The 69,375-nt window shown below is 55.7% G+C and overlaps 1 protein-coding gene across 5 annotated transcripts; it reads left to right on the forward strand.

Annotated features, from left to right (window-relative positions):
- The first annotated feature begins 1,204 nt into the window (after positions 1-1,204).
- Positions 1,205-56,347, forward strand: Mdga1 (MAM domain containing glycosylphosphatidylinositol anchor 1). 5 transcript variants are annotated; one of them, XM_055607156.1, is made up of 17 exons: positions 1,205-1,415; positions 28,905-29,044; positions 33,896-34,070; positions 35,099-35,295; positions 36,010-36,142; positions 36,355-36,624; positions 39,235-39,564; positions 41,784-42,080; positions 42,455-42,742; positions 44,063-44,214; positions 44,996-45,173; positions 45,411-45,434; positions 46,365-46,517; positions 46,881-47,015; positions 50,818-50,948; positions 51,164-51,272; positions 51,849-56,347. In XM_055607156.1, exons 1-17 carry the CDS (start codon positions 1,349-1,351, stop codon positions 51,938-51,940), a joined length of 2,871 nt encoding a protein of 956 aa, XP_055463131.1. In that variant the 5' UTR covers positions 1,205-1,348; the 3' UTR covers positions 51,941-56,347. The 5 variants fall into 5 exon arrangements, with proteins under 5 accessions (XP_055463131.1, XP_055463132.1, XP_055463134.1 ...); XM_055607157.1 differs by having other exon boundaries at positions 51,216-51,272; positions 51,849-51,912; XM_055607159.1 differs by lacking the exons at positions 50,818-50,948; positions 51,164-51,272; positions 51,849-56,347 and adding an exon at positions 49,668-49,886.
- The last annotated feature ends 13,028 nt before the right edge of the window (positions 56,348-69,375 follow it).

Below are 69,375 nucleotides of genomic sequence, written 5' to 3' on the forward strand. Positions count from 1 at the left end.
GAGAGAGAGAGAGAGAGAGAGAGAGAGAGAGGCTGCTTCCTCCCAGCCCTGTTTTGTTTTCTCTAATTGGTCCTGGGGGAAGCAAGGAAATTGGACAGAGGCTGGGCCGGGCGAGCTGGGCTGCCTTTAATTGGCTCCTTTTTTTTTTTTTTTTTTTTTTTAACTGGGGGGGAATCAAAGAGGAGAGCGCGCGACAAAGGGGGGGAGAGCGAGAGAGAGAGAGCGAGCGAGAGAGAGAGAGCGCTAGAGAGAGAGAGAGAGAGAGAGAGAGAGCGCGATCGCGGAGATGGGAGGAGGGAGGGAGGAGGGAGAGCAGGAGGCGGGGCGGCGGCGGCGGCGGCGGGGAGGTGGAGGAAGCGCGGAATGAAAAGCTCGGAGGGACCAGAAAGCAGCACAGCGGAGCCCAAGTTGCCGAGCGAGCGGAGCGCTCCCGCGGCCCCGGAGCCCGAGCGGCCGCCGTGCCCCGGGAGCCTCGGCCGGGTCCCTCCGGCGGCGGGGACCCCCCTCGGGCCCAGGCGTCCGGGAGGGGGGGAGGGCGGGGACGCCTAACTTGGGGCGCGGCGCGGCCCGGCCCTTCCCGAGACCGCGGAGCCCGGGAGCGCCACGGGCGGCCGCGGCCAGACGGCGGGAGAGGAGCGCGGGGAGAGGAGGCGGCTCCAGAGCCGCAGCCGGGGCCTCGGCGGGCGCGCCGGCTCCCCCGCCGAGGACTCAAACTTTGCTCCGGCTCCCGCCGGCGGCTGCCGTCCCCGCGGCGGGGGCATCGTCCTCCGGCTCCCGCCGGCGCGCGCTCTGCCCGGGCTTCCGCGGCGGCGGCTCGGCTAAGTTGGCGCGCTCGGGCGCCCGGAGCGCTCGGCCCGCGCCCCGCGGCCCCCGGGAAGGACGCCCGGTCCCCGCCGCCCCGGGGTCGGGCCGCCCAGCGCCCCGCGCCTCCCGCGGGACCGGCGGACCGAGCGGAGCGGAGCCCGGGGCCTCCCGGCCTGGCTCGGCGCACGGGCGACCCCTGGGCGGGGGAGAGGCGACAAGTTTGTCGCGGCCTCGGCGGCCCTGTCGGCTCGGAGCGGCGGAGAGCTCGGCCCCGCTCGGCGGCCCGGGCACCCGGAGCTGCTCGCTGGCCGAGCCCGCCGGACCGGGGAGCCCCGAGGTCCGCGCCAGCGCCCCCCGCGTCCCCGCCCTGCGGGACGAGGACGGAGCCGGCCGCCCGGCCGCCGCCGCCGCTTGCTCGGTCCAGCGCCCTCTCCGTCCCGGCTCCGGGCCGGGGAGGAAGAGGAGGGAAGGCGGAGGGCCAAGCGGTGCCCCGGCCGAGGCGCCCCCCGCCGCCTCTCGCGGGGATGAGGCTCTGGCCGTGAAGATGGAGGTGACCTGCCTCGTGCTCCTGGCGCTGCTCCCCCTCCACTGCCGGGGACAAGGAGTCTACGGTAAGAGCCCGCGGCCCCCGCCCCACCCCGGCCGCGCCGAAACTTTGCGAGCTCTTGCGCGGAGCGCGCGCCGCCGGGGGCTCGGTGCAACCCGGGGCCGGCGCTCGGGGGACGGGTGGCCGCGTCCCCGCCCTCGCCCGGGGCGCAGGGACTCCTCACGAGCCCAGGGACCAGCCCCAGGGGCACGGCCGGGGCGCGAAGCCGGAGGGGTGCCGGGGCGAGGCGAGGCTCTCCGGAACCTCGCCGGGGCTGGGGAGGACCCGGCGGGCTCAGGAGCCCCGGGAGGAGCCCGGGCTCGGGGCTGGGGGCGGCCGCCCCCTCTAGCTCCTCTCTTCCTCCCGAGGGGAGCGAGCGAGGCGCCTCCCGGACTTGTACGCGGCCGGCGGGGCGAGGCGCTCGGCAGCTCCGCGGCCCCAGGCTGGCTCGCCTCCCCGGCCGCCGCCGCCGCCTCGCCCGGCTTTCCTGGGCGGTCTGGGCTGGTGCCTGGCGGTTCTCGGCATCCCTCTCCACCCGAGCCAGCCCCTCCGAGCCCTGCTTGCCGACCCCAGAGCCCCGGCTGCCTCCCGCCCGCTTGCACGCCCGGGCACGTTCGGCCCCCGTCCTCCGGGAACCGCCAACACCGCTCGCACCCAGCCCGCCGCGCGGCTCTGCCCCGCGCATCCCTCAGACGCGCTCCGCCGCGCCCACGGCTACGCCGGGCACCTCTTCTCCACGCGGCGCCGGGTGTTTTCCCACGAAGACTCCCTGGCTCCGTGCTACCCGGGTCGTCCTCCCGACAGGCAGAGCACAGAGTCCATCCCCGGAGCCCGTGGCCCTGGCCTTGCCTCACGGTGACCGCGGGGGTTGGCTTTGTAGTTACTTTCTAATGATGTGTGGCTGGGGAGGGCCGGAATTCGGCTTCTCTCTCCGGGGCCGAGAATCTCATTATTCTCTTTGAGAGTGGAGCTAGTTAGACCCGCACCGTGGGGGTGACAGAGGCCGTGTCCCCTGGCTGCTGGCTTCAGGTCTTGGGTCTCTAGCCTGGCAAGAGAAAGGGGCATCCTAGGGAGAGAGCATCTGGAATTCGTATACCTCTGGGCTCCAACAGCTAGCCGGCTTGGGCTTAATTCCCTGGTGAGGCCCGCCCAGGCACCCAGCCAAACTCTGCTTCTTAATTAGTGTGTCTCTTACTGCCGGGCCCGTGGCATAGGCCAGAAAAGGCAGGCGGGAGGGCTGCTGCGAGAGGACCAATGGGAGGGGGGTGTGAAACAGGGCAGAGGAAGACAGCAGAGGCCTCCGGGGTCCGCTTTCTCCAGAATCACTCCAGAGGCCAGCAGCTCAGTCGCGGCCACCCCAAGCGACTGTGGCAACCTGCTCGCACACCCTCCCGAGGCGTCGGTCTACTGCCCACACCTTCCTCCCGTGTCCTTGGGCTGGAACGATGGCCCCATCTCATGGTTATCTGGCTTGGGTTTCTCCAGTCTTTCTTCATGTGGGCATTTAAGGGCGCCTCTCTGGACCCACTTAGGGACCCCAACAACGAGGATAGACGTTAGGAGACAAGAACCATGCTCTCGTTTTTTCAGGCTTCTCTGTCCCACCCTCTTTCTTTCTTTTTCTCTCCTCTCTCGAATGCCCAGGTCCCAGCTTGCTCTTGTTACAAATCAAAGAAGGGTGGGTGCCCGGGGCCTGCCCCCTGGTTCTTCAGTGACCTCCTTTGCATCTGCACTTGGCTTCAGGGAAGGCTGGGCTGCAGGGGGATTGCCAAGTGGAAAATCTTTCTGGAGGTGAAATGGGAAGGCAAGGAAACAGGAGCTGGGGCCCTTGTGATGTTACAAGCACTTGGGGACAGCTCGGCAGGGTTGGGGCCGGCCTTGAGAAGCAGGGCGGAGAGCCAGGGGGTCCTACCCCACCCATCCCTCTGCACCCCAAAGCAGAATGAAGCCAGTGAGTGGGAGCATGGCAGTACACAGGAACGGAGATGTCCACCCTGGCCATCCGCTGCAGCATGCAGCCCCAGCATGGTACCCGGCGCCCTGTAGGAACCCCAGTGAGGGTTGTTTTGAGCAGGTGAAGAGCTGCAGATGGGGGGGAGGGGGCGGGTCGACGATGCTGGGGTGAGATTCTCAGGTGTCTCTAGAGCTTGGCGTTCACCAAGACAGCGGGCTTTAGCTCAAGGTTTCTACTCGGGAGAGCCGCGCTTGCAGCCCCCAAAGAGAGAAGAAAGTCAAGTGTGGGGTTTCAGTGGCACGAGGGAGGTAATATGTTAGCATGTGCTGGGGGTGGACTTCAGCTGCTGCCGCCATTTTATCCCAGGCCGGAGGTGCTGACGAGGGGGGCCAGTGTCACAAGGAGCGTGAAGCCAGGGGAGGGAGGAAGGAGGGACAGGCCTGGAGGCCTTTGGCGTTGCGGTGAGGGTCAGACCATCCAGTCGGGAGATAGTTGCTCAGAGCCTTAGGCTCTGCCTCCTGCTGGGTGCACGGTGAAGCAACAGGACTGGGGAGGCCCTCTCCGTCGGGCCAGGTGGCTTTGCTTTTCTTCTTGGGGGCCACAGATGCTACAGCAGCCACGTGTGGGACCAGATGGTCCATTTGGAGCGGAGCCTGCTCCCGCAATCTCTAGCCCAGTTTGTTGTTTTCGGGGTGGGCCCTGTAATCTGCTTTCTGCCAGGCGTGTGTGTGTGTGTGTGTGTGTGTGTGTGTGTGTGTGTACACGCGAGCGTGCTGGCGCGTAGGGCTGAGGTCTAGTTCTGTGACAAAGGGGGCAGGTGAAGGAGGGGTGACATCTTCTGTGCAGGCAGAGTTAGGCTTCCCGTCCTGTGTCCCGGCTTCTCGTCCCATCTCCCCGCTATCCCCGTACTCAAAGCAGCCAGATTTCCAGGCAGGGGCCGGTGAGCAGGCTTCAGCTCTGTACAACAAAAAAACAAAAAACAAAAAAACCCCACAACAAACCCCTGGATTATTTAATATGCAGGAGTGGGAAGTGACATTATCCTCAAGACAGGTTGTTTGCAACTTACTGGGGGAAGTCAAAATATTTCACCAAAGGTGTCATCAGAAACTACTATCCTATGCTAATTTTTGTGGGAACATGAAGACAGATGTTGAATAATTTGACAAGAGTAACATCGCTTGCAGAATTATCACCAAGTCAGGTTCCCCCCAGCCCCCATCCCACCTTCCCTCTTGGGATCGTGGGGAAGGAATTTCCTGAAGTGAATTTTCCAGTGTGGGGCTTCTGAGGGTGTGGGTGGGAACGCTTGGGACTTTTCTCCCCTGAGTTCCACACCCCTTCCTTGAAAAGTGGCCATCCAATAGGCTCTTCCACCGAGAAGCAGGTTGCCCCGTAGGTCGGCAGCAGGCTTAGGTGTTCCTAACTCCCCAGGATGGTCCCCGCCTACTTTTGTCCCCCTTTCCTTTTTCATTCTCTGCTATAGACATTGCCTGAGGGAAAGATTGCCTTGTAGCTACCAATCCAGGCTGTTTTTCTCCTGCTGCCTTTGACAGCCCCCCCCCAAGTCTGCCTGGGGGCTCCCCCTGACGGCTTATAGAGCTCTTCCTGGTTTGTCTCCCCCACCCACCCACTTCAGGCAGATGCCCGTTCCCACCCTGCAGGCTGGGCATCTGAGCATCATGCATGGGTGAGGTCCTGGGGTCTGGAAGCTAGATGGGAAGGGATTTCGTGAGTCGTGAAAAGTACCCTTGAGGGGCAGGCTGGGACTAGCTGACGGGCCTACAGGTAATTGGCCGGGTCTGGCTCTGAGCTGCTGAGGCTGGGTGGCAAAGCCTCGTTTAGAGCCCTGTATTAGCTCTGCTTGCTGGAACACGGAGGGATTGGGGGGGCTCCTTGGGGAGGCAGAGGGAGCTAATCAGGCCGCCACGGCCTGGCAAATGAATGATGCGGAAGATCGATACCTGGATGGAGTAGGAGTGGAAATCAGGCCAGCTTCTCCTGGCCGCCCAGGAGGCACAGAGGGGCCTGGGAGTATTCAGGTCCAGCTGGGAATATGGAGGATTCTTTCCCCTCACCCTGATTCCCACAGCAGCCCCAAGGATTCTTCCTGTGACTGGGTTCAGGGAGATAACACCAGAAGGTGTCCCGCCCACAAAAGTTGGAGAGCCTGGGGATGGAATTTCAGGTCTCTCAGTCTAGAAAGAGCCCCATTTCACCTTCCCCCTGCCCAGACACCATAGTTTGAGTAGGTCCCAGAAACCTGTGTATCAAAGAGGTCGGGTGTAATCCCTCTGGGCACCAACGTTGTAAAGCTGGTGCCACTCTTCCAGACATTGCCAGCAGGGGGCGGGCTTGGCCACCACATTGCTGCTTTCCTCTCTTAAGGGCCTCCTCATCCCATCACAGAAGAGGGGGACCGGTCCTAATTCCCCAGCCTGAGGTGGAAGGGGTCTCCCTCCAACCCCCACATACCTGAGGTGGCACCCCGGGAAAAGCTACACTTTTCAAGATGCATTTTCAAGATGGTTCGGTTCTTCTCTAGGCCAGAGAGAACTTTGTGGGCCCTCAGCTGGGCTTGTGGGGCACGGGTGTAGGAGGCTGTGTGTGGGAAGGATCTCTGCACAATTGCCTCTTTATAAACCTAGGTATGATCTCTGGCCAGCATCTCTTTTTCCTCTGTCAGAAGACTAGGGATGTCTTACTAGCTAATACAGAAATGTGTTTATTAGCTAATACGGAAGGCAGGCAAGAGCCATGCCAAGAGCTAAGAGGAATGAATTTAAAAAGAAACAAACAAACAAAACAATGGCTTGTTCCTTTTTTCTAAGACTGGATAGCACATGTTCTTTGCAGAACAAAGAATGCACGGAAGTAACGGTCAGCCTCCATGCACTGAGTACGGCTCCTCCCAGCATCTTTCAGTATGTAGGAGAGTGACCCCTTTCAGGGAGGAGCCTTGGTGACGGCAGTCATCAAGTCATAGGTGTGGTGGCACCCCACGCCCTGCCAGGTCTTGGCCTGACTGTGGCTTTCGTTTCCCCATGATAGATCGGACAAGGCAGCCCACAGGGTGCCTGTCTTTGTCATTGGGACCTAGGGTCCAAGGACATAGGTGACTGGTCCAGGTGGCACGGTTGGTAAGAGGGGTCCCCATGTGTTGGTCCCATGGGTCTTCTGGGTGGGGAGTAAGGAAAATGAGGGGTGATTTTCTTCTACTGAGTCTCTACTTCTCGTAGAGCTGGTTCTGGGCACCATCGGTCTGGAAGGAGCGAATAGTTCCACAGAGATTCAATAAATCCCTCATGGCAAAGACAGCACGAGTCACGGAAAAGTCACCTTCCAGGGCTTGTGGGTGGGTGATGGAGATTGGACCAGCCTCGGCCATCTGCAGCCAGGCCTGGGAAGGCCGTCCCTGGCAGAGGCCATGTGGAGCTGAAGACCCTGGTCCTGGAGAGGGTTGCCCTGTTGGTCAGGCATTGGTTGAAAAGAAGTCAGGACTGTGAGGATCAGAAGGCCGAGGAGTAATAATGATGATGACAGAGCTCATGAATATTCATTATAGTCTCTGACTTGCACTAAGCCTCCTGGAGAGAGATAGCTTCCTCAGCCCATTTTACCCTGGAGGAAGCCAAGGGGTTCAGGGAGATAAAGTTGCAACCCCTGGATGGGGCCCAGGATTTACGCTGCAAATCCTGTGGTGGAGGCTGTGCTGGAAGGTTGGGCTTGCGCATTGTGATGTTTGGTGTGTCTGAGGGGGCAGTGTGGAGCCCCTGCAAGGTGCAGAGCTATCCTGAGGCTTTGGCCTGGCTCAGTGGCTGGGAGAAGGGACGAGAAGAGCCGAGTATGTATGGGGACTGGGGTGGTGGTCAGCTCTTGTTTCCCCTGGAGGGCCTCGCTGTGAAGATGAGAGCACAAATACAATGCATCTCACTGAGAGGCTTTGCACAGAGCAGGAGGCTGAGTAGAGAAATTGTGGGTCAAGTTCATACCCAGTGGCTAGGGGTTGGGAGGGCTTCCCCGTGGAGGTGCCCCCCAAAGCAGAGACCCAAAGATGCTGAGGGAGGAAACTTTAGGAAGTATTCCAGGTTGGGTATGGACGTACTTAACTTGTTAGAACAAAACTGAGGAGTCCATCATGGGGAGAAGAATGAAGAGGAGGAGGAGGAGGGCGGCAGACAGGGTCTGAGAATTAGTGAGGACAGATGTTTGGAGTATTGAAGGCTGTGTAAGGCCCTCTCTGAGTTCAAGTGGGATGGGTTTGGAGCCTATGACGTGGGCAGCCTATGACACACGTGGGCAGAGTCCCTTGAAGGAGGGCAAGGGGGTGAGGTTGAGAATCTGCAGAACACCATCATGAGACCCGGAGCGGGGCGGGGAAGGAAAGAGATCCCGTGGGGACGAAAGCTGACAATGGCCCGGGGTTTGCAGTGAGGGAGCGGACTCACAGTGGGAAGAAGCAGAATAAAAAGCTGTTGATTAGACAGATTTGGGGCAGGAGAGCGAAGAGGGTAAGGGCCTGAGCTCCTCAATTGCGGCTCCATCCTGCCACAGCGTGAAGCCCTGAGAAGAGAGGCTGCCCTGGGCCACCCTTCTGTCAGCCACAGACAGGCAAACAAAGGCCTGGGCAAATAGCTTTAATGGTGAGGTATTGTTTTGAGAAGGGCATGCCAAGAATGACCTTGAACTTCTGTTCTTCCCGCCTTCACCTTCCAAGTACTGGAGTGCCGGGGACTGGGCTTCAGGGCATAGTTGACAAGGGCTCTACCAACTGAGCCATACTCCGAGCCATTGAGCGTGGTTTTGGAGGTTGGCTTTGTGCATGGGCTGGGTGGCTGGAAGGCTGGTGTGAGCCTTGGTTTATGTCCACAGAAAGAATGTGGACACCAACAGGGAAGGTTATGTGTCTGTCGGGACATTGGACTGAGGCCAGGGTGCCGAAACACACTCATATCTAGGGAGAGGAGAGACAAAGCAGGTGTCACCAGGGAAAGCATTGTCAGTGGGGCTTGAGAAGGGACACGGGGACTTGGAAAGTGGGGGACAGAGTTAGAGGGAATTGTGGGGCAGAGGGGGAGATGCTTCAGGGCCCACTGAGGGTTGTGGGCTCCCCAGCTCTCCACAGCCTCCAGGCTGTTCCCAGCAGAGACGCTGGTGGCACCTGGGCTGCTCTTTGCATAACAAAGGCAGATGGGCAGGGCCCAATGGGCAGCAGGCTGCCTCTTCAAGGGCCGCCTCAGTTTCCCTGTCTGGGAGGCGGGTTCTGCCACGTGCAGCTCCTGGGGTCCACAGGGAAGCCTCAGGGTGGTGCCAGTACTCTGCCAGCTCTGAGGTGAATTGTGGGGACTTGAAGGAGCAGAGGCAGAGGCAGCAGACTGAGGGAGGTTCCGCACGGGAGTAGGAAGCAGCGGCTGTGCATTTGAGGAGTCTGGAGGACTGTGGTGGCCTTGAGTGGCTCTCACCTGAGTCCTGCTTGTCTGTACCTGGTAGAAGTTGGGGGCGGGGGCTTCAGGGTGAGCGGTGACCTGAAGGCTCGGGAGAGGCTCCCTCAAAGCTCTCTCTGGTTCCCTTCCAGCCCCAGAGCCGGCTAAGATGCTAGGATTCCCTGGTGGGTTAGAAGCGGTGAGGTGGCAGGTTAAGGCCATCCGGGAGCTTATCCGCATGCAGGCCTCACTCTGCCTGGACCCCCCCGCTGCAGGAGCTCTGCAGATGGGGGCTGTGGCTGGAATTGGTGCTTTGACATGGAGGCTTTCTGGATTGACACAGTGGGTCTCTGTGCTTTAGAGTAAGTCAGGCCAAGCTGCATCTTCTCCCTGGGATGTCTCCAGGGCACGCCTAGCTTCCAGACCACCGCTGGACCCTGGGGACTTTAATGCAGCCCATTTTATTGCTCCTGAAGCCACCAGCTGGAGCCTTTCTGCTTGTGATTCCTCTTTATCCCTGCTTTTAGCCACAGGGCCTCCTCATCGCAAGCCTGCTGAAGGCTGAAAGGTATATTAGGGCTGGATGTTCCTAAGGAGCTCCCCACAGCCCTCATTTTCCAAGCAGTAAGGTTGAGGGTCAGGCTGAGTGACGTACCAAGGGCCTACAGTTGGCAGGATTTGCACTGAAAGCTGCCCAGCGCCAAATTTCATGCCTTCATGTGAGGCTCCAAAGGGCAGTGCCTTGATGGTTTTCCCCTAGCCTTTCTTGGGGGGAAGGGGTTGATTTTTGGAGCATCACGAGGAGAAGCCCCCCAAGTCCTCCAGGAACCGTGTTTAGCTATGAAACACTGAGGCTTCAGTCTCTGCCTCCTCAGGTCCAGTGTCCTCCAGGTTCTTTTCATCTCAGAGCCCCAAATAAGCAGTAGTCCTCAGATTTAGCTGCACATGAGGAAACCCATGACACATTAACATATACCTGTGTCACAGCATACACATTTAAATCAGGATGTCTGACATTTTACATTTTGGCCAGCTTTTTTTTTTTTTTTTTCTCCCCTTTTTTTTTTTTTTTTTTTTTCAAGACAGGGTTTCTCTGTGTTGCCCTGGCTGTCCTAAAATTCACTCTGTAGACCAGGCTGGCCTGGAACTCAGAGATCTACCTGCCTCTGCCTTCCAAGTGCTGGGACTAAAGGTGTGCACTGCCACCAGAAAAAGTCTTCTTCCTTTAGTGAGCTTTCCCAGAAGCCCCTGGGTGGCTTCTGTTTACATCAGGCAGCAGCCTCGAGTTCCTTGGCCCTTTTAACCGTAAGGGAAGCTGAGGTGGGCACATTCTTGCCTACAGAAGCACAGGAGTTCCGTGGAAAGACACACATGGGATCAATGAGATGGCTCAGTGGGTAAAGGCGCTTGCCACCGGGCCTGAGGACTGGAGTTCAATCCCCAGTTCCCATGTGATGGAAGGAAAGAACTGACCCCTGAGAGTTACCCTTCGACCTGTACAAGCTCACCTTGTGTTTGTTTTGTTTTTCAAGACAGGATTTCTTTGTGTAAACTTGGCTGTCTGGACTCATTTTATAGACCAGGCTGGCCTGGAACTCACAGAGATCTGCCTGCCTCTGCCTCCCAGAGTCCTGGGATTACAGGTTCCACTTTAACTTTTGAGCAGGGGCTCTCCCAGACCTAGGGCTCATGGATTGTGTAGACTGGCTGGCTAGCAAACCCTGAGGCTCTGCCTGTCTTTGCACCCCCAGAGCTGTCCGGATTTATCTTTTTTTTTTTTTTTAAGAGATTTATTTTATTTTTAGTTGTGTGTCTCTGTGTGTATACCCACAAGTACAGGAGCATTTGACAGCAAGAACAGGGCATCAGGTCCCCTGGAGCTGGAGTTATAGGTGGTTCTGAGCTGCCTAACGTGGGTGTTGGGCCTTCTGCTTGGGCAGCTCTTAACCATTGAGCCCTCTTTCCAACCCACACCTGGCTTGAGTTATAGTGCTGGGGTCCCAACCAGCTGTGGCAGGGCAGGGCGTGGCCATCCCTCTGTGGCCTCATGGGATTGAGATGGGGGTCTCTGAGATTCAGTGTAGGAGACTTGAAGCCAGAGAAGCAGAGGAGGCAAGGCTCTGAGGTGTATATCAAGCCCCTTCCCGTGAGCCACCTTCGAGAGCCGCCTGCCATGGCTGTCTTCCTTCCTTCCTTCCTTCCTTCCTTCCTTCCTTCCTTCCTTCCTTCCTTCCTTCCTTCCTTCCTTTCTTCCTTTCTTTCATTTATCTTATGTATATGAGTACCCTGTTCTCTCTCTCTCTCTCTCTCTCTCACACACACACACACACACACACAAACACACACACACCAAAAGAGGGCATCAGATTCTCTTATGGATGGTTGGGAGCCACCATGTGGTTGCTGGGAATTAAACTCATGACCTCTGGAAGAACAGCCAGTGCTCTTAACCAGTAAACCATCTCTCTAACCCCCTCCCCCAGCCCAACCTACCATTTCTTAACTGAGGAGGTCTGCATGTGTGAATGGCCGCACTGGGCCCCCTTTCACCCACTGTGCCAACCTTACTCAGGTGGAACAGGAGACCAGAGTGGACACGTGACTTGTCTGCAGTCACCTAGACATTTCTGTAAGAGCCTTGCCTGGTCTCCTGCCTGCCGGTGGCTCTGTCCCCCGACCCCTTTTTCCCTCTCCTAGCTTAGGCTCTCCAGGGAGTCTGTCTCCACTAGCAGGTGTCTCTTTTCAGCCTGGACTCTGTGGCCTAGAGACTAGCAGCTTCCTGGCTTTCAGGACCAGACACTGAAGACTGTGGGCTGAGAAGTAGTTCTGAGGCAGCCAAGTTCATTTGCCAACTTCTAGGGGGTACCACGAAGCCCCATTACAATCTACTGTGTCTTTCTTTGGGCCTTCATTTGGGGAAGTTCTTCTTAGTATCTGACCTTATTTCAACTTGCTGGAACATAACCCAATATCAGAAAGACTCTGAGCTGAGTCTGCAGCACCAAACTTGAATCTGTCCTTGGCTCTGAGCCTCTTCCCATCTTGACAGAAGCTCTTTTCTTCATCTCTGAGTGGGACCTGGGAGGGCAGGGCTGAGAGGGAACTGAAATTCACCAGCCTGGTCCCTTGAGGAAGGTCGGGTTAGCTTCCTGTACTGGTGAGGGCCTGACTCCCCAGAGAGCAGCTGCAGAGTTCTACAGGGTGTGGCAGGCAGGACTCAGCCACCCCACGAAGGCCTCATGTGACCCAGCCCGCCGGGATCACTGAGATTCAGTGTAGGCAGAGATTTGAGACCAGAGAAGGGAAGCAACTTGTGAGCGTCACACAGCCATCATGTGCCCTGGCTGAAGCCAGTAGCCGCACGGAGGGACTCCAAAGTCGACTCTTTTTCAGTGTCCCATGTCACCTCTTAGGCGTGTCACTATGGGGTTGGTAAATTCCTGTCCCTTCCCATCCTTTCGAACCCCAATCCTTAATCTCTCGAAGCCTCGGCATCCCCTAGACAGGGTGAGGGGTTTGCCCCGTGAGCCTGGAGGTTTGGATATCAGAACCCATAATGAAGTATCTGGGAGGCGCTGGCCCCCTTGTGGGTAGGACGGGGTGCTGCTTGCTGTCACCCTTCCCACAAGATCTGCCATGCAGAGGACAACCGGCCTGCAACTGGCCTGCAGGGCACAGTGCCACCTCCAGCATGGAAGGCCTGGAAGCTAGAACCCAGGCCTGAAGCCCAGGCCTAACGAGAAGGAGGTTCAGGCATGGGAGCATCCAGGGATTACCCACGTTGCCTTGGTGCTTCGGGGGGTGAGGGTGGGATAGGTGGGAGGGAAACAGGACAACCACAGACTGTGAATTCCCTTGGAGTTGTGGCCGTGGGTGACCTGGGTTGAAAAGCAGAGAAGTGACTGTGGGATTGAGGGGCCCCTCCCCCTCCCCCTAGAGATTGCCCTGTGTCTTTCTGGAGAGCTCTGGTTCATACCTGCCTCCTGCTCCCTTACTGTTGCTAACTCTGCCCTCTGAGCCCACGGGGGCACACAGGAACATCGGCTGTGGTGACCAGCATGGTGGTGCCAAGCAGGTGCTAGGTGGACGGTCCCTGAAATGGTTAGAGGAACACGGGACACTGGCAGCGGGTACCACGCCTCAGCCTGGGCCTTGTGGATGGAGCCAGGGTGATCTGCAGAGCCGCAGGGCTCTGGGTTCAAGCCTCTGTGCAGAGCAAGCTGCTCAGAAAATGCCAGCGTGTGGGTTTCCCGCAGAGCAGTGGTTCTCGGCCTCCCCCGATGCTGCGACCGACCCTTTAATTCGGCTCCTCATGTTGTGCTGGACCCCAACCATAGACGTATATTTGTTGCTACTTCCTGACTGTTATGAATCATAACATAAATATCTAATATGCCAATGGTCTTAGGTGAGCCCTGTGAGAGGGGTTGAGACTGCTGCCCTGGGCCTTTCTGGAGGGTGGGGGTCAGGGCTTATCCCCGAAGGGGGTGCTGAGGACCAGCAGGGGTCTCCAGGGGACTTTGGGCAACATGCTGAATGGATCCCAGCTCTGAAGACTTCAGTCAGGTCAAAGTGGGCACAACGCCTTGCCCCGAGGGCTGTTTTGAGGTCTGCGGAGTTCTGTCCATGTCCTCGAGGAGTTTTCCACCCCGCCACCCTGAACAGCCGGGGAGTCGGCCTTTTGGGGTGCTTCCAGCTGGGACCTGAGATGAATTCAGCATTTTGGGGTCAGCTGCTGGGTGTCGCAAGGCAAGGGCTAGACCCAGCGCAGATGGGAAAGAGGTGTAAGCTGGTGGCCTCGCCGTCTCCTCGGTGGGACCTGTGCTCACATTGGCTGAGATGTGATGGGTGTCCACTCGCTTCTCCAATGTGGTCCTTGGCGCTAGCCTCATGGTGGGGCCGGCAGATGCCGGCTCCTGAGTCTCCTCATCAGAACACGCCTGTGTGGCTCTGAGGAAGCAGGCAGAGGGGTGGCTGGCAGCCGGGACCGGAGCTGGTTGTCAACCTCCTCTGTTCTGTTGGAGGCAAACATGAGATTGCCAAGTGTTTCTCTCTGTAGACCCTGACAGCTCTTGCTACCTCTTATCTGTCTCTCACGCACACAGAAATCTGTCGGGCATGTGTGAGTAGTTGCATGGACACGGGTGAATGCACGTCTGTACTGGGCGTGTCCCGGGGACCTCTCTGGGGATTCTGAGCAGCTACCTTTGTCCCCAGCCGTCCAACAGATTGTGGTCCCTGGCGGCCACCAGGCTTAGCCCCAGCACCCCTGGTTCAATCTGTCTGTTCCTGGCTCTGGTCCCTGCTGGGCACAGGCCCCCTCCTCTCCCCCACCAGGAGGCCTGGGGTGGGGGGCAGGGGCAGGCCGAGGCTGGCCCGGAGCTCATGGCTAATTTTCCCGGCCGCAATCGATCCAGCAGCTTCTCCCGAGTCTATTAGCAGTCGGCAAGTGAAAATATCCCCCATCGCGAGCCCTGACCTGAGACAGGGAGGGATCCATAGCAATTTGTTCAAACAGAGGAGAGCGATTCCCTCTCATTTCTATTCCAATTTATTCCAGGGAGAAGGGGGTCAGGCTGGGAGGCCAGAGCTGGACCCAGGCCTTGTCCACTGGGTCTCCTGTGCCAGCCAGGGTGGCAGCTGGTGCCATCCGTAGCTCCTGTCGGGGGGGGGGGGGCGAGGGTCCTGGAAGGGAGACCGGCCAGCCTTCCCAGCAGGCCTTGCTTGGCTGCAAGGGGCCTTGACTGTGGACTTGATTTTCACAAAACACAAAGCCACCAGCCAGATCCTCATTCCCAGGCACCAGGCCCTAGGCCAGGCGTGTGCTCACCCAGAGCACCCTTGCCAGGAAAGAGCCCTGGCTGCTTCAGGACCACAGTAGCCCCAGCTGGGCCCAGCAGTCGGCTGGGGAAGGTCCATGGATGAGGACAGCCGTGGCGCAAAGGGGAGCCAGCAGCCTAGGGCTCCGGCACGTCTACTTCCAGACTCAGGCCCGGTGAAAGCAAATGTTTTGCTCGTGGGCTAGCCAGGGGACCTCTTTCAAGCTCCTTCAAGAACACCTGCTTCCAGGGTTGGGGAGATGGAGATGGAGCGGGTGGTGGAGTGATTGCCCAGCGTTGCCTGAGCTGCTGGTTAGATCTCCTGTCGCGCTACATAAACTTGGGTGGGTGGGCACACCTGTGATGTCACCACTCGGGAAGCAGAAGCAGGAAGTCCAGGGGGTTCGGTGTCACCCTTGGCTACATAGAGAGTTCAAGGCCAGCCTGGGCTACCTGAGACCCTATCTCAAGAGGGAAAAAAGCCCCCTTCCCCTGACATTTGGTAAGTGCCTGTTTTCTGGTCACTGCGCCAGAGACCTTGGTTTCTCCCTGCTGTTCCTTTTGCTCTCGTGCCTGTCTTGTCCCCTCTGCCATCCGGCCACTTGGTCCTTCTCATGTCCCCCACGACCCCTTTCTTCTGACTAGGGGAGACCCTGATGGCTGAAGCCTCAGGACGGGGACCACTGTAGCCCCCTCTCCGAGGTCTCCACACACAGCCCCCCTGTACCACCACACGAACACAACACACTCACACACTCAGACCCAGGCCTCTCAGGAGTGGTGCCATGGCAACCAGAGAGGCGGCTTTTGTAAGGGTTGGCCAAGTGGTCCCAAGTGCACGGAGGCCCCCTCCCTCCTTCGTCGCTTCCTCCCCTCCTCCAGAGCCCCAGGGAGGGCACGATGGGAGAAGATCTTCACACTGAGGTATCAGCGGCTGGCAGCTCTGAGGTCAGCCGGTCGCACATGACTCGCCAGGCTCAGGTGACACCACCAGGGTTTAATTTCAGCATCACCTAACTAAATATACCACAGGGGGTGAATGGCGTCGCTCTTGCTCAGGGGGAGTGAGGTGGGGCGGCGTGGGCTGAAGGGGTGCGCAGAGCCTTCTAGAATGGATCCTGGGTTCCAGTCCTGCCTGCCTCAGCCAAGTGAAAGCTTGGGCAGGATTTTGTCCCCCCGCCACGTGCCTCAGTTTCCGCCTATGAGAAAAATTGATGCGTGTTAATCGACGTGTTCTTATTCCAGTGCCTGGTGGCAGAGATGTTGAAAGAGAGAGAGAGAGAGAGAGAGAGAGAGAGAGAGAGACAGAGAGAACGAGCACGGGAGGTAGTCACAGTCCCGGCGCATCACACACAATGCCACCAGAGGAGTGGCGTGGCGTGCTCCGTGTACAGGCAGGTGACACAGCATTGGGGAGGAAGAGGACGAGGCTGTGGGGGAAGGTGAAAGGCTGCCGGTCCCCGCCCAGGAACGTGGCCCGCGGCGTTCCTCTCCTTCCACCAGCCGCCTCTGTCGCACTGTAAGTCAGCTTTCCTCCCTGAAAGCTAGCCTCCCGGCACGTCCACAGCGTTCACCGTGGAACTCTCAGCTCTCAGGAGCAAGTCCCTCACCCACCCAGTCACTTACAGGTTGTTCTTGGGCATAGCATTATAATCAAATCCCACGGTTTGGGCCATTTACAGCCAAAAAAAAAAAAAAAAAAAAAAAAGGAAGAGAAACCTTTCAGTAATGGAGGAGGAAAAAAAAACAACTAATAAGAGCATGCTTAAGGAGAAGGGCAGGTATTTTATTTCCTGATTTATAAATACATTGGATGCTAAAGAGAATACATTCCCAGACTTTGCTTTTTTTGTTTTTTGAACGGACTCTTGGAAGAAAATGGCACATCCTTTCAGAGATTTAACACATGCTCCCTCCCCAGAAGTGTTTGCTTTGAGGGGACAGAGAGAGAGAACAAAAAAAAGGGTGGGCGTGTATGGGCTTTATTCCTTTTTAAAATGTTATGTGTGTGTGTTTCAGTTTGTGTGTGTTGTGTGCTTGTGAGTGCAGGTATCCCAGGAGGCCAGAAGAGGGTGTCATGTCCCCTGGAACTGGAGTTCTAGGCAGTTGTGAGGCATCTGATGTGGGTGCTGGGAAATGAACGTGGGTCCTCTGCAAGATCATTAAGTGCTCACAGCTGCTGAGGCATCTCTCCAGCCTCTGGTGAGCTCTGGTGAGCACAGGGACAGAGCTGTAAACGGGTGCCTGGGAAGGCCTCTTGGAAGGAAGCGCTGGAGAGGGCTCTGGAGAGCTGGGGAGATCTACCCAAGCAGAGCAGTAGCATCTGAGGGTGTGGAGAGCGGGACTGGCCTGCTTGGAGACTGGTGAGGCTGAGCTGGGGAGGAGGGCAGGTGCATGAGAGGGGAGAGGGAGCAGACGGCTGGAGAAGGCAGGCGTGGTGGCTGATCTTCACTGTCAGGTGACACTGAGTCACCTAGGAGACATACCTCGGGGTGTCCGTGAAGATATTTCTAGGATGGTTTAACTGAGGGGGGAAGGCCCAGCCTGAAGCCCGGCAGCACTAACTTGTGCGCTAGAATCCAGAGTGAAGGACAAGGAGAAAGCGTACAGCGCTCTCTGTTTGGCCTGTGGGTGCAATGTGACCAGCAGTTGCCTCACGATCCTACCACCATGACACCAAAATGGACTGTGGGACAGAATAAAACCTTCCTCCCGGAAGTTGCTTGTCAGGTAAGTGGTCATAGTCGCAAGGAAAGCAAGTAATAGAGCCGTTCGTTGAATGTATTGCTTAGGTTTAAGTGAGATAGGAATAGGGGATGGGTGAAGGAAGAGGAGGTGTTGATAAAGGTCAGGGCTGCTGCTGCTGGTGGGAGGGAGGAGGCTAGTGGGTGAGGGAGGAGGTTGGTGGATGATGAAGGCATACTAGTGGGTGAGGGAGGAGGCTGGTGGGTGAGGGAGGAGGCTGGCAAAAGCTGTCAGGAGGTCACTTTAACTTTCCAGGCAGGAGCTGGTGCTAGGGACCAAGAACAGGGTGGCAGACAAGGAGCAGGCTCCAGAAGACAGAGCTGTCGAGGCTGACCAGTGGGCTGCACGTGGGATACAAGAGAAGAGGCCGAAGGTGACTCTCAGCTTCCTGAGGGACAGGTGGTCATCACGAGACACGGTGTCCTGCTGGTGTGGGGGTGCTGGCTCCAGAGGCCAGTGTCTGGAGAGGTGCAAGAAGTTAGCGTAACCTTGGAGCAAACCTTCCCACAGCACCATGTGTCTGGGGTGGCGACCTGGCCTGCAGGGACACCCCAGTGACCCCGCATGCAGGCGGTCTGGGGAAGGTTCTGGCATGGCTGTAGTCCCTCCCTAAAGCTGGCTCAGAGCATCTTAAGTGCAGGAGTGCCACTGGGGCCTCCAAGCAGCCTTCGGTGAGGGAAAGGGACCTTCAGGCTTACGTCCTCCCTTCTTTTCCTCTCCTCTTTCTTCTTCCATCCTAGGAGCTGGGACCCTGCCAACTCGAAGGCTGCAAGATTGATTTTGCTTTCAGTGTTGTTATTGTTATTATCAACCACTTAAACAACTTCACAGGAAGCAGCCGGCTCCCGTGCCCATCAAACATTAACCATTCATTCGAGCTCTCTGCCCATACCTGTCGATACATTTTTACATAGCTGTAAACAGCCTTCCCTTCTGCTCTCTCCACTGACTTTATCTCCCGCACACGTCTCCCGCTATTGACAGAGTCCTCAGACCTGCCACTTTAATGGGCAGGTAGCACCCTCTGCATTGATGGGCTGGGCTTGGGTCACTGTTTCTCTGTAGCCGCTCCCGGGCAGGTGCCAATTTGCCTTTCTCTTGAATAACACCGCCATGAATATCCTTATGCGAGCGATTTTTTTTTTTTTCCCTTTGAAATAATCTCTTCAGAGGCAGCTTCCCCAAAGTCTAGCTTCTGGCACCGAGACAGTTGGATGGGCTGCTTGTGCTTGGCTACACGAATCTGATCGTTTCCGTGTGTTTGCCCCCAGTTTAATAGACGTATGCTCTCATGCTTTTTTAATTTCTGACTTTTCACATCCCAAGGCCGTGTTTGGACTTCTCGGCACCCAACGATCATAACAGCAGTGGATGAGCACTGAGCTTTACAGTTTGCACAGCAGCGCTTTGCTGGATGTTGCATTTAACAAGGCACTGTGAGCCTAATATTATTTTGTGGGGGTTTAGTCAATCGAAGAGCTGGCACGGAGCCTCCCCCTCAGCCCCCAGTTCCAGCAAATTCGATGAAAAGGATTGCCTCCCAACCATTGCTGTCACATTTTGTCTGAGGGCTCAGGGTCCCAGATAACCCCCTCTTCAAAAAAACCCAAATCAAGCCCTATGTTCTGGGATTGGGTATTGGATCCATGGATCCATGGATGGAGTCCCGTTTAGCCCTTCATATTCCTGGGATTTGAGGTCAGGAGTCTTCAGGACCCTTTGGCTTCTGCATAGCACAGCTTTGCCTGTTCCTGGTCAAGGCCCGAACCAGGCTCTGCCTTCTAGGATGGGAATCTGGATGTGGTTCAGGAGATGCCTAATCCCCAGGACCTATGTCCCAGGCTTATAGAGACAGCAGCCGTTCAGGGGGCTGTGAGGGTCCACACTGGGATAGCTGGGCTGCAGTGTAAGTCTGGTTTATTCTGCCCCCCCTGCTGCCTCTCTTTCTAGAATGTCTGTCAGGCATCCCATCCTTGTGTGTTTAATACTCACCATTTGTAGACAGCCCATTTTAATAGTCAGAAAACTGAGGGTTCAAATTAGGAGTGTTATGGTTTGCCTCAAGTCACACAGCTATTACTGTCAGAGTTGGGACAGGAAGCCACACCCAGGCCTGTACCTCCTCCCAGTTTGTACCTTCTCTGGGTAGGTATGGGTGTGTATAGGGGCTGGGGCCTTGTTTATAATCAGACTCTGGGCTACTGGCTGAGACCGGGAACCATGAGAGTAGGAGAGCATGTTAGAGCTAGGTGATGGGAACCTGCATGAGGATATGGAATGAGTGGACCAGTGAGCATGACTCCAAATCCCTGAACCAGTCCAATAGGCAGCAGCCTTAGTCCCCCACCATCAGGGGGCGCTCTTTCACTGGTGACCAGTTCAGCCTCCCTTGTTGCTCTGGTTTTAGTATCCTGTTAAAGTAGCCGTCATTCAGTTTTACTGACTCCTCTTGTGGAACTTCAGGACTGGTTCCCGGATGGCCCTGGACTCCGTTACCAACTGGAAATGGAGCAGGAATGAGTGCCTACTGGGCACCAATCCCCACACTTAGTGCCGGACACTTAGTCCTCAAGCGGAATTTGTTCCTGGTGGAGTATGAGGAGCAGTGTTCCCCATCTTGAGGTTAAAGAAACTGAGGCTCAGAGGCTTACTAGCTGGTCCCAGGTTATGTGACTGTGAACTCCAAGATGGAGTCCTGCCTCTGTCCCTCACACCCAACATGTGCAGCCCAGGACTTACAGCCTAGCAGGGTCCTGCCCGAGGTTGGGGCCTTTCTGCTTTCTCTTCCCTAAGTGACTGCCATGTCCTGGCTACTGCTGTCCTTTGTCCCTGCACCCACAGGGACCTACAGGCTCTCAGTTGGAGGTCTTTCCCAGCAGCTTAGGGAGTCTTCCCAGAGCCTTAATGGCTGCTGACTGGCAGTTGACAAATGCGAGCTTAGCCTGGCCCATCTCCTGCTCGCATGGGGCCGATGTGGTAAGAGGTGCAGAACATTCCTAGGGACTGGGACACAGACAAGCTGGCCACCACTTTCAGAAAGATGGGTTGATAAGAGGACCAGCCTTTTCCAGGAGCTTCTGGCTCTACCAACAGCCTGTGCACCTGCTGTGTATACAGGTGCGTATGTGAGGAAGCCAGAGGTCAGCCTTGGGTGTGGTTTCTCAGGAGCCATCCAGCTTGGCTTTGCTTGTTTTTGTTTTTGTCTTTAGAGACATGGTCTCTCACTGGGCAGCAGCTCACTGATTTGGCAAGGGTGGCCAGCAAGCCCCAGGGACCTGCCCGCCTCTCTCTCCTCGGCACTCACCACCATGCTCTGGCTTTCTTCGTGGGCACTGGGGGAGCAACTCAGGGCTTTGTGCTTGCAAGGCACGGCCGAGCTGTTCCTTTCGTGCTGTGCTGTGGGTTTGGTTTTGATCAGCACAAAAGGCCTTGGGGTGGGGAGCAGATTTCTTCCGTGGTCTGAGCTGGAGAGCCCCAAGGCTCTTCACGGAAGAGGCTACCCATCTATGAGGCTCTGCATCACAGGCTCTGAGGGCAGAGATGGCTCGCTGAGCCTCAAGAAACGTTACAGAGCCAAACAACGCCTAAGTGGAAAATTCAGCGCTGATTGTGTGTGACCTAGGAAGGCTTGGGGGCGCGGGAGAGGAGAGGGAGGATAAAGAGCAATGAATGTGGCCTTGGGGTGATTGGCCCAGGGGAGGCTGAGCAGAGGCGGATGGGGTTTCTCTGAAGATGGCTTGCAGCAGGGTGAGGCTAGGGGAGATAGGCAGGGAAAGACAGGATTGTTTCAAACTGGTGGTTTTCCTGGAGGTGCAGGCCTCCAGAAAGTCTCCTGGGTCACCCCTGGCTGGCAGTGCACAAAGAACAGGCTTCTGGCAGCTGTGTAGAGGGCCGGGCTGCACGAAGGTTAGACCAGCCCCATTTCAGAGAGCATGGAGGGCAAGGCTCATTTCCCGTGTCCGATAACTCATGGGCCACAGGAGGAGCTCGGAGAATCAGCGCTGGCAAAAGATGGTCCGGGAGGGCTGGCAGTCGCCTGACCCAGGAAGGCTTCCTCTGAGTCCTTGGCCGCCATTCTCCGAGAAGCTAATTAAGGAAGAAAAGCTTGTTAATATTTCAGCACTGTTAACTCCACTGCGTTACTAAGTGTCCGTTTACATTACACGCATAAAAGGATCAATAAACACGTTCGAACCCAGAGATGGGAGGGCAAGAGGGGTCTCAGCGAGGGAGCGATGGCGGCGAGGGATGCTGGCCCATATAATCTGTCCGGAGACAGAGACAGTATCCTGAGCTCTGTCCTCAACACTGTGCTGGGCACCCAGCAAATGAAATCCACCAGAGTGGTTTGAGGGGGCTCATGTAACCTTGCTGACCCTCACCTTTCTTAGCTGGAAAATGGAAACAATGATAGGCTCCTGAAGGCCCCAGATACGGTCACGTCTGAGACGACACACTCCGTAGAATGCTTCGGGATAAATGGGCTTCCTGGTATGTGGTTGTGGTGAGGGTGTGGAGAGACCTGAGGTGTGACCCAGCTCCCCAGCTCACACAAGTCCCTCTCTGACTCTCCACAGGACAGTGTTGCGAGGCAGCAGGGAGAAAACCAGAGTCTGGGCCGCAGCTCTGCTCTGGTCTCAGGGGGTGATTCAATCAAGGTGTTTTCTTTTCTATGCCTCAGTTTCCCTCTTTGTGAAGGAGGCTAAATATTACACACGGGTGCCAGGAGTGCCACAGGCTTCATGCAAAGGTGACCCACCTCACAGAGAGGCGAGTGCCTAAGAGCTCTTGTTTGCCTTAACCTCAGAGTGGTGGCCTATGGGTGGGTGCCTGCTGCATGCCATTTCACTGCATTCATTCATCAGGCGTGTGCGTGCATGTTTATGTGTGAGCCTGAATACATGTGTGACCTATGATACGTGCACAGGTATCTCTGTTCCTGTGAGCATGCTTGTGGAAGCCAGAGGAGGGTGTTAGATATTCTGTTCCGTTAGTTTCTGCCTTATCGATTTTGAAAGGGTCTCTGGGCATGGTGCCAGGCTGGCTGCAATCCTTTTGTCGTGTGGTGTTGTCTGCCCATTCCCCACCCCTACACCCAATACTGAGGCCAGGCCGTAGGGTGCTGGGGATTTGAACTCAGGCCCTCATGCTCACACAGCAAGCGCTCTTGTGCTCTGAGCCATCTCTCCAGATGTTTTAAACATCTCATGTGGGTTCACTTATGAATTTCCCTCAGCCACTGCATATATATATATGCATATATATATATATATATATATATATATATATATATATGACTAAGGTTCCCGAGGATTGAGGGGCACGGCATTGTAAGAAAGGGGTGCCCTCACTAGCTAGCTCCTTGCTCCCCGCATGACCCCCAGCGTGAATCTCCAGCATATTCATGAGACATCCTTTCCAGTTTGATGTCTGCTTTGTGGGTTTTCTTTCACCCAGGGATGGGAGAGGACCGAGGTGGGCGGTCTGCTGTCCCTCTTGCTCCCGTTTCATCATCTTGGGAGCTGTCATTCATCCTGAGAGCTTGCGCTATTTGGGCCAGTGTTTTACACATACTGCTTTGAACACTCATGCTGGTTCTACGGGATGTCACCGTTCTCATTTCCAGGCCAAGAGGCTAAGGCTTGGAAAGGTTAGGAGACTTGAACAGTGTCACCCAGCAGGTGGGTAACAGACCTGGATGTTAGTCCTAGCTAGACCCGGTGACTTCAGAAGTCCATTCCTCTCCAGTCTGTCCCTGCTGTTCTCTGTCACATCCCCCTGCACTGGCGCTTTCATTTTCGCACTCCCTGGAACCACCTTGGTCCTCTTTGCTTCCCCGCTTGATCGTGCCCTTTGAGAGTGAGGCCTGTTTACTCTTGGCGGCAGTCTCTCCAGCACCCAGCAGGCGCAGGCCCTGAGCGTTTGTTGTTGGGCAGATGGAAGAAGGGATTATGACAGGCCCTGGCTGGTGGCCTTTTGAAGCAGCTGCTGCTGCTCCTGGAGGCTTCCCAGGACAGGCAGAGCTGGAGGCTGGGAAGAAGTGGAATCGGGGAGAGGCACATCCGCCTCGACCTGTGGAGGACAGTGCAGGAAGCGGCATGCCAAGAGAGCCGCGCCAGGGATGCGATGCCAGGAAGAAAATGGTTTCTTTTTGGTTTGGTTTGTGTTGGGTTTCTTTTGGGGAAAGGGTTGTTTGTTTGGTTGTTTGGTTTGGTTTTTCTGGACAGGGTTGCTCTACATAGTCTTGGTTGTCCTGGGCTTGCTTTGTAGACCAGGCTGGTCTTGAACTCAGAGATCCTCCTGCCTCCGCCTCCCAAGTGCTAGGACTAAAGGCATGAGCCACCTGGCCCAGATCAACTCTTAACCCTGGGAGATGTGAATGAATGTCTGTTTACCTGCATCAGGCAAACTAGTGAAACTGAGTTTGTGGCCGTTACTTACGGGAGGCTGGGTGACTCAAAGGCATGTGTGTCCCTGGAGCAACCCGCCCAACTGGCCGGCAGCTCCGCCAAAGGGCCTTCTCTCCAGCCGCTCTTCCTGCCTGTCTAACCTTGGCCAGGGCCCTGTGAAGCGGGGAGCCCTCTGAATTGCCTGGTAATGTGCTGGACATCCTCCCTCAGGGAACGGCCTCTGACGTGAGGGTCACAGATGTTCTGGGTTCTCTGGGATAATTACGGTAATTAAGGCTAGCAGAGATGGGTCTTTTGCTGTTTCTTAAATGGAAGCATAACTCAGTGTGTTAGTCACTGTGACAAAATCAACCTCAGTTGAAAAAAAAAGGTTTGTTCTGGCTCATGGTTATCACAAATGCATGCCCCATTTGTGGATTAAAAAACAAACAAACAAACAATAAAAAGCCAGGATCGGTGATGCATGCTTGTAATCCCAGCACTTGGGGAGGCAGAGGCAGAGGCAGGCAGATCTCTGTGAGTTTTGAGGCGAGCCAGTCTATAAGTCGAGTCCAGGACAGCCAATTCTACACAGAGAAACTCTGTAATGAAAACCCAAACAAAAACAATAAAAAACAAAATATCACCACCACCAAACAAACAAACAAACCTGAGTTCTGGGGATTAAACTCAAAGTATATACTCAGCCATACCCACCTTCCCTTTGAGACAGGATCAGCTGAGGACTGAACCCAGGGCCTTGCACTAGCTGGGCAAGCCCTCTGCCACTGACTAAATCCCCAACCCGAGACAGGATCTCACACAGCTCCAGATGCCCTCAAACTCACGAAGCTGAGAATGATCTTGAAGTGATCCTCCTGCTTCAGCCTCCTAAATACTGAGATTACGGACGTGTGCCATCGTGCCTGGTTTTATGCGGTGCCTGGGCTCAAATGCTGGGTTCCATGCATGCTAAGCAAGCCCCCTACAAAGTGAGCTATGGCCTGAGCCCTCCTCATCAAAGGCCTTTGAATAACTTCGTGCCCTCAAGATCCCTTCACCTCTTACCATAGCTGGGGCTCGAGCTTCTTACTCGTGAGCCTTTTGGGGGCGGGGCATGTCGTATCCAAACTATAACGAAATAGATACCTGGACATGTGGACCTCACCGCCATTGAACGGGCACTCAGATCGAGGTGTCTTCTATCTCACCTCCCCAGCAAATCCTGGTATTCCTTTCCCCATTAATAATACCCTGTCTCCCTAAGGGAGCCTCCCAAGCCTCCGTCACTACAAGGTTAGCTTTCACAGCTCTCAATTTTGAACAAATAAAGTCATGCGTAATAGACACTTTGGTGTCTGGGGTCTATCAAATCGTGCCTGAGAGGATCAGCGCGGCTATAGTGCATTCCCTTCATCTGGCTGATGATGTGCTGTGTAAAAGACACCGGCGTGGGCTGAGGAGATGGCTTAGGACGCGTGCTCTGCCAGCCTGATGACTTGAGTTGGATCCTGAGAACCAATGTAAAATGTGGGTACAATAATGAGAGGGCCTAATGCCAGTGTCCCCTTACCCCTGGGACAAGGGAAGCAGAGACGGTGGCACTGCCACGCCAGCAAGCCTGCAGGACATAGCTGACAGAGCCTGCCTTTTGTCTCGTTTTGTTTTTGTCTTGAGACAGACTCTCACTGTGTAGCCCTGGCTGGCATAGAACTTGCTCTGTAGACTGGGCTGCCCTCGAACCCACAAAGCTCTGCCTGGCTCTGCCTCCCCATTGCTGTATACAAGCACATGTCACCACGCTGGGTTCACCTTCACTGGTCTTGACAGGCACGTGAGTTGATGCCGGGCTTTAGTTATCAGAAGAAAAGGCAAAGGCACTCGAAAGAGATTCTTTTTTAAAGGCATATTTGTAATTATGTGCATGTGTGTTTAAGGGGCAGATGTGTGCGCTCGGATGTGGGAACTGGACTCGGGTCCTCTGCAAGAGCATTACCTGCTCTTAACCACTGAGACATCCCTTCAGCCCCTTGGGAGATTCTTGGACTTGTCGTGGGGTTGCCACGAGCGTTCACTTCTGTCGCATCCATCCCTGAGAAAAGTGCTATGTTATCACGGGGCACACGCATGCCAGCATTCATAAGTGTGGCTCAGGCCTCCTCCAGTGTCCTCCGCCATGTTAGAGTCAGGTCTTAACAGCTCACGTCAGCAGAGGGAGGTGGGAAACCTTAATGATGTCATCCATGATGGCTGCTCCCTGCCCACCTCCAGTGAGGAAGCTACAGGCGCTTGCCTGTGTCTGCCGTCCAGGTCCCTGCACCCTGGTCCAGGCTCACTGTGCCCCGAGCGTGTGCAGCTTTGTAGCTCTTTTCCATCATTCCTTATCAGCCACCAACGCTTCCATCATTACAACACCGCCTTGCTGTGGGCAAGCCACAGCGTCCAAGATTATAGCTTATCTTCCATTGAAGCCTGTTCAACTGATGTCTTTCTTGTCAAGAGGCAGCCTGGGCCTCCCGCAGATATCCATACAGCCTCCTGGCCTTATCAGCAACCCGCATGCATGACATCTCTTGGTAGCTTGTTGCCTGATGAGGTTTCCTGGGGACCTGGGCCAAAGATGCCTATCTCTTCTGCGGATGGTAACGCGAGTGCATTTTTATGGCATGGTGACAGCGACAGGCCGGGTCCCTGCAGTGTGGTGTGCGCGTTTCATACAGGTACCGTGCACCGGTTACAAAGCTGAAGAGACCTCAGAGGTCATCAACCCATCTTCCTCCCACACGTGGGGAAACGGGCTCAGAGAGGTGAATCCCATTGTCCAAAGACACACAGCTTCTCTGTTAGCCACTCAACCAAGGTTCACTGCCCTGTGACAGCCATGCAGTCGGCATGGTCGCCTGGAGACTGTCTGTGGACGGCTGCCTCATGAGGCATGGCCAGAGTCATGCTCAGCAGCCGTACCACAAATTTTTCCAGCCTGGGGTCGATGGCATGTGTCTATAATCCCAACACTTTGAAGGCTTGGAGAAACCCCATTTCAGACAATTTCCTGACCTGCTGGCTGGTTGCCTTCTGGGACACAACTGGTTAGATCTTATTGGTCCCGTTAGTGTTGGTGGTGGGAGCTCCTTTGAACTTTTTATTCATCATGTTGGCGCCCCGACCGTGTAAGCTCCAGGAGTTGGCTGCATCCCCATTTCAGAGACAGGTAAAGTGAGGCCCAGACATCACTACTGTTCTTCTTGGGTGGCATGTGATGGGGGACTCGGCTCCAGCCACCAGAATGGGTCTTTGTGTTTTGACGTCTGAGGCAAACGAAGCTCTTCTGCCCTTAGTAACCTCTCTGCGGGGCATCCTTGTGAAATCGCTCCTCAACATGGGGCCTTGTGCACGGTCCGAGATGAGGCCTAAGGACCACCATCCTGAACCTGAGGACAGGTCTGATGTGTGGACAGTCTGGATGCCTACAGGATTCTGGAAGGCCTCTGCAGAGGGAATGCTCCCCCTCCCTGCCTTGTGTCTGTATCCCCTAATCTGTCCTCTCGGTGTGAAGCTGGGGCCTTCCCTCCTCCTGAGTCCAGGCACTGGTGGGTGGGGGCGGTTTGTGTTAGGAGGAGGAGGGAAGTAAGCTCTAGTCAGCACCACCCCTTCCCTGCCCTGCAGTTCTCCCGCTTCCCTCTAGCCTCCAATAAAGCCTTGGCTTACACCTTTGGATCCCAGGCGGAAGGGAGCCACAGTCTTTTGAGGGCTCCCAGCCTCTCATTAAAACCCGGTCCCGTGGAGGAGAAGCTACCCGCAGCTTGGGGACAACATAAACAAATGCTCTGGCGCTAGGGGAGGGGGGAGGGGGCGCTGTGAATTGCCTGCTCTGGAAGCCGAGGCCGCGGTGGCTGGGGAGAGAGCTGGCTTAGTGGAGAAAGCGCTGGCTTTACGCGCGCGAAACCCTTGTAAATACCCGGTGGGCGTGCCAGCCTGCCCTGAATCCCAGCGCCTGCTGAAGGCGGCGGAGACGGATTCCCCGGAACGAGCAGGCTAGCTAGTTAGCTGTCTGAGAAAGATCCGGGCTCGCTCCACCCTGGCTGCGTGGGTGAAGTGGCGAGCGACCGAGGAAGACTCCGAACATGGACTTCAGGCTTCCGCGGACACGTGCACACACGTCCACACACGTACTCACGCATACTCACAACGCCCACACACCACACACGCACAAATGCAGAATAAAACGGAAAGCAGAGGCCGAGAGGGTAGAGACGGGCGGGAGTGGCGTGTGGGCGCGGGATTTGCTAGGTACGGGGTCTCAAGGGGAACTGAGGTGGGGTTGAAGAAGGCCGGCCTCGACTGTCCCCAGGGGGAGCCCGAGAGCCCGAACAGGCAGGGCCATCCCTGAGAGAGAGAGACAGAGAGAGAGAGAGAGAGAGGAGAGAGTATTCTGGGGAATGGGTCACCTGAGCGCTGTGAAGGGGGGGTTAGGCACAGAGCTGGGTGTAGCCCCAAGAGCACCCAAGACTTGGAGCTCCCAAGACAGTGCTCTGGGTAGCAGAGCAGCGGCTACCCAGTGTCCTTGAACGTGGGGGTCACAACCTGTGACCTCTGGCCTCAATTAGCTAATTAAAAGGGACAAATTAATAGTAGGATTCTGGGAGGGGGGGGGGCCTTGATGTGGCCACATTAGGGAGAGGGACAGAGATCCAGTGAAACCCCGATGTCCATCTTTAGGGGCCCTGAAATAAGACCACAGTTTAAATAGAGGCCCAAGGAGGTGCACACTGACTCCCCGCCCGCCGTCGACCCTTCACTGTCTGGGCGTGGGGCTCTTCCTGTAAAGTGGTCCATGAAACCTCTTCCCGGAGAATCTCTTCCGGCTGGTCCTTTTCCCTTCTCCCACGGGATTCCTGGGAGGGAATTCTTCCTTTCTGCCATGCCTGTTACAGCAGAGTATGTGGACCCTCGCCCCAACACACACATTGTATTTGTCACTGAAGAGCACACAGGGGACCCATCTTCCCAAAATCCTGAGGTCTCCTGACTCGGGCCTGGGCTCTGAGAAGAGCTGATCCTGGCCAGGTGGGGGTGAAGTCTGGGGAGTCCGGCTGGCTTCTCCCCATATGCACTCCCTAGAGGCAGCCCTAGTCCCTGGGCTCCGGGAGCCCTCCCTAACCCTCCTCTGTCATCTCTCTGCAGCTCCGGCCCAGGCACAGATTGTGCACGCAGGGCAGGCCTGTGTGGTGAAGGAGGACAACATCAGCGAGCGAGTCTACACCATCCGGGAGAGCGACACCCTGGTGCTGCAGTGCCTGGTCACGGGGCACCCTCGGCCCCAGGTAAGCCGGGCCTTGCTGGGCACCTGTCCTGCCCAAGCTCCACCGCCTGGCATCAGAGTCTAACGGCAAGCAGGAGCTCGGGGACTGCACTCATAAGGCAAGCAGCATGAAGGGACAGCAAAGACTGGGGACAGATGACTAGCCTGGAAATTAACCCTTTAGGGGAAGTGCTAGATTCGAAGACATTGAGAGCTGAGAGGGAAAAAAAAATGGAATGCCAGCTGTTCCTTTCCACTTCATCCCTCATCCTGTGGAGCAGACACATCTTTACGTACACCCTCAAGAAATGCTGGAGGGCAGACCGAATGCCATGGAGGCCCCTTGGCCAGTGTCTCTCTCCCTTTCACTCTCTCTCTCTCTCTTTCTTTCTCTCTGGCTCCTCCAAAGGCCCCACTTTACTTATCCTATGAGAAAGTGAGGCCCAGGGAGGCTGGGCAAACTCCCAAGGTCCCACAGCACTTAAGAAAGCGGAAGGAGAGTTTGAATCCAGAAGCCCTACCCTCTGTAGCTTGGCACACTGCCCTCCTCTTTGGGTCAGGAGCCGCACGGATGGGAAAGGCAACACTTCAGGCTTTCGGCAGGCCGGAGCAAACTCTGGAGGTTCAAAGACACAAGGCAATTAGAAGGGGACAGAAGACAAGTATCTGGAAATGCCAGATGAGTTTTGTCATAGATCAAGTGCTCAGGTTCTGGCGGGGGTGGGGGGGGGAGGAGGAGGCAGGTGGGGAGGACGGCTGGAAGAACTAACTGCCTGGCGAGCTGCCGTGACCTTTAATACTTGAATAGCAGCAACAAAGGTGGCAATTGGACTCTAGGAAGGGCATTGAAATACAGAATCCTTTTTTTTTAACCCCCCTGATAGTTTGGGGGACGGAGACAGCTTTCCCAGCTTTGTCTCTGAGATGAACAGATGTACAAGGAAGGCCCTAAAGATTCTTTCCACCTATAGCCTCCATCACGGCACGGCTCGCCTCGAGCTCAAAGGCTGGTTTGGCGCTGACGACATGGCAGCTGCATTCCTGTGGGTCTTTATGTCACGTGTGATGATTGCAGTGGGGATGTGGCTGGTGAGGCTAGTGAGCGGGCTGCCAGGCTCCCCTGGCCATCTGGGCATGCGTCCCATATTGTGACCACTGGAGGCCCCGGCTGGGTGAGGCAAGGCCTCAGACTTCCCACACAGCCGAGGATAACTTCTGACCTTCCTGCTTGCGCTTGCGTAGTGCTGGCATTACAGACGAGAGCTACCCACCCCGGGTTTGGCGGGGGATGGAACCCAGGCATGCTGGGCAAGTAGCCTCTGTCTTCCTGCTGCAGCAGTGGCTTCGCCGCTCGCCCTGCCAGACAAGCCCGCATGCTTGGCTCTGCCTGGTCTCATCTGCCTGGCTCTGCTGGCCAGACGCTGGCTTTCTGTGTCTTGTATGGGTCTCCTCTTCATTGCCCTCTAACTCAGGTCTTCAGTCCTGTCCCTAGTCCACTACGGTAGATTGAAACTGATCTCCCAGGCTCTCTGCTTGTCCCCTCCCTCCACGCCATTGGAATGAATACCCCAACCCAGCTCCGTTGCCTCACTACCCACACTTAGCAACAGCCAGTGGCTCCTCATGGTTTACCAGCTTTGTTAAGCCCCTGGGGTGCAGCTGGAGACTTTCTGTATCCCGGTTCCACTTGCTTCCACACATCCATGTCCCAGCTGTAAGGGGCTTCCCGTCATTCCCCAGGATGCTGTTTATTCCGATTCTGTCACTGTGGTGTCCTCTCCCCAGGCGCCCCTTTCCTTCATTGAGCCAGCCACTGGGGCACCTGTCCATCGGGGGAGCACGGGGTGGGCCTCAAGGTCCATGCCCAGGTCAGGACGAAGGACTGAGTGGACGCAGAGTCATCAGCCCATGGGCGTGCGAGGGTCTGAGACACACAGGAAATCTACACAGAAAAGCAAGTTCCTCAAGCAAACCAGGGACTTGAGGACAAGGTGGTGGAAAGCTAGAAAGCTGAAAGCGATGGAAGGCTACGGGTGTCACTCAGCAGATGGCTCAGCCGCCTGCCACTGCCACGTGTAAAGCTCCGCAGTCCATCCCCTAGCACTGCAAAATAAGGGGTGGTGGTGCACACCTGTAATCCCAGATGGGGTCAGGAGAGTCTGGTGTTCAAAGTCATCCTCAGGTATATATCAAGTCCAAGGCCAGCCTGGGCTGTAGGAGACCCTGTTTCAAAAACAAAAGTGATGGGTGCTAGGCTTATGTAGGGGACTGTGGGGGAGATGCAGAACAGAAGGACGGTCACAGACTTTGGGTGGTCTGCCTTTCTGACTCGCAGGCGCTGCTCTCTTTAGGCCCACCCGGAAACATTCTTTAAATCTATGGGTGAGAAAGACATCTATTCAGCCAGGTGGTGGTGACGCACGCCTTTAATCCCAACAGTCAGGGAGGGCAGAGGCAGGTGCATCTCTGTGAGTTTGAGGCCAGCCTGGTCTCACTACAAAGTGAGTTCCAGGACAGCCCAGGCTACACAGAGAAACCCTGTCTCAAGAAAGCTGAGAGAGAGAGAGAGAGAGAGAGAGAGAGAGAGACTGTATGCCCTCTGTGCCTTTCAGAGGAATAATTACCCCTGTAGCTGAGTATTGGCACACAAAGGCTCCCCTGAGAACAAGGAGAGAGTGAAAAGCCACCTTTCCCTGGAGTATGGGAGAAACAGAGGAAAGCCACGGTCCCTTGCCGGACAGAAGAAGAGAGCTTCTGTTGTGAAGATGGTTTCAAAGCTGTCAGGTGTTGTCTATGATAAAGCTAGTGGGAGACAATGCCTGTGGCCCAGCTGTGTGACTTCCCAGACTGGTGGGATGTTAAGCCACCTGGGAGCAAATGAATGGAAAGGGTTTAAGGATTCCCCACCCCCGCCCACCATCCCCCAATCCCAGGCTGCCAGCAGCTTCACACACCTCAGGAGGAAGAGCATGCACACACACAGGGCAGGGAGGGGCTGAGGCCCATGGGAGTCCGTGTTTCCATTGCTGTAACAAAACGCCTAAGAAAGTAAACTTTTATCTCAGGGCTCATTGGTCTCCCAAAACATGCCCCTACCATAACAAACTTCCAACTAGTTCCCACTTCCCAGTTCCCACAATCTCCGGTGCTGTCAGATCTGAACCCATCAATAACCCACCTCCCCAAAGCCCACTGGCTAGCCACAGAGCCTTGAACCCACGAACCTCCCGGGGACGCTGCACGTGCGAACCACAGCAGGGCTACAGGTCGGTCCAGGACTCAGAGCTGAAATGGACACACAACAATAGCCTCTGCCTGTGAAGGGGACCGGAAGTCTGTTCCCAGAGGCGCAGCAGTGTACCAACACCTTTGAGAAAGTAGAACCTCGATCGAAGTCTTGATGGGTTCGATAGGCGAAAAGGCAAACAGAAACCATAGAAATAAAAACAGTACACTCTTTTTTTAATGCCCTTAATACCCCAGAGATAGCTAAAGAGAAAATTAGTAAATTAGGTGATAGAGCTAGGAACATCAACCACGAGTCTGGAGAAGCTGTAGAAATTATGAGAGAGAGAGAGAGAGGTTCGGGGCTGTTAGCTCAGAGTGCCTGCCAGTCGTGAAGCCCCGGGCATCACCCTGGCATTGCATTAAACGGCTAATGCTGTCGTCATTTGATACCAGGCACTGTAGAAGTGGAGGCAGAAGAACACGAGTTCGGGGTCACCTGTCAGCTACATAGCACTTGAAAACAACCCGGGGAGGGGAAAGCAGGAGAAGAGCCATCTATGACTCTGGGACCAGTGGGCCGAATTCCCTCGTCTGGCCTCCAAAGGAAGCATGCACGTGCCACACAGACATAGATGAGGCGAAAATGAAGCAGAACAGCAACCACCACAACAAAAAAACCCAAACCCAGGTTTTGAATAGTACGTTAAAGTCCGCATAGACAGATTAAGGCAAAGCCGTAGAGCATGAACGTTTACCAAGGGCGCTATTAATAATAGAAATCGTTGAGTGACTAATGCGGCCGAGGCACCACACTTAAGTGCTTCCCTCCCCGAGCCTCATAGCTTGCAAGGCAGGTGTGATGCTGTATTAGTTATTGCTGACTGGCAAATACCTCAGAACGCAGGGGCTTGAGTCCCGGAACACTTGCAGCCCGCTGGCTCTGACGCAGGCTCCCTCAGGAGGCTGCCGTTGGCTGTCAGTCATCTGAGGGTGATGGCGCTGAAGATCCCTCTTCAGAGGGAAGTGGCCGTGGGTAGCCCGAGGCTGTTGCTTCTCCTGGGCTCCCCTCCACAGGGCTGCTTAGAGCAGGAGGGCCGGCTTTCTCCCGATCAGGAACACGATGGAAGTCGGTTTCCTACCCTATCCCAGTCTCCCTACCCTAGCGGCTCCCCTGCTGAAGTCTAGCGGCTGCACAGACCCTCTGTAGAACTACAGGCTGGGCCTGCAGAAGGGAGTGAAGCCCAGAAGGCCATCTTTGAGACTGGCGTCCAGGAGCGCTCTTTTCCGGCCTGGAGTGTGAGACAGGGCCGGGTGGCCTGTGAGGTCACACAAACACACACGTTTATTCAGTGAGCAGTCTTCCCATCACCAAGTATATACCTGTCCAATCCCCCCTTAACCCTAGCCCACTTGGGAAAAAACAGGCAGGAGAGGCTAGCCCAAGTCTGCCCTGCATGTCTGAACAGACCCACAGCTCTGCCTAGGCTCCTAACTTAGGGCCTCCTCCCTCTGCCCTCACCTGCTTGGGCGAGGCCCGGGTCCACCCTCTTCCTGGACCCTGGAGAGCATGGGCCAGGCTAGGGACGCCTGGCGGGGCTGGAGCGGGGGTGGGGTGGCCTCAGTGCGGTGACTTGCCCGCCACCAGGTGCGGTGGACCAAGACGGCCGGCAGCGCGTCCGACAAGTTCCAGGAGACGTCGGTGTTCAACGAGACGCTGCGCATCGAGCGCATCGCCCGCACCCAGGGCGGCCGCTACTACTGCAAGGCGGAGAACGGAGTGGGCGTGCCGGCCATCAAGTCCATCCGCGTGGACGTGCAGTGTGAGTGGAGGCCCCGCGAGGTACTGACGCCCCACCCCCACCCCTCGCCGGTCCGTGCCCCTGCAGGAAAGTGCTCCCAAAAGTAGGACGAAGATGCGGAGGACATGTCGAATTATGTTTCCTCCACAGATGGGGAAAAGCGAGGTACCAGAGTCCTGTTCCCTGCGTAGACTAGGCCTAAGCCTCCTGTGTGAGTTAAGGGTACAGGATTCAGGACGGCTCTGGGGTTCTCTTCCCCTCTAACCTGTGGAACTGTAGACCCCCGAGTCGAAGCCCTGGCTGTGCCCTGGGCTCTCTGAGGAAAGTTTAAATTTTTGTTTATTTATGTAGTGGGGTGGAGGTGTCCCAGGAAAACTTGAAGGAGATGTGTTCTCCTTCCACCTCCCGGGGCTTGGGGACCACACTCCCGCCATCCAGCTTGGTGGGAGGCTGAGCCATCTCTCAATTCTGCCGACCCCTGGGCTCTGCTTCCAGAAAGTGCTTATGTGAGTGACAGGGACAGTGGCCTGGCACCAACGATGCCCTTAAGATACCCGTTCAACAATTGCTCACATTTGCACGCGTGCGTAAGCCCCACCGAGTTGTAGCGTGTTTTCAAGGAGCTAGGCCAGGGCGGGTCCAGCCTATGGCCAGAGGCCACGAAGGCTGTAAGGCGGCCTGGCACACGAGAGTAAACTCAGTTAAGACATTATGAGATTCCTTTTTTTTTTTTTTTTTTTTTTAAATTCGGTTTTGCAGCTCTCAGATCCGAACTTTCTAGATGAAAGCATCGTGTCCCATTGTCAAAATGTTGGACATGCCTGCTCGGTGATTTCTTTATACCTCTTCCGGCCAGCAATGGCCCAGAGACAGTCACCACCAGGAGGGTTTTAGGCATCAATGTTAAAAAGAAATTCCAAGTTAAGCAGGGGCTCGGTTAGCAGTCTGATTGGTTAATGAGGAAACTGAGGCCCAGAAAGAAAAGAAACCTAGGCAGGCCCCATAAGGAGTCCTCAGCCGATGATGACTCGGGGCGGGTGTCCTTGCAGACTTGGACGAGCCTGTGCTGACAGTGCACCAGACGGTGAGCGACGTCCGTGGCAACTTCTACCAGGAGAAGACCGTGTTCCTGCGATGCACCGTCAGCTCCAACCCCCCCGCCCGCTTTATATGGAAGCGGGGCTCCGACACCCTGTCCCACAGCCAGGACAATGGGGTTGACATCTACGAGCCTCTCTACACCCAGGTCAGGAGGGGCACCCACAAGCGAACTGGGGGTGCTGAGGCCTAGCCACCTAGATGCCCGCAGAGTGGCCTGACTTCAGCGATTCAGTGCCCGGGTGGGAAGCAACCTGTTCTAGAGTTCACGCAGCCGGCCGTAAAAAGTCAGAGCGCAGAGGTCAGAGGTCAGATTCCCAGATAGGGGAGTCCCAAAGGGGACGTGTTCCCCGAGTATGGCTGGATAGGGAAAACAAACAAACAAAAAAAAGCAAACAAAACAAAAACATCGGAAGGACAAGCAAACCATCTATGCCTGCCTCTGTGGCCGAGATGGGGGACCCCTGAGCAGCTGCTATAGAAGTTGGGGTGGAAAGGCCCCTCTCAGTCCAAGGAGGTGGTGACAGAGCCATTCTGCCACAGAGGGCTTTCGGAAGGGACTGTCAGCCCCTTATGTGGCCTGTGGGCCAGTCCCATGTTGTGTGGGCTACAAGCCACAATGGCATCCCCTTTCCACTCCTTCCCTTCCCAAAAGGGGAGACTGAGGCCTAACCCTGGACAGGGTGCACCAGGGCAGCCCCTGCCTTAGAGAAGCCAGTGGAAGCACAGTTCGGAGCTTGGGAAGAAGAGACCCAGAATGGGAATTGCCTGTTGTCTGTGGGGCCTGGGGTAGATGAATGAATGTAGGAGACCCCAGGAGACCCAAGCAGGCCCCTCACTCCAGCGGTCCACTTCCACCCAGGGGGAGACGAAGGTCTTGAAGCTGAAGAACCTGCGGCCCCAAGACTATGCCAGCTACACCTGCCAGGTATCCGTGCGAAATGTGTGCGGCATCCCGGACAAGGCCATCACCTTCCGGCTCACCAACACCACAGGTTCGGGCACCTCCCCGACCACACCCACGCGGACCCACCCCACACGCCCAGCTCCTCCTCCCCGACATCCATTCCTGGGTTTCCCTCATCCCTGCCAGAGCTTCCCTGACGGCCCCTGCCCCCCACCCGCAGACCCTGATTTCCCTGTTCCCGCCCCTCCCTCTCCTTTAGCCCTGAAAGTCTCCTGAGACCTCACCTCCTTGTCCCCTTAGCACCGCCAGCCTTGAAGCTGTCCGTGAACGAAACCCTGGTGGTGAACCCTGGCGAGAACGTGACGGTGCGGTGCCTGCTGACGGGTGGCGACCCCCTCCCCCAGCTGCACTGGTCCCACGGGCCCGGCCCACTGCCCCTGGGGGCTCTGGCTCAAGGGGGCACCCTCAGCATCCCGTCAGTGCAGGCCCGGGACTCTGGCTACTACAACTGCACAGCCACCAACAACGTGGGCAACCCGGCCAAGAAGACCGTCAACCTGCTGGTGCGATGTAGGTGACCCCAAGGGGTTGGCGGGAAGTAGTGCGGCAAACAGGGGCTCTGTCCCTCAGGGACGGCAGCTGAACTGGGAGGGGGAACCGTCTGTTTGCCGCAGAGGGTAGGGTGTGTCAGGGAGCCCCCGTCCAGGCCGTCTGGTTTCCCTGCAAATCCAGCAGTCTACCATCAGGGGGCAGAAGAACTGCAATTTGCAATTCATAAGAAGAAGGGTTAGTATTGATGGTAAATGAGGGCTGCCAAAAAAAAAAACCTAAATGTGGGTACTGCAGACCTCAAGGGAAATTTCCTGGCTTGCTTCCTAGCTGCAGATTGATCAAATTTAAATGACAATAACAGGCATTTCTATGGACCGCATATACACTTTTTATTATTTTTTTGAAACAGGGCCTCACTATGTAGCTCTAGCTGGCCTGAAATTCATTCTACAGACCAGGCTTTCCGCCAACCCACACAGAATCCACCTGCTTCTGCCCCCACAAGTGCTGGGATTAAAGGTGTTTTGTGTATGTGTAAATCTTTAGCAGCAGAGAGTGTCAATGAATCTGAAGATGACTAAGTGTTACACAGTATCGAACTTGGGAAAGATCTAAAGAAGGGCGGACGTTTTCTGTACTAACCTCCACCTTGAATGCTTTCTTTAGCGGCATCTCTTAATCTGGCCTTGTTTGTTTCTTTTTTTGTTTTTGTTTTACTCTGTTTTTTGTTTGTTTTGCTTGTGCAGTGTTAGGTGGTGGGTTTTTTGTTTGTTTGTTTTGTTTTGTTTCAGACCCAAACTTTCAGGTCATGATGATGCCGGCCTGTCATCCCAGCACTTGGTGGGGCAAAAAGGTCAGGAGTCAAGGTCAAGGTCATTCTTGGCTACATAGCAAGTCCAAGGCTAGTCTGGATCCAGTCTCCAAAAACATAAACGTGGGCCAGAGAGGTGGCTCAGCAGTTAGTAGGCCTTGCTGCTCTTGCAGAGGACCTGAGTTCAGTGCCAAGCACTCACACAGTGGCTCGGAACCACCTGTGATTCCAGTTCCAAGAGATAGGACCCTCTTCTGGCCTCCGTGGGCACAGTGCACACAGGCAGTCCACACGCACACACATAGGCAAACACCCATTCACTCCTGCCCCAGTCCCCGAGACAGGGTTTCTCTGTGTAGTCCTGGCTGTCCTGGAACTCCCTTTGTAGACCAGGCTGGCCTCGAACTCACAGAGATCCACCTGCCTCTGCCTCCCAAGCGCTGAGATTAAAGGCGTCCACCACCACTGCCCAGCTTAAAAGTGGGATTTTTTAAAAAATTTATTTATTTTTATGTACATTGGTCTTTTGACTGGATGTACATCTGTGAAGGTGTCATATCCCCTGGAATAGGAGTTACAGACAGTTGTGAGCTGCCATGTGGGTGCTGAGAATTGAACCTGGGTCCTCTGGAAAAGCAGTCAGTACTCTTAACCACTAAGCCATCTCTCAAGCCCGGGTTGTTTGTTTGTTTGTTTGTTTGTTTGTTTGTTTTAAACAGACAAAAGACCCAGGCTTATTCCAGTTCCTCAGCCTTGAAAGTAAAGTACAAATGTGACTGAGCCTCTGAGGATTCTGACTAGCTTCTATGCTTGTCTCTCCCTGCTGGGTCAGGCTCTTTCCAAGTCTCCTCCCAGCAAGAAGGGGCCTCCCTCAGACTTGGACTGAGAAATAAAGTAACAAGATGACAGCCCTCTGGCCACAGCTTCTCTTCCAGAGCACATTTCCCAGCAAAGATGAGCTGTCTATCTGATCCCACTTGACCTTTTAAACATAGGCTGGTGAAAGCTTTCGGGAGCTGTGGTCACCTCCCGGGCTGACTCTGCAGCCTGCCTTGTCCAGCCCAGTCCTGATCTCCATGCCGCTGTGCCAGTGTTCTGCAGAGTCAACGCCTCACCTGTTAAGGGCTCTAACTGACTTCAAATGAGACCCACATTTTACAAAGCACCCAGACCCTTGGTTTCCTAAACCCTGTGGCGTCAATGCAGGATCATCATGTTGGCTTTTTATCATGTGATGAAGAGTCAAACAGTACGAAAGGGAGGAAAAGCACAATTAATTGCTCTTCAGTTTCCTTTGAATTCGTGCTACATGGAGCCACTATCAAGGCTCGTGTTTCCTTCTGAATCAGTACTTTGCATGCACAAGGTTTTAAAACACGAATGAGAACAAATCAGTGGCCAAGAAGGCTCTGAGGGTGTAAGTTAGACTGGCTGAACCCCAGTTCCCCCTGTTATAAGGAATACCTAGGAGGGGCCTCCCTCAGTGACTGTGGGACAGGCCAGATGCGCTGATGTATATGATGCCTGGGCCAGCACATCTCACTGATGGAGCATGCTCGTTAATAATGCCTGCAGTCATCACCAGCCTCCCTTCCCTGCACTGAGCTCTTTAATGCTGTTCAAAACATCTCTGAGCCATTGGAGCCATTTCTAGGCTGAGGGAAGTGTGTGTGTGTGTGTGTGTGTGTGTGTGTGTGTGTGTGTGTTTGCACGCTCGCACAGGGGTGCAGCCAGTGTGAGGGGAGAAGCTGGGGCAGCTCGTGGATACCTGTCCTTGGGCCAGCCCCAGCCCTTCTTTACTTCCCATCTCCTTGCAGCCTTGAGGAACGCCACGTTCCAGATCACCCCGGATGTGATCAAAGAGAGCGAGAACATTCAGCTGGGTCAGGACCTGAAGCTGTCATGCCACGTGGATGCGGTGCCCCAGGAGAAGGTTAACTACCAGTGGTTCAAAAACGGCAAGCCGGCACGCGTGTCCAAGCGGCTGCTGGTGACCCGGAATGACCCCGAGCTGCCCGCTGTCACCAGCAGCCTGGAGCTCATTGACCTGCACTTCAGTGACTACGGCACCTATCTGTGCCTGGCGTCCTTCCCGGGATCGCCCGTGCCTGACCTCAGCATAGAGGTCAACATCTCTTCTGAGACAGGTGGGAGTCCTGGGGAAGCTGCAGAGAGGAGGAAAGGAGGACAGGCTTGGGGAGGGGGTGGATGGATAGACAAACAGTGGTTTGCCAATAGGTGTCTAGAGGAAGGAGGGTACCATTTGTCATAGCGCGCACACACACACACACATGAGTCCCTGTCATAGAAGGCCCTGTGACAGGCTTTGGGGGTAGAGGGATGGGGAAAATAGATGCCGTGTTCATGGAATTTGGTAGGAAGATGAACCCATTTCAGATAGCTCACAAATAAACGTGTCGCTGCCAACTGTCATTTGAATGAGATCCGAGGGAGGAGCAAGATTTTGCTAAGCAAAAGAGAGCAACGGAGGCCACAGAATCAGCAAATGCAAAGTCACTGAGTCGGGAGAGCATGGAGAGCACGCTGGCCATCCGGAGGATGGAAGAGGGACAATGGCCTGGGAGAGTGGGGTGGTACGAGCTCTGAAAGGCCACCCTGGGGACCTCTCAGCCGGGGAGGCTGGAGCTCTGAGGTCAAGGTGCCGGCAAGGTTGGGCTCCCTGGAGGGCTAGTGGCATCTTCTCCTTGTGTCCTAGATCGGATTGGGGGAGATCCCTAATTGACCTTCTATAGAAACCACAGACATGACCAAGCAGTACGATGACAACTGATCGTATTTCCTCCTTTGGCCCCTAAGCCATTTCTCTTGGTGGGCAATCTGACCCAGTGACCCTAGAGGCCCCTTCTGTCTCGGCGTCTGCGCATAGGGAGCTCCATTGAGACCTAGGGAGGGGGGGGGCAAGGACTGTTAGGAGAAGGGAGAGGGTAGGGGAAACACTGGAGCTCTTACCTGGGAGGCAAAGGAGGAGTCTGTAAAGGAGACACTAGCGAAGGAACCCAAGTATAGAGCTTTAACCTGAAGGCACATGGTCAGAGGTGGGGTCATCTCTTCATCCTGTGGTGCCTAGAGGGCTGGGGGAGGGGGCGGAAAGATTCTGATTGAGGGAAAAGGCCTAGGGCTGCTTCCACTTTTGGCTGACAGGCCTGGTGCCTGGAGCACAGAAGCCCTCGTGAAAGCCTCTGGAGACAATTTAAACCTGGTTCCAAAACAGGAAGAGAAGGCCATGAAGTGAAAGCCAATAGATGCACAAATGTTGGCAGCGTGCAATTATAAAAACTAGATAACTGGACCTTCGCCTGGTCTGTATAGTTATTTACAAATAATCGCTTTGTATTTAATTATACTTAATGTTCAATACTTGACATTTAATGATGAAGCGTTTAATGTGGGCCGAGACCCAGGGAGGTCTTCTAAAAAAAAACCCCCCATTTGGCAGTGTGTTGGGGTGGAGTGGGTTCGGCTGTGAATAACAGAGCCCTAATTAGCAGGGATCTAAACGCTGGGGTGTGGCTCAGCAGCAGAGCCACCGGCTGAGCATGCGGAAGGCGCTGGGCGCCACCCTGGGCGCTGCACACAGGTTAGGTCTGTGTTGAGCAATCTCGTAGAAGTCAGCTCGTGAGCACGCTGGTGTTGATGGTCCCCGCAAGCCCTCAGGACTCTAGGTGCCACCAGCTTGTCATCTCCTCCGTCATGGCAGTTCCACCTGCCCCCAGCGATCAGCATTCTGACCTGCAGGAAGACCTTTATTTTCCTTAATGTCTCACGGGCCAGCATTTTCAGAGGCATGCTGGGAAATGTAGTTCTTACTCTGTGTGGCACGAGCACGCGCCCTGCCGAAACCAGGTATCCTTATTTGGAAGAAAGGTTACAAACTATTGGGAGATAGACTAACGTGCAAGACAAGCTGTCGTGGTGCTGGAGAGATGGCTCGGTGGATGAGGGTACTTGCTGCTCTTGTAGAGGACGGGAGTTCGATTCCCAGCATCCTCGTTGGAAATCCGGGGTGCTTCCGGACGCCCTGTAACTCCACTTCCGGGGATCCGGTGCCCTCTTCTGGCTTCCTTGGGCCATGCATGCGTGTGTGAGTACACATGCATATATACACATAAATAAATATAAAAATCCATCTCTAAGAAACGCTGAAGGTCCAGGAGTTGAGGGGCTGGGCCTAAGGGACAGGTTAAAAGCGCTCATGAGTCTGAAGCAGGAGGATAAGTTCAAAGCTAGCCTCGGCTACATAGTAAGTTCAAGGCTACCCTGACTGGAGAAAGGGGGGAAGGCAGAGCCCCAAGTGCAGAGGCTGGGGGATCCCTAACTCCTTCCCTTCCTCTCCACCTTCCTCCAGTGCCGCCCACCATCAGCGTGCCCAAGGGCCGCGCGGTGGTGACGGTGCGAGAGGGCTCTCCTGCTGAGCTCCAGTGCGAAGTGCGGGGCAAGCCCCGGCCGCCGGTGCTGTGGTCTCGTGTGGACAAGGAGGCCGCCCTGCTGCCCTCGGGGCTGGCCCTGGAAGAGACCCCGGATGGGAAGCTGCGGCTGGAGCGCGTGAGCCGCGACATGAGCGGCACCTACCGCTGCCAGACCGCTCGCTACAACGGCTTCAACATCCGACCCCGGGAGGCTCAGGTGCAGCTGACGGTACACTGTGAGTCCCCTCCCCAGACACCTAGCCTAGGCCCACCCCAGCCCTCCACCCACACCTAAACCCTCCTTGACGATCCCCCCGCCCAAGCGCCGGGAAGTCCAGCGATCTGCCGCAGTTTGAACAGCAGGACTGGGATTTGAACAGGTCTAGAGACCGTGGTCCGAGCTCTGTGGCCGTGCCGTGTTTCCTTATGTGCTGGTCCAGGGACCCACTGAGGCACGGCCAGGGGCCCAGTCTAGGAAGCGTGGCTGTTGGACGAATGAGTTGGCGAGAGTGTGTGTAGGCTTTCCCTCCTCCCAGGCCAGGGTCACGGGAATGGGGGACAAATGAGCCGCCGCCTCCACGGGCCTACTGACGGCAGCCCCGGTCCCCAGTCCCGCCAGAGGTGGAGCCCAGTTCCCAGGACGTGCGCCAGGCGCTGGGCCGGCCTGTGCTCCTGCGCTGCTCGCTCCTGCGAGGCAGCCCCCAGCGCATCGCCTCGGCCGTGTGGCGCTTCAGGGGGCAGCTGCTGCCCCCGCCGCCTGTTGTTCCCGCCGCCGCCGCCGAGGCCCCTGATCACGCCGAGCTGCGCCTGGACGCCCTGACCCGTGACACCAGCGGCAGCTACGAGTGCAGCGTCTCCAACGACGTGGGCTCAGCCGCCTGCCTCTTCCAGGTCTCCGGTGAGCTTCCGGTCGGCCCCGCCCCCGCCCACCTGGGACCAAGCTCCGCCCTCCATCCCTACCCTCACCTCCTCCACGCCTTATCCTCCATCCCCTACCCGCTTGGCCCTGCCACACCTGGCTAGGCTGCTCTTTCCTTCCTACTTTGGCAGTCTTGGGCCTCCGTCCTTCTAAGACCTGCCCACGCCAGGTGTAGGCCCCGCCCCGTGGAGCCCAGGTCCAATCTCTGGCCATCCTCTTGAGGGCCCAGCCCCCTGGAGACCAAGCTCCTCCGCCCCTGTTCCTGATTTTCTCCTGATTCTCTGGGTTCAAAGCCGGCCTCTGCAGGCGATCACGAACGTTTGGCCCCTTCAGCCTCATCCAACTCCAGCCCTGTGCTTTTGTCCCTCTAGCCTCCACCCACACTCAAAATTTGGTCCTAGTCCCATCTCAACTCCAGCCTTTCCTCCTTGGTCCTTGGCCTCAGAGGCTGCGGATGGGGAAAACTATTGGGTACCCAGCTTGTAGTTTGTAGGAGAGCAAAAACGCCCCTGGACATGAGGCAGGGGTAGCCAGAACATAATCTTCCCCTAGTTGCCACCTTAGAGGCACAGGCTGTCAGGTGCTCAAACACCCCTCTCTACCTATCTTTTGCGTCAGGCTTCTTCCCATGAGCCAACAGGGCTGCAGACAGGCCAGCATGGGACACAGGCAGTAAGGCCTGGTGGGGGTTGCTGAGAGGGCCAAGGGCAGTAGACAGGCTACCTGCCAGATCTGTGTGTGCCTGAGGGCGGGGGAACCTGTTTCCCTATTGCCTGGTACCCCCAGCCTTCCAAATAGACCCCCCCAGGCACTGGGTGCCCCCTTCAACTCATACACCAGATCCCCTCAGCAGGAGAGAGGGCTGCAGGTCATGGCCGCCTCCCCACCCACTCAACTTCGCCAGCCAGAGGCCCCTATGACATTTCCCACTTCCGCCCCTTCGCCCCTGTTCTCCCATTTTCCTTTTGACCTTTTGACCTCCACCCATCTTTCTTCTTTCTTTCCTCTCTATATACCTGACCCTCGCCCTTACCGACCTTTCTCTGTTTCTTCTTTGGCCTTTCTCTCTGTTCTCACCAACAACCCCTCTTGGAACTTACAATCCGCCCCCTCCATCTCTGCCCTCCCTCTCCGCCCCACGCCTCACCTCTACCCTCCCCATCCCCTCTCCTCCCAATGCCAACTCTCCTTACGACACCCCTTTCTCTTTGTTGCCCCCACCTCTGTCCCTCTTTTCCATGGCTCCTCTCTCCTCCCATCCCCCTCCACGGCCCATGCCCCCCCTCCCCGCCCTCTCAGCCAAAGCCTACAGCCCGGAGTTTTACTTCGACACCCCCAACCCCACCCGCAGCCACAAGCTGTCCAAGAACTACTCCTATGTGCTTCAGTGGACGCAGAGGGAGCCGGACGCTGTGGACCCTGTACTCAACTACAGGCTCAGCGTCCGCCAGGTAGGCCCAGGGCGTGAGGCAATGGGGGCATGGTATGGTGGCGGGTCCCAGAAATAGGGTCGGGGGAAGAGTTCCCAGACATAGTCCGTTCTGTCTAGACAACTTTTCTGAGGCAGAGGAAGAGTCGGGATGTGGCAGCCAGAGCCGGGAGCCCCCCCCCCCCAGCATCCATCTTTGTCCTCCATACTGTCCCTGGACACACCCGGGAAGCAGACACAGGCAGTTGGGTCCCAGCCAAGGCCAGTATGGCTCAGAGAATGGGCGTCTACTCTGGTGTTCAGGGCTGAGGGCGAGGGCTCTATGACACAAAGCTGCTCTCATGCCTGCCTGGTCCAATCCATGAGGTCCTGCTCTGCCCAAGGGGCCGTAGTGGGAGGGGAAGACTGTGGCCCTTGGGGACAGGGCCTAGAGAGGGGCAAAGCTAGCTTCCGAAGAGTGTGGGCAAGTTTACACCTGTCTTAACCCTCACTGGCTTATCCGTGAAGTGAGACAGTGTTACTGTTTCATCTCAGAAGATTGTTGTTTTGAATATCACGAGTTGGTGATGCCTGAGCACTTCATAGTGCCCAGGGACATGCTAATTGTCCCCATGCATTGTTAGCATGGCGACAGTGCCAGGAGGGTCCCTGGATCAGAAAACTGTTCCATCTCAAGAGAGGGGAAAAGCGAAGGCTTGATGTCGCCCACCTTTGCTCTTTGTGCTGCCCGGAAGCGTTCCGGGGCCTGGGCTCCCCTTCCAGTGGAGGTTCCAGGGCATGTGGGAACTCCCCTGTCTCCACAGCTGAACCAGCACAATGCCTTGGTGAAGGCCATCCCCGTACGGCACGTGGAGAAGGGGCAGCTGCTGGAATACATCCTGACAGATCTCCGTGTGCCTCACAGCTATGAGATCCGCCTCACACCCTACACCACCTTTGGGGCTGGCGACATGGCTTCCAGAATCATCCACTACACAGAGCGTAGGTGACGGAGGCGGCGGCGGCGGCGGCGGCAGGAGGGGTGGGCCTTCCGACGCAGCCCTTGAACTTGGAGCATCCCACTCTGTACACTTACCCCGTCATTGCAGGCCTGGCCTACTGGGTCCTCTGTCCTGGCTTCAAAGACCCTTCCCTCTTGTCCCCCTCCCCAGCCTGGGCACACTTTGCCCAGCCATACACCCCAATTCTGACTTGGTTCCCTTGCTTGCTTTTTTTCAGCCATCAACTCGCCCAACCTGTCAGGTGAGAGCCCAGTCCTAAAACTTCCCTTACTCTTTAGGGACACAGAGTCTCCTGATGGGACACAGGGACCTTGAGAGATACCCAGAGAGAAAAATGACTTCTTCCTGTGTTCCCATGGAGAAGGGCCAGCGATGGGGGAGGGCCAGAGCAGCTTACAACCACAGTGTATCCTGGGGCTTAAAGACTGGACGCTGGGGAGGTGGGGAGCCACTGTCTGCCAAAGGAATGGAAAAGCCGGGCTGTCGTAATTTCATCCCTAAATTCCCTAAACAGAGAGCAACTCAGGGAAGAGAGGGAGCAGGCAGGGATGCTACCTGCCAAGGACCTCTTCTAGAACTCAAGGGGGTTAGCACTCGGGAGGCGCGCCGTTATTTCTGACAGAATTTTAACGTGCGCTTTAATGATGGCTGTAGACAACAGACCACGCTAGAATAATCACTACCTGCTGCCACTTTGTCATCTGCAGATAACCAGCCTCACAGTTGTTCCCCACCGCCTTACAGTTGTTGCGGATACCTGTAAATGTCACTTTCATTCATTAGTGTTTCAGAACCACAGTAGTTATTAGACCTAATGCTGGATATCGTGATTTAATTATATAATAAAGAAGCCCCTGTTATTATATAAGAGAGTACAAGGATATTTTGACAACTGTATTCAATATAATTGATTTCCTTTGAGGTCCCTGTGCATTTTATTGTATGTGTCTAGAATCGTTATTCTGGAAGGCGGCGTTAAACCAGAAGGCTGTGGCACAAAATCTTCTTCTGGAATAAATGTGTCCCAGACCCCACTTCCTGGTCTCTGTGGCCCTGAAGCCCTGGACCACTGTTTAGATTATTTAAAGTTGACTTAGGGAGGTGAAGGGGAGGACAAGGATAGACAAAAGAGGCTAAAGCTGGGCCTCTTTGACCTGTGCCCTCGACACAGACAACACCTGTCACTTTGAGGACGAGAAGATCTGTGGCTACACCCAGGATCTGACAGACAACTTTGACTGGACAAGGCAGAATGCTCTTACCCAGAATCCCAAGCGCTCTCCCAATACCGGTCCCCCTACCGACATCAGCGGCACCCCTGAAGGTGAGGACACGGGCTGTCTTTTAGGAATAGAGAGGGTAGCCCCTGGGAGGAGTCTAGGTCTATGGACCCCCAGGCTGAGAGAGGAGGGAGACACAAGCAATCCTTAGGGACCCTCTGAGGGAGACATGCCCGGTCCTTAGGGAGCCCCAGTCTGAGGGAGACAGAACTGTGCCCTGGTTGAAGATCAGAAGAGAAGAAATTGTAGAGCCGGGCACTTCTGAACGCTGAGCAGAGGAGCCTCAGGGAGGACCGGGCTTCAGTAGCTCATGCTAGGCCTGAAGACCCAGCAGGGAGGAAATCAGCTGTACGGAGGCTGGGTGGCCCCGAGGAGAGGCTCCTAGCACACCCCCACCTCCGCCACAGGCTACTACATGTTCATTGAGACCTCCAGACCCCGGGAGCTGGGGGACCGGGCAAGGCTGGTGAGCCCCGTGTACAATGCCAGCGCCAAGTTCTACTGCGTCTCTTTCTTCTACCACATGTACGGGAAACACATCGGTGAGTTGGAGACCGTAAGGTCTGACTGTGCGAGCTGGCTGGGGAGGACAAGGGGGCCACAAGGAGGCTCTAGACTCCCCAAGGAGACCTAAGCTTCCCCCGTTGGCTAAGCTGGGAGTGGGGGTGGGCAAGCCGAGGACGGGAAACATAACGTAGCTGTTTTGGTTGTGGATACGCTGCTTGCCAGGTCCTGGGTCCGTATCGTTCAGAGAGGTTACTATAAGCCTTTCCCCAAGACAGCTTCGATGCAGGAGACAGGCAAGTCCCCATACGACAGCTAATGGCGTCCGATGGGAGTTAGTGACCACTGTGGTAATGGCAGGGCGGCACCAAGGCAGCGGAGGACAAGGAAAACAGAGGCTGCAGAGGCCGGTCTGGGGGAGACTGCTGAGAACACGAATGTTGTCTAATGTGCTGTTTATGCTGGGTGTGGCAGTGCATGCCTCTGATCCCAGCACTCAGGAGGCAGGGGTCAGTTTGAGGCCAGCCTGGTCTACATAGCCAGTTCTGAGCCAGCCAGGACTGCATAGTGAGCCCCTGTCTTTAGGGGGAAAGAAAAAGTGGTTTATTTGTTTTTTGTTTGTTTTGTTTTGTTTTGTTTTACCTACAGGAGAGCTAATGTGTTTTACAGGGAGTGAAAGTTATAAAAGATTACACAGTAAATACCTCCCGCTCTTCCTGGTCTCTCCACCTCTGCAGGAGGCAGTGTGTGGCGGCGCCTCTCTCCCCACCATTTTATACTCTGTTTTTATACTCACCTTTTCCCTCTGGACCATCTATCATCTTGGCAATTCCTCCTTATCAGTCCATGGAAGCTTCTTCACCATCCTTGCATGGTCCCCTCCCCTCCACCTCTGCACAGTCCTCAGGCTCACCCCAGAGAAGTCTCCACTGTGAGGGGGAAGGGGCCATCCCTGACGGATGAGCCAGGATGGGGTGGGATAGGACATTCTGCCCCCAACCATTGATGCAGACCAGCGCTGTGGGTCTGGACTCTCCCAGAGTCTCCCCTGGGGTGAGAAAGGTGGGTGACACTGACGCCCTGTGTCCCTTTAGTTTCACAGCAGTCAGCCCATTCTGGCTTTCCCAGTCATGGTGTTGAGTCACCCCAGTCCCGGGGAAATATGGAGCTGGTGTGTGGCTGTCAGCTTGGAGTGAGCGGTCCTGGGCATCCAGGTGTCGGGAGGAACAGAGGGCGTGAGAGCCTGGGGAATGAGGGGGCAGGAAGCTTGAGGGGACCGTCTCTGTGACACACAGATCTTGCTCTGAGCTCCCCAGCGGTGGAACTGGGCAGTAAAGCTCTCAGGAGGCAGCTTTGAGGCCGCCTGAGGGGTCTCATCGTCAGACCTGCGGCACAGGTGTGAGCTATTCCAGAGTCGAAAGGCATCCTGGTCCCCCTTACTCTCCCACCTCTGCCCCCCCCTCCAGGTAGAACTATTCAGCTGTGGAGAGACTTCATCCCAGATTCATGTTACTCCTCTACTCAGGGCCCTCTGGCCTTTCTTGTCACCGTCTTCAGCTCTCCCCTGCCACCCCGCCCCAGCAATACTCAGCTCTACCCTGCCTCTGGTCTTGTTTGCTGCCAGGGGCAACCCTTCACTTTCCCGTCGAACGCACCTGTACTTTCTTTTCCTCATCTCACTTTTTCCTTTCCTTATGTGTGCGTATGGGACCGGGAGTTGTGCAAGTCTGTAGGCTCCAAGGTGCCTGGGTGTGTTGTTCAGAGGTCAGCCTCAGACATCGTTCCTTTATCAAGGTCCACCTTACTTACATCGTTTTGAGAGAAGGTCTTTCTGTACAACCCCGGTTGGCCTCGAGCTCACTGTATAGACCAGGCTGGTCTGGGACTCGCAGAGATCCAGCTGCCTCTGCCTTCCGCAGGCCAGGCGTGTGCCACCACACCTACACAACCATAAATTTTGAGAAAGGATCTCTCATTGAACCTGGCGCTCACTGACTTCTCTAGGGAGATGGCTTAGCACTTGAAAAAAAAAAAACAAAAACAAAAACAAAAACAAAACTCGCTGTTCTTGAGGAGGACCTGGATTCAATTCCTGGCAACCATATAACATCTCAAAAAGGTCTGTAACTCCTGTCTTGGGGCATCTGATGCCCTCTTCTGACCTCTGTTAGCACCAGACACACACGTATATACATGCAGGCTAACGCTCATGTGTATACGATAAAAAAAAAATTAATAAATCTTTTCTAAAAATTGTCTTCAAGACGGGGTTTCAGCCCGAGCTAAACTCAGAATTGTTTTGTACTTGGGGGCTTGTAAGGGCCCTGAGGAGCGTTGGGCCTGGGCCCACAGGTGGCTGCTCCCTGAAGGGCCCATCCCTGGCTGTTGAGCCCCTGCTCGCCTTGAGCCTTCAGCTCGTCCGCCAGGCCCCCCTCTGCTGTGTAACCCCCTCCCACCATGCCTGGCAGCTCTGGGCACCAGCTGTCCCTAAACTCCGTGTCTCGTCGGCTCTCCTGGTCCCAGCCAACTCCTTTCATCCAAGGCAGGTAACATTTGGTGACCCTCCCCCCAGCGGGAGGGAGGGAATGTCTGTCTAACTGGTGTTGCAGATGGTGCAGCTTTGTCTTCGGGCAACGCCATGGAAATGCCAGCCACCGGGCGCCTCTGAAGATGGATTTTCTTTCCTGCAGAGCCAGGGAGTGACGGAGGCGGATTGAAAGGCAGCACCTTCCACTAAAGCCACAGCCCGCTCCTCCCCTAGTGCCCCTCACAGAAACTAGGATTCCTGATCCGCAGCAGATGGGTTCAGCGCCCCTAGGCTAGTGCCCCCACACCCCCCAAATCTTAACCCTGACTGGATTCACCATAGCCAAGTCGCCCCCGGGGTTTATGTCCTCAAATAAACTCGTTCTGTGTTTCAGCGTTGGTTCTTTTTTAAGCTTTGTCCTAGCATCAGCATTAGAGCATGGCTGTGAAGGCCGGCTCTAGCCAAAGCCTAAGACATCCAGAGAAGGAGCTGGCTCAGCGGATGAAGCGTGTGCCACTCAAGCATGGGGACCTGAGTTCAGATCCTCAGCCCCCACGTAGCCAAGCAGCAGTGCACAGCTGTAACCTGATGGGGGTTGGGAGGTGGAGACCAAGACAGGCAAATCCCAGAGGCTTGCTGGCCAGCCAGCTGTCAATCAGTGAGCTGCGTGCACACACACGCACACACCATGGCATGTGCATGCCTTTCTCCTCTGATAAATAAATAAATAAAAAGTAAAAATACAGGCGATGGCTCCGAGGTTGAGAGCACTTTCTGTTCTTGGAGAGCCTTGAGTTTGGTTCCCGGCACCATGTCAGTCGGTTTGTAACGATGTCACTCCAGTTCCTGTGGACCCACTGGTCTCCTTTGGCCTCCATAGACATGTGTATGTGTGAGCGCATGCACGCACACACAAACACACACACACATGAATAAGTAAAAAATGAATATATATATATATAATTTTTAAAACTATACAGATAAAAATGGTAAGTTTCTTTCTGCACCCCAGAAGCCATGTGCTTGTGCTCTGGGAATCCTGACTTGAGCTGAGGTGAGGCGTTCTGGGATCCTTTCACCCCCTCATTGGGGATGGTGGCATGTGTTTTGTGCCAGGCCTGATTCTTTGGTTACGTGGAAAAAGAAAGGACAAAAGGAAGGAACGCTCTGAGCTGGTCTGGGGACAGCAACAGGTCCCGGCCGGCAGGGTAGTGCTGTGGGCAGTGGTGAGGGAGGGAGAGGCTGGCTTGGGGAAGACGGGAAGGCAGGGCTGTCGTCACAACCTCACCATGCTCTCCCTTCTCTTGCCACAGGCTCCCTCAACCTTCTGGTGCGGTCCAGGAACAAAGGCGCTGTAGACACGCATGCCTGGTCCCTCAGTGGCAACAAGGGCAATGTGTGGCAACAGGCCCAGGTGCCCATCAACCCCAGCGGGCCCTTCCAGGTGAGTCCTGGGTGAGGACCGTTTCTAAGGCAGGTGGCTGTCCTGGCCGGAAGGTCTCAGGGAGGTCCTGTGCAGGTTCCTGGGGTGGGGTGGGGTGGGGGGTGCCAAGGCAGGGCAGAGGGCCTTCCAGGTAGCCCGAGGTGAAGGCGTGGGGAGGCCCTGGTGCCAGGCCCAACTTCCCCAACCCCTCCCCCTGCTCTCTGACTCCACCCCAGATTATTTTTGAGGGGGTTCGAGGCTCGGGCTACCTGGGGGATATTGCCATAGATGATGTCACACTGAAGAAGGGAGAGTGTCCCAGGAGGCAGATGGATCCCAACAAAGGTATGTGTCTGGAAGTGGGTTGGGGAATCCTGGGAGAAGGTGGGGGCCGGAAGAGAGGGGCTTAGGCTGCCTATGACCCTGAGAACTGTGTGTCTGACTGCGAATGAGTACCCATCCCCACTCAGGCCATGAGGAAAGAAGCCACTGGCCCTGCCTCCCCTAAGCTTACTGGGATGTCTGTAGTATGTACCTGTGGCCCGGGTGTTTCCCATGCCAACAGCTCCAGTGGACTGAGCAATGACTGTACCAGGCGACAGACAGAAACCTGCACAGCAGGCTCAACTCAATGCTCCTGGCAGCTCCTAGGGGTGTCCAATACTATTAGACCCATTCTGTAGATAAAGAAACGGAGGCCCACTGAGCTCAAGCCCTTTGCTCCGTATCTCAGTAAACACGAACTGCACGTGTGTCCGTGTGAACTGTGCAGACTCCCACCTTCAGGCTTCCTTCACCCCCTGAAGAGGTGAATCAGTCATGAGGATCAGGATCGAGGCCTCCCAGGGCCTCGTGTCCCTCCCCGTCCATGAGGGAGCTAACCAGAGCCCTGGCCTCTTTCTTGTCTGTCTTCCGTCACAGTGGTGGTGATGCCAGGCAGCGGCGCCCCCCGCCTGTCCAGCCTGCAGCCCTGGGGGTCCCTGGCCATGCTCCTCTTGGCGTTGCAGAGATGATGAGAGCTGCGTGGGCCCCACCCCCACCCCACCCTGCCCCCCGGCACACCAAAGTGTCCACATCGTACCAAAGACTGACCCCTGCCAGCCGGGGTGCCCAGGGGCGGGGCCGGCCCGCCAGGGAGGGGGCCTTCATTGGCTGCGAGGATGAGCGGAGAACACGGACAGAGGCCAGGCCAGGCTCTGATGGTTGTCCAACACACACGCACACGAACACGCACACACTCACCCACACTCACCCACACTCACACACACAGAGATATTAAAGCACAAGTTTCTACTTGACCTGCCGGCAACTTTTTTACTATGGAGACAGGGGACCTTCTGAACGGCGTCCGCCAGCTCCAGGGACCTTGGTGTGACACAGGCCTCCTCTTGGCTGCACTGCACTGTTCCTGACCTCGCCCTGTCCCCTGACTCGAGGCCGAACTCCAGCCCAGAGGCTTGCCGGAAGGGAGCCAGATGTGGGCAGGCACATCAGACTTGGGCTGCCTGGACGGAGGTCTCGGGGTTTAGAGGCAAGCCTCGGGGGTCGCTCAGAGTGTCCCTTGTTCAGAGGCTGACGAGGAAGGGGCACCCGCTGCGGGTAGCTGTCCGCAGGATGGAGAGTGGATGGTGGAGAAGCCAGCCAGTCAACTCAGACCCCCCCCACACACCTGTTCCTGGGATGTCACGCTCCCCTCTCCTCCCTGCCCAGTCGGAGGGCCCCAGCACAGGGCTTAGGGATGTGCATTGTGAAGGCTGCTCCCCACGTCCTGCCCCCGCTCCGATCAGCAGCTTCGACGCCACTCCAGACAGCACCAGCTGGGGACTTCCGGGGAGAGCCTGGTGTCAGGGGCAGCTTCCCCGCTGTTTTCCCGGGTCAGCCCTGGCTTTGAGAGGAGCACGGGGTCCTGCCTCTGCGACCCCGTGTCCCCTCAGAGAACAATGAGCTCGTGAGTGGGATGGAGCGCCCCCCCTCCTCATTTCTTAGGCGTTTAGTCAGACAGGGAGTTCTGGAAGAGGGGGCCGGGGAGGGTAGGACACTGTCCCGCCAGCCCTGTGGAGCACGGGAGTGATGGATGGAGGCTGTTGGGTCTCCTTGTTCCCTGGGAGCTGGGAAGGGATCTTTGTCCTTGGAGCTCGACGTTGATGGACTAGGCTCTAGAACTTCCCTCTCCGGTCCCCCTTACCGGCTACCTAGCTTCCATGGAAGAGCGGAATCCTAACCCCTTCTGGGATGAGTTTGTGTGCATGCACAAACTCGTGTGGTATGTCTGTGTTTCCGTGTTCGAGTGTGTCTGTGTGTGTGTGTGTGTGTGTCTGTGTGTGTGTGCGCGTCTCTGGGTAAGAGCGTGTGTGCCCATCTGTGTCTGTGTACCACTGTGCACAGCACCGAACGAGGGTGTGTGGGAAATATGAGGCTAGGCGAGAGTCCAGTCCCTGAGTGTCAGCGTGCATCTTTCATCGTGATGACGTGGGGAGCTGGTCCTGTGTGCCTGCTGCAGTCCTTCATTCCTGGAGGATGACAGAGACCTCACAGAGGACCCTCTTGAAGGCTGGCCCCTTGGCTGGAGGCGTGGCCCCGGGCTCTTCCCAGTACATTTGCGGGAAACAGGCACATTGAGGATCAAGACCCTTGCAGCCCAGGCCCCAAGTCCCGCCTGGTCTGTATCTTCATTGTTATCATCATCATCATCACCGTCACCACCATCACCATCACCGTCATCATCGGCTGTGAGTGGTCGGGCCAGGCTACAGCTGGGCCTCCTGGTACCCAACCAGTGTGGACCTTCAAGGCCTGTCTGAAGTGAGTTGCTCTGGCTTCCAGAACACGCATCCATGGCACCTACGGGGTACATTACTCCTTAACTGTCCCATCTGTGTCGAGTCCGTGGTCCCAGCTAGACCGTGAGCCCTGCCCCCGAGCCCCTTCTTCATTCTCTCAGGCGTGAGGGGGCAGACAAGGACAAAAACCTGGTGGAATGGGTTCCATAAGCCAGTGACCCCTGCCTATAGAACCCACCTGCCTGGGTGTCAGGGTGTGAGTTGATGGTATCGGGGTGCAGCCTGTATTAGAAGCATTAAGAAGCCCCTTAGGACAACCTGAGAGGGGAAGCTGGGGTCCTCTCAACTCCAGGGCCTCTGAGCCAGGGCTGTGCTAGAGAAACAGCCCCGTTCTGTCCTCCGAGGGTTCCCATCCTACCCTAAGCCTGCTCCTGCACATCGGTCCCCCGTCGGTGCGGACTCCTCTGTATCCCAGGGCTAGACACAGGAAAAGTACACGGTGTGTGTTGGCCCATCTCATCCCTGAACCTTCTCCGTAGTGAGGGCAGCCATGCCTAAGGGTGTGTGGCCTGTCTAAGACACCCACCGTTGTGTGCAAGTGGGTAAGGCTAGGGTGTGTGTGTGTGTGTGTGTGTGTGTGTGCGTGTGTGTGTGTGCGCACGCGCGTGTGCCCACGGTGTGCAGGGGCTGTGAGGTGTGCGTGTTTGCCTGCGCCAGAAGCATTTAGACGTGTGCAGGACTGAGGGTCTAACTGCGGGGCAGGAGCTTTTGCACGTGGATGCCTGTGAATCAGCATTCCTGTATGTATCCCTGTGGGTCAGAGTTGCGATAGGAGACCAGGCTGGTGGGATCCATGGCGTCTCTTCAGTGGCACCCTCACCCTCTGTGATGACGGAACTGAGGAAAACTGTGGCCTTAAAACAAGGGCCCCAGAGTCAAGCTCTCAGGGTTCTGGGGCTCTTTTACTGCTGGCCCCTGAAGGTTGATGTCCAGGGTGCTGGGAGAAAGGGATTCTGGGACCAGGTACTGAATAGCAACCGATGGGTAGCCTCAGCTTGGTTGTCCTGCGCCTGGGACCACAGGTAGTGCCCGGGGAAGCATCCTTCATCCGAAGACAAAGCCTGCCCCTCCCATCCTTCCCTCTTTCCCATTCACCATCTATCTCCTGTTCCCCGGAAGCACCTGTCCAAGCCAGCAGAGCCAGGACGAGCCTCAGAAATGCAGGCTTCTTCATGGCACAAATGCAGAAGCTGGAATGAAGATGGGCCCGGGCTAGCTCAAGTCTTGGAAGCCTAGTGCTGCATCGCTGGGATGTTGTACCCCCTGCCGCCGCTCCTGGGAACCCCTTACAGGATAGCCACAGGCAGCGAAGTGGAACTGACCGCTGTCTGGGTGCTGTCGCTGCAGCTGGGCCTGCTACACGCGTGACAGGTGTTGCTCGGATCTTTTTGAGAGAGAAGCCATCTTCCTGTCCTGTTCTGGCTTCTCCCCCCGGGCCACAGATGCTCCGAGCCCGAGGACAGCACGGATGCCACATGGAGGGTGTCTTTCCCTGTCAACACTGGCCACAGCCGCTGCTCCTCCCCCCAGGCTCCAGACAGAGGAGACTTTGTTTCCCCCACTGCTCACTGCTGTCTGCAACCAAGACCAGCAGATGCCATTGTCCTCCTCATCCTCATCCTCCCCGGGGCCAGGAAGGCTGGAGAGGACATGCAGTGTCCTTCGGTTGTCTTCTGCTTGAACAGCTCCATGGGGCTTTAGAGGGATGTTTCCAGAGAATGTCCGAGGGGTGTGATGCGTGAACCCGGGCTGGAGAATTCCTGCAGGCCATTGGCCGAGCTCGGATTCCGGGTGCATTCTGTTCTGTCAGTCCTGCACAAGCGTGTGTGTGCGTGTGTGCGTGTGTGTGTGTGTGTGTGTGTGTGTGTGTGTGTGTGCGTGTGTGTGGTGTAAGGGCAGAAGGACCACTCCTTTCCAGAGATCTCTTGACCCTTAGCACTGGGAGGGACCTTAGAGGCATCGACTCTGGTGTGCCCACTGTACAGATGAGAAAACTGAGTTTCAGGGAGAAGGCATCTGCTTGTCCCCACTCCCCTCCCTTCCATGCTTGGCCTCCATTCATGGCCCCGGGGGCCCTGATACAAATGCTCTCCCTCCTAGCACCTTCCTGCCCTCCACCCAGACACCCCATTTTCCCCCACCTCAGCCTAGTTCTACAGGAGGGGAACCGATTGCTCCAGGACATTCCCAAGCAGGACCGCTCCCTGCCCCCCAGGCAGCCTGGTCATCAGAGCAGGAAGGGACTCTTCCAGCCCAGGGGCCTCCTGGACAGGAGGAGAGCCAATCCCTCTCCACATGCCCAGGTCCATTCTGCCCTGCCCACCCTGAGGTAAAAGCACAACAGGAGACCCCCCTACTCATGGGTGACATGTCTCACCCCTTTGCCTTGCTCTCTGTCTCCACCCAGCCTCTGTTCCCCACCACCCATTCTTCTCTCTTCCACAAACCCCCAAATGTAACCTCTAGTTGCGGACTCGGTTGTTTCAATCAATAAAGATGCAGTGTTCTAGAACTCGGGGCCAGCCTTCGTGTGTTGGGCTTCTGGTGGGTGGGGAGCTAGGTGCTGGGCTGGGCTGAGGAATCCTTACTTCTCTGATACCTGTCACTGTGGCCTAGACAGAGGGCACTTGTGTTCTGTGTGCCCGAAGAGAATCGTCGCCCTTGTTCATACCGATGTCAGCCAAATACTGCCGTCAGGATGCAGAATCTCCTCCCTAGCGGGAGGGATAAACATGGAACTAAGGCTGACACCAAGAAGGATATTGTGAAAACACAGGGCTATCGAAGAGGATTTGGGTTCAGGGCTTCAGGAAAGACACCCCTTTTTAAAAGAGACTTTTAGTTGAGTGTGGTGTGTGCTTGTAATCCCAGAACCTGGGAAGCTGGGGCAGGAGGATCTTAAGTTTGAGGCCAGTCCAGGCTACAGCAGAGTGAGGCCATGGCTACTTGGGCAATTTAGTGAGACCTTGTCTTAATATAAAAGGTTTAAAAAAAAAATAGTGTGTGTGTGTGGTCACTTCCGGAGAGATGGCTCCGATGTAAGACCTTGTCCTGCTGAGGACCCATGGTCAGTTCCCAAACAATGCCTGGATGATAACCACGCAGAACTCTGGCTCCAGGGGATCTGATGCCCTCCTCTGGACTCTGTAGGGTCCCTGCACTCATATGTGAACATACCCACACTCAGACACACAGATGCATAATTAAGAATAATTTTAAAAAATTGTATGCACATTGGTGTTTTGCCTGCATGTATGTGTGCCGAATCCCACGGAACAAGGACTAACAGAGAGTTTTGAGCTGCCACATGGGTGCTGGGAATTGAACCCAGGTCCTACTGGAAGAGCAGCCGGTGCTCCCACCCACTGGGATGGCTGGAGAGCCATCTCTCCAGCCCCTAAGACTCTAAGTGTGTTGCAGACTCTTACTTCAGCCTCTTCCTCAGGTCTCCTCAGAACAAGTGTGCTTGCTGAGGACATGGGACGGGCAGCAGTGAGGGGAACCCACGCTCCTGTGAGTGCTCATGGAGCAATGCCCACATCTGAATGGTGCCATGATGGGGACTTCGGGGAGGGCAGGCAGGTGGCAGAAGATGGCCTTGCTGCTTGGTTGCAATGACTCAGGTGGGGAGAGTCACCAGGCCCATATTTCACATGGGGAAACTGAGGCCTCACAAGGCAACAAGCTGAGGACTCCCCCTCTCTGGAGCCTCTCTCTCTCTCCTTATCCCTCCCCCCTCCCTCTCTCTTTCTTGCACACACACACTCCGAAAGGACAGACTCTCAAATGCCAACAGAAGTTGTGACAGGATTGTGACAGAGATGGTTTCTGGTGCTACATGGGGATTCCTGGTTCAAGGTAGAACTGGGCGCTGAGACCATCAGCCATAGAAGGTCTAGCTCCTGACCTGAGGTGAAGATGGTCATGACCGGAAATCCCTCCTCACACCTCCTGTGGAGAGGCAGAGTCTGACCCCCACTCCCTCCAGTCTAACCTGGTCTTAGGGATTTGTTTTTACAACTGACCTCCCCAGGGCACACTTCAGCTCAGGTGCCCTGGGGAGGTCTGTAAGGGAATCCGGCTCAGTGGTGGTCCCAGCTCTCCTGAGGGTGGCAGGAGGCAGGGAGTAGCCCCTGACCATCCCAGCTGGGCCTGGCCTTTCAGCCATATCCTATAAAGCAGCAGAAGATTTGGGGGCGGAGCCATCTTGGACTCCATCTTGGACTCCATCTTGGTGGCCCCTCCACTAGCGGAGGCTGCGTGGAGCACGTCTGCCTGAATTTCTGGCCGGCTCATCACGGGACGGGACGTGTGGGGCCCTGAGGTTGGGGCTAAGTCATCACTTGTTACAAGTGCAGTGGGTAACGTGGCCTGTCTGCTCGCAGCAGCCCCGGCTGTGAGTCGCCCACCCACACGGTTCCTCTCCTGACTCAGAACTTTAGCCCAGCCAGGCTGCAGGGCCTCAGCTCCATGTCTGCAGCACAAGCTTCCTGTGGTGGCCGCCAGCACCCGCTGACTCAGCCTCCCTGGAGAACGGATTGCTCGGCCTTCCTGCTGCTGTACGTCCAGCCCACTCACCGTTTGAGCAACCTGATCATCAGCTGGCTGCTGGCACGTGCCACCTCTGATCTAACCAACTGGGCTGAAGGAAGGGGCCCTCGGTATCCAACATGGCCGAGGTGAGGGGCTGCCATTTTTAGAGAGCATGTGGGTAGACCCACCTAAAGAGGTGGGGTGGGGGGCGGGCTGGTCTCATAGGTCTCCCTTTCCCCTCTGTGGTGTGTGCACGTGAAAGTCCTCCAGCTGACCTTGGCCAAGAGGCCAACAGGTCTTACCAGCACCCAGCAGGTGAAGTCACTTCCTGGAAGCAGAGTCCTGTTTGCTCACCTTAACCGTTGTGTGAGAGACTTCCGAGGAAGGGGACCAGTTTACACACAGCTTTCCTCACCCCAGAGAGGAAACCCGGGATTGACCAAAGAAACAATTGTGCTGAAGTCCAATTCGGTGAACCAGTGAGGGTTTTTGTGTGCTTGTTTTGGGGGGGGGCAGGGTACTAACAGGAGCGTGGGTTGAGGGGACAGGAACAGAAACAGGTGTGATTCAAAAGCAGCTGCATCACCAAAAGCTCCCCTCCCCCCCCAAACTGGTGACAACGCAAGAAAGTTGCAACCTAGGAGTTCTTGGCACAGCTTACAGGCAGCTCCACCGGGCCAAGAAAATCTCCCTCTCAGCGGCTGGCCAGTCTCCCCCGAGAGAGCGCTGAGAATCTTGCAAGTCTCAGCTTTCCCAGGCCTGCGCCCTTCTTTTCCTCCCGAATCTTGTCTGCCTCCCTGTCCCTCCCGGGGCCCAGGTTCTCCTTCTGAGGAACATGCCGCACAGTCGGCTCTGGTTACTTCAGTCCTTCTTGCAGATGAGGACACCCAGGTTCAGGAAAGGGATGTGCTTACCAAAGTTCATAAAATTCAGGAGGGAAGGGTCTGGAGAGAACGCGGAGAAGTCTGGCTCTCAGAATTGCGTTTCTGCTCGGCCCGACACTCTGCTCTGCATCCCTCCTGGGCACTGCCATATCTTGCTCACCAGCTCATCCCCAGGGGCAGGGATAAGCAGAGTCCTTCCCCGTGGGGCTTGGGCTCCAGCCCTGCTGCCTCTGATGGAATTGTTCCCTGGTCCTGCTTTTCTTTTTCTAGCATCTGACCTTTTTGCGTATGTCCTTTGTTGAAAGCTCCGCTAACACCTTTTTAGAAAGAGGCTGAGTAAAAATAAATCCAAGAAAGAAGCTGACACGCTTCTCCTTGAAGTCACCCCAAGCCCGGGCAGAGGCCTCCCTCCAGCCCCCTGCTCACACCTCCGGCTTCCAGATCCATCTTTCCTGGGCATGCGGCCTGTCAGCACCCAGTACGGCTTCCCGATCTGAGGTCAACTTGCCAGCTCCCCAGAGATACAAGTCCCTGAATCCATCATCGCCCGGAGTCCTCAGCTGTTCAGGTCTTCTCTAAAGATGTCGGGGGCCCTTCCCCATCCCCTCAGACGCACTGCGGCCAGCCAGAGCTCATGCACATGAATTCTGTCACCCAACTATGACAGCTGCCCTGAGCAGGACTCTGCTCTCAGAGCCACCTTTTATCCCCCCAGGTTTTTGAGACAGTTGTTTTGTTTTGTTTTCCTGTGTAACCTTGGCTGTCCTGGAACCAGATCTGTAGACCAGGCTGAGTTCAGACTCAGAGATGCGCCTGCCTCTGCCTCCCCGAGTGCTGGGACAAAAGGTGTGAGCCACCACCACCCAGCTTTCAGATTCACTCTCACTCCCCACATCATCCACCTCGTCACACTCACCTGAGAGTCAGAGAGGATCGCTGAGAGTGCAGCGCCTGCCTGAGCCGGGGGTGTTTCCTGTGGCTGCTCCGACCTGTCCACAATATATGAACCAGGGAGAACGGCCAATGGGACGACACCTTGCCGACCACTGCTTCATCCGTGTGTGCGAACGTGTTCCTGTGTGTGGCTATACACGCTCATGGGAGGGTGTGGGTGTGAGGTCAGAGGTCAGCCTCAGGTGTCGTCCCTCGCGCACTGTCTACAATTGCTTTTTATTGATTTATTTGCTTTTTAAGATAGGGTCTCTCACTGGCCTGGAGCCTGCCCGGAAGGCTAGGTTAGATGGCCAGAGCGCTCCAGGGGTCCTCCTGTCTGTCTCCCCAGGGAGGGGATGACAGAGTCACGGCACCACACCAGGCTGCTCTCACAAGTGCTCTGGGGAGGGAACACAATCTCCCGTGGTTGCAGAAGCACCCGCCCAGCCATTTCCCCAGCCCGCCATCTCATCTTTATACAGAAATACCTGGGAGCATATGTGTGTGCCCCTCTGCACACGCACACACGCACACGCACACACAATCCTAAGGTACTTCACTGGGCTGTGACTACCGGTTATCACTGCAGTGAAGTTTCCGAGGCTCTGACTCACCTCCAGGCCTACTGAACCATCTGAATACCTTTACAGAAACATGCATCTTTTTTTTTTTTTTTTTTAATAACCGAGAAGAAAGCCTGACTTTCTTGAGAAAAGACACGGCAGAATCCATCAAGGACTACGGATTAAAAGTAAAGGTCACCTCTGTTCTTCATATTATTTTCATGACTTAGACATCTCAGAGTATGGGAAAGGGGCTTTGAACTTGAGATCTCTTCTTGCTGATTTATTCAAAGAAAAATGTTCATACAGTCGGGAGGGGAGAATAAAAGAACAGGGGGCGCTGACCAAGGACAGGCAGGGGGGATACTGAGCCAAGTTTTTAATTAACTGGCTAATTAGTCAATTAATAATTAAGTGTCCGTGTGCATACATGTGGGGATGTGTTTGCCACAATATGCGTGTGGATGCCAGAGGACGCCTCTCTCCCAGGAGTTAGCCTCTCATTCCATCACGTAGGACCTGGGGATTGAACTCGGGTCGTCATGTTTGGTGGCAAGTGCCTTTATCCTCTGAGTCAACCCCTTGAGCCAAGGAAGAGAAACCGCAGAGAGAATCCTGCAACTCGCAGGGAGAAATGCTAGTATGTAGCGTGTGCGTGTGTGTACAACAGAAGGAGTGCAGAAGTGTACGCGTGTGTATGCACACACAGGCGTGAGTGTGTCACATGCCCGCCTATGTATGCCCACAGCCGCCTTTCCTCTAAACTTAGTTGTAAGGCAAGTAGGTAATTAAATGCCCTGTTTTGGTGGTCAGAGGAGAAAAGGCCTGGGAGGTTGTGGTGTGTGCATTGCAGCTCCCACACATTCCCTGTTCTTGACTGTGCCAATAAAGACTCAGGAGCCAGATGCTGGGGAGGAGCGGGAGGGATGAAGCCTGCTAGCTCAGAGAAAGCACCCAGATGACCTTCCTAATCAGCCGCTGTCCCGGAAGGAAAAAGCACCTTCTCCTCCACTCCGTCAGTTCTTGGATTAAAGGTGTGTGCTAGGGCTGAGCCACACCACAACTAGAAACAGATTTTTCTATTACACAATCTCGGGGTTCATAGACTTGGGGTCCCAGGGAGGAATGCAGCGCTCCTTGGGAACCTATGTGCAGTCCAGGGAGAAGGCAGCAGAAGGAGCAAGAGGGGTCTGAGACAGCTGGTCTTGGGTAGCTGTTTCTTCCAGACTGAAGCGTTCAGAGGAGGGACTCATGAGACTCACAAGAGAGTTGTAAGAACTCAGAAAAAAAAGCGACAATGCTCACAAAGCCTCTGAGGTTACACGAACAGCAAACAGTGCTGGGGAAAGGAGACGTCGGTGAAACTGTCTACGGGTTGAACAGGGAGCTCTAAAGAGGCAGTTCTTGTGGGTTGTTTCCTGTGCTGGGATGATCTTCTCGGCGACTCATCTACCTTCAAGTCACCCATGCTCCAGTTAACTCATTGATTGGCTCGCCACATCAGACTTGGGTCGAATCATTTCTCTGGTCTGTTGCCTGTGCCCTAACTGGAGTGAACAGATACTTGTCCACAAGTCCCCAGGGACAGCCGCACAGCGGCAGGTCTTAGGAGGAGACGGAGAAAGTTCCAGAACTTTCCAGGTTTCCACATGCTCCGGTTTTGGCTCATGCTTTTTTTTTTTTTTCCAAACACATCTCTTATCGAATATGAGTGATATGATATCACTCATATCACTTGGCCAGATATTATATTAGGTCAAGCTCCCACCAGAGCTGGGGAAGAAAGTCTTGTTGGCCTTTCTTCCCTGTTGTGCTCATAGCAGGCTCAGCGCTGCCATGGACAGTGCTCTTGCCGGCCACCACTAGCCTCTGCCTCAAGAGGGTCAGAGAGGGTATCTGGATTTTTCTGGAGGGAGACCAAAGAGAAGATGCTTACCCTAAGACTGAACCAAGAAGGAGTGATAAGTACTAAGTTACTGGTCCAGTGACAGGATGGCTTGAGCCGGCCTCTTAAGGACCAGTTTCCTGTGAATTAGGAAAGGGTCGGGGAGGTTTGAACTTAAAGATTCTTCCTGTTCAGATGATCAGTGAAAGGAGAGGGTGGGGTGTTCCTAAGGAATGCTAAGGAACAGAAGGGACACCCACAAAAGGTCAAGCAGAACCCCAACATGCAGCTCTGTTTCTATTGCTACAACAGAGCCTGTTATCTGCACGCCCATAGTGGGGACCCCCACTACCCAGACCTAGGTGGGACCTTTGACCTCTTCCTCCTTCCCACGATCATCCCCTTAATTGGGCCCCACCCTCACTGGGAGCAGAGCAGGTGACAGGAGGTGAGACCAGGACCCAGGGCTTCAGTTGTCTTGGCAGGGATACGGGCTAGAGGAACCTGCACGGTGGAGCAGCGTCCAGAGCAAGCCTGAGCTCTGGGCTCAGGGCCCGGCGGCAGGCCTCTGGCTCACAGTACAGCATCGGGCCTGAGAGACGGCAGCAGGCAGAGAGCCGGACGGGACCCGAGGCAGTGGGCCTTGGTGGAGATAGATGGCAGGGGTTCTCACTGGGGGAGATCTGCCCTCATAACATCCCAGGGGGAGCAGACCCTCTGTCCTGGGCGTGGGTCCCAGTGGTCATTGAGTTTGTTCCTGGCGAAGGAGAGAGGATGGGTGGGGAAAGGTGGAGGTCTGTCCTGGAACCCAGAGATGTTCGCTGTTTCACTGCTGAGGCTTCCAAGCTGCTGGCCAGCCACGCCCTCTCCAACCTTCTGTATCCTGAGGATGCTAGCAAGCGTCTAGACTCTGAGAGAATGAAGACAGGCACTCTGCCCTGCCCCCTCTGTGTACCAGCAGGCTCCGGGGAACCCCAGATTGTGCCTTCTGACTCACTCTGTGGAGACCACTGTTCTTCCTCGAGATCAATCTCTGACCCAATTTTGGAAACACAGCAGGATAGATAGTAGGGATCAGAAGACGCTCACCGATGAGGAAGTGGTTCAGGGGAGCAGTTATGTCCTCAAAGTGCTTGGCACTAATTACAGCCCAGGGAGTCTCCCAGTATGGTTCGGGAGATGACAGAGGTATGTCTTCCCCTTCCACCCACAGGCCAGGGCGTGCTGAGATCAAACTTATCTCCCTCAGACTGCTGCTCCCTGAGGACTGGCCGTGTCTCTGGGGCCCCCTAAGGACAAGCCCCGTTTCCCTCAGACTGGGAACCTCTGAGGACAATCCGTGCTCCCCTCAGACTGGAGCTCCGCTGAGGATGAGTTCTGTCTCCTCAGCCAGGCCATACCTCCCTCAAGCTAAGGATGTGTCTTCCCCAGATTGGGATTCCCCAGAGGATGGGCGGGTCATGTCCTCCCCAGAATGAGTCATGTCTCCCTAGGCATCACCTCAGCCTGGGGACCTCGGAGGACAATCTGTGGTCCCCCCCCCCCCAGACTGGGCGCCTACAGGAAACGTCTTCCATGCACATTTCAGATGGAGAACATTCTCTTGAGGGCAGTGCTGGGTAAGCCTTGTTCCCCCCCCCCCCCCCCGTCTCTGGAGCGGTGGCTGTGGCAAGGACTGCAGATGGCATCCCGTAATGCTTGTGGGTGTTGAAGCGCCTTGGGAGTAAAGTTTAGCCTCATTACAGCTTGTTTGAGAGAAGAGCCGATTAGAGAGGCAATTTTCCTTGAGCAGTCTGAAGAACGTGTTGATGTGCTAGTCAGTTGGGGGAGAAGCTGGCAACCGTCTTCACCTCTGCAGGCCTAATGGTGGCCCTGACGGCCCCTCACACTTCTGGGAGTCGCCTAGCCACAGGATTTGGGCCAGTGGTAGGAGAGGAGCCTTAGGTTCCGGCCCTCCTGAGACATCTGGCCCCCAGGTCACCTAACCATTCTCTCTCTGTTAACTCCACAACAGCTTCTGTCACGCTGTTCCTTGCTGTGGGGAAACTTCGTCCCTAATTGCCTTCTCTGGGGCTAAATTTCGTTCTGTTGACTTCTTTGTGATGAAGGGAAATGGAAAGTCCCCTTAGGAGAAAGTTGGAGCCCCCTCCCGCACCTCCCTTTCCCATCCATGAAGTTCCAAGCCTTCTGTCATCAGCAGATGGAGGGAAGACGCTGTTCCAAAGCTCAGTGTTGGCCCGGGGTAGGATGGGAAGCAAATGAAAGAAACCTAACTAAAGCCACCGAGGTGACCCGGAGGGAAGGGCCCAGTCTCTCGGAATGAAAGCAAGAGCTGGACCCCAGGGCTCTGCACAAGCCAGAGGCTGCTCACTCCTTTTCTGGCCTTTGAGCCCTCACAGAGCGCTCACCCCTCCTCTGCTCACCACCTGCAGCCTTTCCCTGGGAAAACAGCCGGAACTTTCCTGGAGACTCCCAGGGAAGAGCGCTGACTAGCCCGACTTCTACTGGAATCAGAGCTGGCCTGGTGAGGGCAGAGACCGGGAGGACTGCAGGGTGGCCATCCATCACGGGGACAGGTGCCTCCTTTCCTCACTCTGCCTGTCATCCTGCCACATCCTGTCGTATCTTGAAGCAGGCACTAAAAAGTCCCTGTCAATATCACCATGATTTATAGGCGAGGAGGCCGGGGCTCAGAGACTTGAAGGTACCTGCCCAAATGACTTGAACCCCCAGACTTTGGACAGTGGGAGTTGGGGGAAGAGGGAGGTATAGTCCATCTGATGTGATAAAGACTGGGCACCAGACATGGAACCCCTAAACCCTAGCAATCAGCACAGAGGACCTGAAGCTGAAGGCACAGAATTCAGGGAGCAGCTAGAATTCAGAGGCCTGGGGGGGTGGCCCTCGGGATAGGAGGCGTGGCTTAAGTGTGAAATGTCCCCATTATGCCTGCGTTTCTTTTTCAACTCTTGGTCCTCCCGGCCGGTGGTGGCTCCTGTCTGCTCTCGGCTGGCTGGCTGCAGACAGTATGACCAGCTGCCTTACCCTTCTGCTGCCTTGAGGAAACACATTCCTTCTCCAACCTCGAATCAAAACAAGTCTGTCCCCCTTTTTCAAGATCCATTTCATTTTGCGTGTATCTGTGCGCCACATGCATGCCTGCTTCCCTAAGGAAGCGGTGGTCCTCCGTGTGGGGGCTGGGAAGAGCCCACACAGTCCTTTGCAAGAACAACAGGAGCTCTTAAGCGCTGACGCAACCCTCAGCCGAAGTCTGTCCTTCTTTAGGTCCCTTGATTATAGCGATGAAGAAGCAGTGAGGGCCACCAGCGGGTATCCTAGAGGTGGCGGTGACCGGAAACAGCGCTGGGGCGTCACGACGTTCAGTGGGAGGGGAAGGATGAGCTGCCGGGGTGATCACACGGGGAGGTTGGGCAGTCGGGGCTGGGAAGGTGGCCGTGGAGGCTGTGAGCAGGGTTGGACTTTACAGTGCTAGCGTGAGGACCCTGGAGTTCTAAAGACTTTGTTTCACTTATGCATCTGTGTACGTGGGGCCCAGCAGGGTGGCACACACTGGACACCTGCAGTGCCCAGAAGAGGGCGCTGGAGCTCCTGGAGCTGAAGATCCAGGCAGTTGTGAGCTGCCTAAGGTGGGTGCGGGGATCAGAACTCGCGGTCCTCTGGAAGACGAACCAAGGGCTCATAATGGCTGAGCAATCTCTCCGGCCACCCCCGGTGTGCGTGTATGTGTAGACCCAAGGTTGACAGCGCTTCTTGCTAGCTCACTGAGAAGAGACAGGGTGTCTCAGTCAAACCCAGAGCTCTTGGATGTAGGTAGTTCTGCTAGCCAGCTTGCTCTGGGACTCCCCTGTCTCCACCTTCTGGGTTCTGGGGATTCAAACTCTGGTCCTCATGCTCGCTCAGCAATTGTTTTAACTATTGACCTATTCCCCCCCTCCCATGATCCTTTACCAGTTTTTGAGAAGACAATTTTGAACACCTACTCTGTGCCAGAGTGTGTGTGGCTTTCTCCCTTTTTTTTTTTTTTTAACAAATACCCAAATGAGGAAACCTAGACTCTGAGAGTTAAAGGGACATAACTTGCCTGGCTTGGTGGTGCATGCCTTTAGTCCCAGCAATTTGGGAGGCAGAGGCAGGTAGATATACATGAGTTCAAGACCAGCCTGGTCTAAAGAATGAGTTACAGGACAGCCAGAAACCCTGTCTGGGGAAAAAAAGAAAAGTGAGAGACCTTGGTTCTATTTATTTCCCAAAGTCAATGTCATCACCCATCAACCCCTGGGACCTCCCTGGGCACAGGGGCACCCCCAGGTGGAAGGTGAGGTACGGGACTGTGGCCTGCCGTCAGACTCACGGAGGTGCCATTCCCCTTTGCTTTTAGGGAGCCTGGTTCGGGGTTGGCATCCTTCAGCTGTGCTCGGTAACAGCAGAGAGGGGCCGCCCGGAACAGGCTGCCTTGGGGGGGGGGGGGGGGGGGCACCAGCCGCTTCCTGGGCGTCTCTGAGAGGTGACTCCAGGGCCGAAGGACAGCCTGCTAATTAGGGCTCCATCTTTATGACTTCGCATTCCGAGATGTCATTTACTAGGCTTGGGGCTGGGGGGTGGGGGTGGAGAAGGACATACACAGTTGTTTTTAATTACATTTGGTTTGCTAATTTCTGATAGAAAATAAATATTTACCGAGAGCCGTATTTCTTCATTTCACGCCGGCTGACTCGCAGAGTTTATCGGGTGCCCGAACAGGCACTCCCCCACCCCCCCACCCCCGCCTCAAGTCCCCACCCAATCCCTGGAGTCACACTCCAGAGCCCGGAGAAGGGAGTAGGAAGGGAGAGATGGGGGAGATAGAAAGTGGAAGGGGTCAAGTCGGGGTGGACCGTGCAGCGAGACTCCGAGGACAAGGAGCTGAGCCTCCTTTTTCACATGGGGTAGCGGAAGCCGGAAGGCAAGATGGCTTTAGCCCAGCCATGACCTTTGCTAGGTCCGTCCCCACATATGGGCCACCTCTCAGGATGTCCAGTCTGCCCTGTGCTAGGATGTGAGCACTGCAGCTTCAAGGCAGACCCTCTGAGGACCGGCACCTGAGGTGTTGTGGATGATGGGTGGCCAGACTGAAAGGCTGACCTGTCCCCTCTTCTCTCTCCAGCTGGCCTTTAAGAGGCCATAGGAGTGAGAGGAGAGAGTGAGCCGGGAGAGAGGGAAAAGGCCTGGGGGCAACGGTAGGGTGAGCAGCTGGCGGGAGGGGCGCCGTAGAATGTGGCTGACGACCAGGACTGCCGATTCGGCGGTTATGTGTGCAAAGGCACACGTGTGTGTGAATGAATACACACGTGTATTAGCATAAACACACACGTGTGGGCTTGTGTATTCGGAGGCTGGGTGTCGGTCTCAGGTGGTTCCTTGCAAAGCCACCCACCCTTGTTTTTGTTTCTGGTTGTTTTCTTTTTGTTGTTGTTGTTGTTCTTTTGGGTTTGTTTTGTTGGTTGGTTTTGTTTTTGGTGTATGTGTGTGTGTGAGTGTTTACAAACACTACAGAGTTCAGACGAGGCCATTGGATCCCCCGGAGAAGGAGTCACAGGCCTTTGTGGGTGCTGGGGACTGCACGTGGGTCCTCTCTCTGCCAAGAGCAGTAAAGCGATGCCTACCCCTTCTCCCAAGGTCCCAATGACAAACCGAGGCACGATTCCACCACAGCTCACTCTGGAGAACCAGTGTGGTTGGGCTTCCATACAGAGCCGAGGTGAGGGGTTATTTACCGCATGTGGGCAACTCTGCCAACTGGCTGCACCTGGAAAGGTACCCACCAGGGACGAGGGATTGCTTATAGCTAGCTCCAGGCCTTGTGCTGGTGTGCCAGGTGGTGGGGAGCTGCCGGGTACTCACAAGAGAATCTGGTGCCCTACTCCACAGCTCTGTACTTGGGGTGGGGTGGGGGGTGGGAGCATGGTGGGGGATGGGAGGTGGGGGTGGGGGTGGGGTGTAAAGTACCATTCAGCCCAGCCCAGCTGAGAGGATCTTTTGCAGGGAGGCACACAGTTGAACTCCCCGAGATGTTCTTTCCTGACTCAGAGGACAGTCACCCAGAGCACAACTCTTAACCTCGGAATGGTCTCTCCGGGTTCCCCAGTGGTGTTTTGAGACAGGATCTCTCTCTGAGACCTGAGGTTTGGTCCCAGGGATCCTCCTGTCCCCGTGTCCCCAGCACCAGGGAATAAAACCAGGCTTGTCACTATACCTGGCTTTTTGTGTGGCTTCCGAGGCCAATGCACCAATTGAGTGACACACCCCACCCCAGCCCGCCCCTGTGCTCACGAAACCTTAACACTCTTCTCTCTGCAAAACATTGTGGTCTTGGGGTTGGTGCCTTCTTGGTACCTTACAGAGGGCTGGAGCCTTTAACTAGCCAGGAGACTGTGAAATAAACAGGATCTAAATCTCAGCGGGACTTAGAGGGACCGTCCCCGGTACAGGAGAAACCTGGTCCCCTTGGCCTCTTTACCCCCCAGTTGTGACAGCCAAAGTTGCCTGTGGACACAGTCAGGTGTCAGATGTTAAGAAGCGCTGTCTGGATAGCTAGGCAGAGAGGGGAAGGGAGGAGCTGCAGGGAGACCAGGAGACGTCCCAATGGTGACCGCAGGGTGAGGTCTGAGGGCTGGAGAGTGGAGAGGTCCCTGCCCCCAGCCTGATTTCCACAATCCATGGTAAGCCAAGACTGGATTTTTTTTTTCCAATTACATTTCAATTTAGCTCAATTACTTTTCCATTATTGTTCAAGCGACTCGGTTTTAATTG

Source organism: Psammomys obesus, unplaced genomic scaffold (genome assembly GCF_907164565.1).
Source record: "Psammomys obesus unplaced genomic scaffold, mPsaObe1.curated_primary_1811, whole genome shotgun sequence".
In the NCBI taxonomy this organism is placed as follows: Eukaryota; Metazoa; Chordata; class Mammalia; order Rodentia; family Muridae; genus Psammomys; species Psammomys obesus.

Excerpts from the sequence above, each read along its gene's own strand:
- Mdga1 (XM_055607156.1), top strand. The coding sequence starts at position 1,349 with ATGGAGGTGACCTGCCTCGTGCTCCTGGCGCTGCTCCCCCTCCACTGC. Across the intron at positions 36,143-36,354 it reads CCGGCTCACCAACACCACAG|CACCGCCAGCCTTGAAGCTG; the intron begins GTTCGGGCACCT and ends TTGTCCCCTTAG. Across the intron at positions 36,625-39,234 it reads CGTCAACCTGCTGGTGCGAT|CCTTGAGGAACGCCACGTTC; the intron begins GTAGGTGACCCC and ends ATCTCCTTGCAG.